Source organism: Lathyrus oleraceus, chromosome 5, assembly GCF_024323335.1.
Source record: "Lathyrus oleraceus cultivar Zhongwan6 chromosome 5, CAAS_Psat_ZW6_1.0, whole genome shotgun sequence".
Lineage (NCBI taxonomy): Eukaryota > Viridiplantae > Streptophyta > Magnoliopsida > Fabales > Fabaceae > Lathyrus > Lathyrus oleraceus.
The window spans coordinates 580,318,229-580,390,317 of NC_066583.1; the positions used below are offsets into that span (position 1 = coordinate 580,318,229).

The 72,089-nt window shown below is 36.0% G+C and overlaps 6 protein-coding genes across 7 annotated transcripts; 3 read left to right on the plus strand and 3 right to left on the minus strand.

The window, feature by feature from the left end:
- The first annotated feature begins 18,754 nt into the window (after positions 1-18,754).
- LOC127086632 (rho GTPase-activating protein 5) lies at positions 18,755-21,022 on the plus strand. Its single transcript, XM_051027419.1, has 5 exons — positions 18,755-19,403; positions 19,486-19,606; positions 19,699-19,818; positions 19,973-20,203; positions 20,285-21,022. The coding sequence occupies exons 1-5, from the start codon at positions 19,066-19,068 to the stop codon at positions 20,831-20,833; spliced, it is 1,359 nt and encodes a 452-aa protein (XP_050883376.1). The 5' UTR covers positions 18,755-19,065; the 3' UTR covers positions 20,834-21,022.
- Positions 21,023-22,096: 1,074 nt separating this feature from the next.
- LOC127086633 (protein FAF-like, chloroplastic) lies at positions 22,097-23,463 on the plus strand. The gene has a single exon (XM_051027420.1). It carries the CDS (start codon positions 22,363-22,365, stop codon positions 23,182-23,184), a length of 822 nt encoding a protein of 273 aa, XP_050883377.1. The 5' UTR covers positions 22,097-22,362; the 3' UTR covers positions 23,185-23,463.
- An 865-nt stretch (positions 23,464-24,328) lies between these two features.
- On the minus strand, positions 24,329-26,899 carry LOC127086634 (N-carbamoylputrescine amidase). 2 transcript variants are annotated; one of them, XM_051027423.1, is made up of 9 exons: positions 26,593-26,890; positions 26,412-26,460; positions 26,221-26,312; positions 25,943-26,094; positions 25,820-25,866; positions 25,690-25,723; positions 25,096-25,262; positions 24,816-24,912; positions 24,329-24,670 (listed from the first exon to the last, which is right to left on the minus strand). In XM_051027423.1, the coding sequence occupies exons 1-9, from the start codon at positions 26,679-26,681 to the stop codon at positions 24,495-24,497; spliced, it is 903 nt and encodes a 300-aa protein (XP_050883380.1). In that variant the 5' UTR covers positions 26,682-26,890; the 3' UTR covers positions 24,329-24,494. The 2 variants fall into 2 exon arrangements, with proteins under 2 accessions (XP_050883380.1, XP_050883379.1); XM_051027422.1 differs by having other exon boundaries at positions 26,412-26,899.
- A 13,583-nt stretch (positions 26,900-40,482) lies between these two features.
- On the plus strand, positions 40,483-41,308 carry LOC127086635 (40S ribosomal protein S25-2). Its single transcript, XM_051027424.1, has 3 exons — positions 40,483-40,640; positions 40,737-40,946; positions 41,038-41,308. The coding sequence occupies exons 1-3, from the start codon at positions 40,638-40,640 to the stop codon at positions 41,149-41,151; spliced, it is 327 nt and encodes a 108-aa protein (XP_050883381.1). The 5' UTR covers positions 40,483-40,637; the 3' UTR covers positions 41,152-41,308.
- Positions 41,309-44,582: 3,274 nt separating this feature from the next.
- Positions 44,583-45,349, minus strand: LOC127083275 (germin-like protein 9-3). Its single transcript, XM_051023564.1, has one exon. It carries the CDS (start codon positions 45,296-45,298, stop codon positions 44,681-44,683), a length of 618 nt encoding a protein of 205 aa, XP_050879521.1. The 5' UTR covers positions 45,299-45,349; the 3' UTR covers positions 44,583-44,680.
- A 1,176-nt stretch (positions 45,350-46,525) lies between these two features.
- LOC127082192 (B3 domain-containing protein At2g24670-like) lies at positions 46,526-47,743 on the minus strand. Its single transcript, XM_051022426.1, has one exon. It carries the CDS (start codon positions 47,741-47,743, stop codon positions 46,526-46,528), a length of 1,218 nt encoding a protein of 405 aa, XP_050878383.1.
- Between the last annotated feature and the right edge of the window lie 24,346 nt (positions 47,744-72,089).

Genomic DNA, 72,089 nt, shown 5'->3' on the forward strand with positions numbered 1-72,089 from the left:
GGGTCCCACAGAAGGCCCTATCTCATCAACCATCTTTGCAAACTCTGCGGTGAACCTGAGCTCTGTATTCTCCTGCTGTAATCTCCCCACCTCTTTCTGGTGGATCTTCATCTGCCTGAAGTAATGATCTCTCTCAGCCATGTAATGATCTCTCTCAGTGATGATCTTCACATTCTCTGCTTCCTTGATCTTCAGCTTTGCCTCCCACTCAGCAATGAGAACTCTGACTCTGTCGTCTCTCTGATCTCTCACGAGGATTTGCCTCCTCTTCTCATCTTCAATAACCTTGGCAGCTCTGGCTAGCTTCTCCTTAGTGATGTCGTGCTCTCTGGTAGATGACGCTAAGGCTTGGCTGATCTTCCCATAGTAGGCAGTATCCATCTCAAAGCGCTTTGCTTCCAAGGCATGTCGCTTGTCTTGATCTTCCATCTTCACCCTAATCTCCTGATTAGCCGTCTGAATCCGAGCAACAGTCATCTCCAATTCCGCTTTCTCCGCAAGCAACTGATCTCTGGCCCTCTTCATCTCGAGGAATTCTTCCATACTGACAGAAGAACTCGGACCCTCAATCATAGGACACCAAGGATCACCTCCCGGAAATGGTAGAAGTGTGAGCTCTATCCTCTTCCGCAACCAATCATCAAATAGAGGAAAATACTGACAATTGACCTTGCCATAAGGAACTTTACCCTTTCTCTGAATATCACGCCACTCATCCAACACGTGCCTCAGCTTGGCCTGATTGCCCTCAATCGGGAAGTAAAAGGACTCCTGAATCTCTCGCTCGAGAGGAGGACCCTCTACAGTAAACCCCATCTGTCTCCTGAGAAGCGTCGGGTTGTAATTGACGCAGCCCTGAACTCCTACAAGAGGCACATTGGGAAGACTCCCACAACTGCATATGAAATCCCGTCCAGCCATACCATTATGAGTCCAAGCAATGTCAGCAGCCCGCAACCCCATCAATCTGAAGGACCACTTGACAGTAGGATCAAGATGAGCAAAAGCACCTCGGGAAGGCAAATACCCCATAAACCACCTGAATAGCAACTGAGCACAGCACCGGATCAAACCCCCACGTCGCTTCTCGTTCCTGTTATGAACCGAGTAATAGACATCTCCGATCAGAGTAGGAATAGGGTTTCTCTGCATGAACAATCTGATAGCATTATGGTCCACAAAACTCTTCTGATTAGGAAACAAAATGATCTCATAAATGCTCACAGCAATCAAAGCACAAACCGTCTTCCAATTACCCGCCGCAGCATACTCCTTGGCTTTAGCCTCTAAGAAACTCAAGTGAAAACCTGGTAACTTTCCTTTCTCTTTCAACCCCTCCTTGACCATTTCCGGACTCAAATAAAGAGCACGGGAAATCCCAAGGACGTCAGGCTCCACCCTAGTAACATGGAAAGGAATCTGATCACGGATCTGCATACCCAGAATGCTAGCATAGTCCTCCATCAGAGGTCCCAACAAATAATCCGGAAACACGAAACATCTCAGCCTCGGGTCATAGAACTGGAGAAGAGTATGAATGGCGCTCCTGTCGCTGTCAGTGAGTCTGAAAACCATCTTCAGAATACTACCGTATGCCTCCCTGAACATCCCCACATGGTCGGGTGTAATCAATGTTATCATATCCTTCAGCTCATCAATCTCTGGGTTGAAGAAGCTGTAGACAACATCAGGCTTCAAACCGATCCTCATATCTGAGCAGAAAGTCTCTCAACCAGGATCTCGATCAAAATTGTCCCTGCATATGGATAAACATGTGTTAGATGCAGGTAAATGCAAGATGAGATGATGCTGATGAATGAATGCAATGCACTGCCATCCTCCAAGTCATCTGATCATCTGTTGCTCTGAATCACAGCCCTGATCTCTGAACCGATCACAACCATCTGAAGGAATATGTAACCACAAATCCACCTCAAGGGTTCCGAAATAAACGGAAGATACATCACCATCATCATCCGACAATCTCTGAGCCGATACCCATAACCTCTGAATCGGCCCGGGGAATCCTGAAATAAACGGATCCCCACTGATAAATAACTCGGACAGCACTCCGGCGTCTCGGCAATAAATGTCCATAAATCCGACTTATAAATAGGACTCTGATCAACGGAACCAAAAGTCACCATCAAAGTCGCCATCTGATCACCGTCTGTTAGAATCACCCTCCCCTCACAGGTAAATTCTAATCAGGTCACCCTAAGGCGGATAATAGTCTCGACAATCGGGCAGAGATACTCAATGGGTTTGCCCTTTCGGGTGTGCCATTGTAGCTCCCTTAAGATCGTCTAAACCAAAGATCCGGGAAATGATCGGTCACCAGAGTCAATAGTTCAAAAAGATAACCCGACCAAAGTGGGATACTTCACTCGGAAGGACTCTCTCAGATGACCCTCGTCCGGCTTGTGGTACATCACATTGCTAAGCACATGTTAACCTAACATGAAAGAGGCAACATGAGACCACACTAGTCCTAGGTGTATACTCGGGCCTGGGTTTTAGCCCCACTCAGAACACCCACCCCAAAACAGAGGAACCACCTGCACAGAGGACGGCAACATGATAGTATGATGCATGCAAATATTTATGCAGATATGTACACGGTCAGAATAATAAATGCAATAAATAAAGCGGCACAAGCAACCTAAACTATCCCAGAACGCTAGGAGAGACTCGCTTAGGGAAGATGGACCAGCGCAGGTCAACATCTATGACTGTCCCCAGCAGAGTCGCCAGCTGTCGCATCCGCGAAAAAAATAACCGGTGGGCTAAAACAAAACAACACAGAGCCGCCACCGTGCGTTATTTATCCCAAAAGAGGGAAAGGAAACGCTCAGAGTAAACTTGGAAAAGCATGGTCTCGTGACCAAAGAGAAAGGGATCGGGAGTCGGTTACGCAAGGGGGAGGTATTAGCACCCCTCACGTCCGTCGTACTCGACGGGATCCACGCTCTAAAGAAAGAATAGGTTGCTAAACAAACATCACACACACACACCGAAGACAACACAGGTGGGGTAAAAGAGGAGAGGGCTCGCTAGGACATCGCGTCCTATGCCTACGTATCTCGTCTGGAACGAGAATCAGAGCTGACGTAGTTCGGCTCACGCACGCCAAACAAGACACACACAAACACGGGCAAACTTGGAACCCGAACGCCAATCGATGGACTTACATCGGCTTCCGAACCAAACAAACACAATCAGGATACGGACAGCCAATCGCTGGGCTTACATCCATATCCTGACACACAAGAAGAAACAAACAACAAGCTACTAGGGAGTCGGGAACTCGAGCCTAGCAACTGTCAAGCAAACACACACAAAAAGAAAAGGGTGCCCGGAGAGACCTCGCACGGTCTCCTGCCTACGTACCTCATCTGGTATGAGGATCAGGGCGACGTAGTTTCCCTGAACGGGAAAGAAATTCTAGCCAGAAACCAAGGGGAGACACACTACTAGGGAGCTGTACTCGGGCCTAGTGTTATCATGCATCATTGCCCTATGTTATGGTTTCTATCCTAACTTGCTCAACAGCAAGCTAATCCTAACCAGGAAAAACAAGCATGCAAGCATCAATCAAAATAAAGCAAGCATTCACATAGCACACACTATATCCAGTCAAGTGAGGCTCAAACAAGGGTGGACTGCCGAGGCAAGTCAACTGTACAGGGTAGTGTTCGCTCTTAACCCTGACATTGAGAGTCAGGGTGAAGCAGATGAAAGGTGAGTGAAGATGAGACTTCACAGCTCTTATCCCTGGCCAGGGAGAGCTTCAGATAAAGGAGCGTGGGTCCAGAATGGAGGAACCCTTCTACACTCAAGACACTGACACAACTGTACAAGTGTACAAGATCTTGGGTTAATGTCCCAATGCATCAACACAGTGGTGTGAGCAGAGGGACGACTCAACAGAATAGCGGGAGATAGATTGCATATCTCTCTCATCCTCCAATTGCCTTAATCAAGGTCTTTTCCTGCTTGGGGACAAAAGTAAACAATCACAAACATCGCCTCTTAAGGAGGACTTCAGACAGTTGTCTGGCTAAATAACAAGTCAGGTCTTCCAGACTACATGGAGACAAGAGAGTCTACCTCAACTGGTTTATACAACCAAGCAGCAGCACAGCAAGTTCTTAAAGAACTAAAGCGACTATGGTACCTGGAATCAATCAAGTACAGTCAGTATACCAGACAAACCAACATTAAACAGCAAAAGTCAAACAGTTAATCTGTACAGTCAATCAATGCAATGTGCAAAGCACAGTCAACTCAATTGAGTCAAGCATCCTACAAAACAACACAAGTTAGTTTACAACAAGCAACCAAACTCAATTTAATCAACTTGCATTTTTCTCCTTAAGGCATTTGCATCTCAACCTGAAACACAATTCAAAAGTGAGAAACAAGACCACTAGGCCAAGCCTAGGGTCCAAAGGAGATGAAAAATCCAAAACAGCAAGTGAAAATTATCCAAAATCACAATCAAACAATTTAAAAGCAAAACCAATTGGTCCCATACTCATATCAATCACCATTATCATTTCATGCACAAAATAGCATCAATCATGCAATTTGCAACTTCAAAAGACCAAACAGAAAGATCTCAATCAAATCCATATCAGAACAATTCAATTAATTCCACAAAAATTCAAATCTAAACAGAACATATTCAATGAGTAGCATATCAATTTTCAGCTCATTTGGATCAATGTAAGTATGGAAATTAAATTCATAAAGTTCAGACAAGTTCAAGCAAGCCAACACATGGTATCCAAACAATCATCATCTTCCAAAAATCATAAATCAGTGACAATACATGATAAATGAATGGGATCAAAACCACAATGACCTATAATGTGTCTACAATGCTCATACCAAATTTCATACTCATACAATCAATGACCAGAATTTCACAAATCAAATGCCAACATGTGTCACAAAATGTCACCAAATGACCAAACAGAGGGAAAAATTCCAATCAATTAGGAAATGCCATCAATAAATCCAGAAAAATTCTCACGTGTTCTCAACATCCATATACTCAATCATGCAAAACATTGGCTCAATCCAACATCCCTAAGCACATCAAATAAAATCATGAAGTTCAGCAAGCTTGGTGTGACACAAATTGTCACACCTCCAATCAAAAATTCATATCTCATCAACCAAGTATCCAAAAATTACAAACTCTACATCAAAATCACCATCAAAAAGTCCAGAACATGCACAAAAAATTTCATGAATTTATTTGGAAGCATCATCATTTTATGAATGATATGGCAAGACATGTACAAACATGACACATTCAATCAATCCCTAAGCACTTTAATTTTCCACATGTGCACAAAAATCACAAAAATCACCATTAAAATCTAGACATCATAAGGAGCATGGTGAAAAAAATCTCACAAAATTTGGACTAAGGATGAATTAGTTATGATTTTCTAAAGATCATGGATGAAATTGAAATAGAAAATGAAAAAGAAATTGAAATAATGAAGTAATTAAATGAATAATGGCAAAAGCGTAATTACGCTTCAGTAAACACAAAACGACGTCGCCTTCATTTATGTGTTGGCGCGTTTTCATTGGGCAAGGCTTGGCGGCAAACAGAATTTAAACAAAGGCAAAGGATTACACGGATCAAACGCACTATTCATCATGTTCTTCACCAAGAACATTTCAGAATTTTCCAGAAATGATGAAGAACGAATCTCAACCAAATGCTACAAACTCTATATCAAAAGAACCGTCTCAACTAGCACATCACGAATATGTAATTGATTTCTCCTAATTCTCAACACGCAGGGCAAATCGAATGAAAAAAGAATGCACATCAAAACTTCAAACTCAGATTTCTTTCTCTACACTTAACCAAATCACAAACTACAAGCAGCATGTGGATCTATATTGAACGATCTACAAAAGCCATATCATAGTTCATGCAATTAAAGAATTCGAGGATTTACCTCTTGGAGATGGCAGATGCGAATCTTTGAGTTTTTGTGCGAAAGAAGGTGAAACAGATGAGGATCCAAGCTATGGAAGTTGAATGGAATACAGGTCTTAGCTCAAAACAACACCAGATCGAAGAATCAAGAAATTGCCATGATTGAGCTTGCTTTCAACAGTCCAATTATCCAATGCTTTTACCTTGAATTTGCAAAACAGTTCACCAACCAGTCTTGTGGAGTGTAGATCCAAGAAGATTCAACGAAATTGATGAAGATTTGTGATGAAATTGATGAAAAATGTGTGATGAAGTTTTGTGAATTTTGAGAGAATTGGAAGGAAAAACAGTTATGATTCTTGAAGAATGTGATCTGATTAGCAATTCTGTTACAGTTAACAACTTATACCCATGCCTAATCCACTTTGCTAATCACAATTAGCAAATTGAGTGAAATTAGTGTTAATGCCATTTTCATGTGCTATGTCAAAAATGTCCTTCTCCAAATTATGCAATGTGACAGCAAATGACAGTTGGAGCAAATTTCATTTGGCATTTGGAGTGTGTTGGAAAAAGTCCCATGTGCAAATTCCTTGTAATTCTCAAATTCACCATCTCACACCAAAAATGCAATTGAATTCACTCAAAAAATGCCATTTTGCTATGAGAGTTTTTGAGGAAATGTGATTATACATCACGAAAGATCATAGGAAATGTGGTTTGCTCAAAGAAAAATCACCCAAATTGGCCATTCCATGTGAAAGTTATGCCACTTTGAATTTAGGCATTTTTGGAAAATGATTGGACCATATCTTGTCAACCACACATGAGAAATTCAAGTTCTTGGACTTTTTAGAAAGGTGAGAGCAAGATCTACAACTTTCATGTTGAACAAAATTTCATTTGAAGCATTTTTGGACATGTAATTTTGTGGTGAAAAACTTTCCATTTTTGGAAACTTTCATTACAAGTCACTTTCTATTTTTGGAAAGTTTTCTCCTGACTTTATTTTCTTCATTCTTGATGTTTGAAATGTCAAATGAAACTTGTTGAGACATGAATGAAGTGTATCCAACTCTCTCCCACCTCCAAATCCATAAAATCAAGCACAGTTGACCACAATTGACTTTTCTGATTGATAGATGAATTTGGCCATGCACTGATCAAGTTGAGCCTCAAACTCCTGATGAAATGGCTCAATGATGAAACCCTAGCTTCCATAAGCTCAATACAATCATGAAATGATCCCCATATCCATTGTAGACCCCATCTCCTTGCCATGCCCTGATTGGCCCAATGCAGATGATTAAAATGATTAGGGTTGACCAATGGTCAAAACCCTAATCTCAAGGAATCTGATCAATCTCTTGAATCTCTTGGATGATAACAAGACCATGATGATGATGATGTACCATTTCAACCAAGATCAAGACCAACCTCCTTGAGAATCCTAAAACCCTAATTTGTAGCCCATTCCTCAGATGGCTAATGATCAGTCCAATGAAACCCTCAGCTTGAATCTTTCAACCTCTTATCTTCATTCCAAGACCTAAGAGGATGACTTGCTCAATGTAGCCACATGATATGCAATTATGCAATGCCTAATGACCTAAAAAATGCAATGCAATATGTTAAGCTAGTCCCAAGAGAGGAGGGCAAATTTTGAGGTGTTACAGTAGTTTGATCTTAAAGAACGACGCACTGAATAACGTGGGATTGATTACTAATCCCTTTTATCCGTCAATTGCCTCTTCATGGAGGTCTTCAGCACTGGTGCCTCCCCTTGGAGGTCTTTAGGCACAAAAGTAAACACACAAAATATTGCCTCCTATCGAGGTCTTCCAGCTAAGAAAGCGGTAAAATGCGGGAAAAATAAAGGGATCGAGAGGTTTACCATACGGATAAAGATCCGAAGCAACAGCAAATAAAGAGATAAGAAACCCAGATCTCTCTCAAGCTAGCACCATCAAAGAAAGCGAGTCAGTACAGGTAATCGGGATAAACCTCCAGGTGGTATCCCACAAATAAAGTGGAACACCAGGCAAGCCATCTCTGCAAGAGTCATATGAGCCCTCACAAAACAAAACTCAACAAACAGGTTAGAGAAACAAGATAGGGTAATCAAGAGTTGCCCCCAAATCAAAATGTAACCACATGAATCATGTCATTAAAATTCACAAAAAGCTCACAAAAAGCAACCAAGGGTAGGAGGCCTAAACCTCTTGTCAAACACATGCATCAAAAGGGTATCAAATTCACCCATAATACCTCATACATTCAGAGCATTTAAATTAAATGCATAAAGTAATGGGAATAATGCAAACCTGACTGGAGAGATCGAATGAAATTGAATTGCCCGGTTGGGTTTGCAAAGCAATCTGAGGGTTTATATGAGATGGAATTGGTTCTTTGCAAATGAGTTCCCTTCAGTCTCTAGAGGTTGCTCTGAACTCTGTTAGTTCTTCTCTCACTATCTTTTTCCCAGCCAGGGTAATAGGAATAGAATGACCTTTTGTTTCACTGAAACTCTGAATTTATAACCTGATTTTTGTGGACCTGTGGGCTCAAATGAGAGAGGCCCAAGTCCAAAAATTTTCTGTTATATTTTATTTATCTATTTATTATTTATTTATTTATTTATTTTGTTATTTTTATTTTTATTTTTTTTCATTTTTTTTATTATTATTATTTTATTTTATTTTTAAACATGTGGGCTTCGTCTAGCGAGCATGACAGTTCAAGAAATTCCTCTGAGCGTAGGTGATTCTGGTGGCTTTTCATGGGACTCGCTAGGCGACCCATTCTGCTCGCCTAGCGAGCATGACAGCTCATGAACAAACTTTTGCTCCTTCAAGATTAACATTTTGACTGACGAATAGATCCCTGTTGGAAGTAACTCAAGTCCTTCCCTTGTGTTGACTGATCATCTAAATAGAACCCACAAAGTGTCCTGGATGATGTTCAAGCTTCTTGGAGCTAATCCCGATTGACATGATGAAATGCAATGTATCTAATTCTGATTGATAATGATGAAATGCAATGTGAAATGTTAAATGACCTAAAAATGAATGCATGAATGAGGAGGGCAAATTTTGGGGTGTTACAGATATCAACATTGACATCAAATATTTGTGAAAAAGATAAGTATCTTTATATTTAATATATCATTTCCCTTATATACTCCTTTGAAAATTTTACTTTTTTTCTTCTTGATAATGTCAAAAAGGGAGAGAAGAGCGATGGTTGTTTTGTTTGTTTTTCAGGATACCAAAGACAAAGACATAAATTCTAAAATAAGGGGGGAGATATGAAAGATAGGGGGAGCAATCAAATATCAAGCAAAAATGTCACATAAATATATTTTGTCATCATAAAAAAGAGAGAGATTGTGAAGAAGATGCTCTTCATCTATCTTAACTTAATTTTGACGAAGACAAAAGCTTATCATTGAATAAAGATCAAAGAAGAAAAATATTGGATTCAATTATCAAGATTGCCTAAGTTTTGAAAATCAAAAGAATAGATGATTGGTCAAGGTAATTTAATGGCAATTCATATGTTTACATAATCTTTAGATACTCAAGAAACTTCATCTCATATTCTCTAAAGATTTCTCAGTGATTCATATTCAATGCTCATTCAAAAGATTACTTTTCAAAAGGAAAAATTCAAGATTTGCAATAGTGTAACCAATTTACGTATTAGTATAATCGATTGACATTTGATTCTGTTTCAATTTTTTGAATGTTGGACACGGTGTAACAGATTTGCATAATTGTGTAACCGGTTACACCTATGATTTTTTGAAAAAAAATCTGAATCAGGATGAAGTCTTTTTATTTCAAATGTTCATTAAACTTTTTTTGAACCATTGTTTTTTATCATGGATATTTTTCCAAGCATTGTCACTCATTCAAGAGCATCTTGCAATGTATTTAAAGGAAGAAAAATTCATATTTCAAGTTATCTTTTTCACTCAAATTTAAACAACAATCCAAATTTGTTTAAGAGTTTTTCTCCATTCAAAACCTTGAAACTTTTCTGCATAAATAGTCATATCATTGCAAAAAGTTTATGAGCATTTTAAGGTTATTATATTTGACTTGTACATTGAAAGAGAAGATCAATTTTCTATATTGGACATGATTCAAGAACAATTTCATATTCATATTTGTTCAAGACTTGTATATAATCACCAAGTGTGTGGTGACTTATTTTGAAATAGAAAGTTGTGTGATTTCTAAGAGATTGTAAATAGAAAGTGGTGTATTTTCTTGTTTATTTGATAATCATCGTAGTATTGGTGATTATTGAAAAGGGTCATTTGAATCGGGGAGATTCAAAGTCCATCATAATTGTTGGTGTTTTGTGAAGTCAAAGAAATGATGTGATTCTTTATTTTTGTTAAAAAATTGCATTCTTATACTTACACTGATAACCCGATATAACCGTCCAAGTTCACCATCAACCCAAAAGCGTTATAAGATCAGGGTGGTATTGGACCTGTTTTCTTCGACTACAATTTGAGTTAGGTGATACTTTTGGGTCCAAACCAACCCTATCTGCTCCATTCTCCACCCCTATATATTTCTCCATTCATATATATATTACATTATCCAAAATTGATTACTACAATCTTCTTAATATTGTAAAATTGGTGAGTATAGATTATTGTGTATATCATTCTTTTTAATATTTTTCAAAAAAATTGTATTATATTATTTTTATTATTTTATCAGTTTTATTGTTATTTTAATGTTATTAACTAACGAAAAAGAATTATCAACAAACATATACTAAAAATATATATATAATCAATATTTTAAATATAAGCAAAATTGTTAATTATATGTCATTAGTTTACATGTCTTTACCATATACGTCATGGGGTATACATATTTTTTTTATATGAATACTGTTAACAGCTGTGTGTACAAATTTAATAAAAGAATTATACGTTGATGACCTTACAAGTGAAAATAAAATATCCGTAAAAAAAAGTGAAAATAAAATAAAATCTCTATAATAAAAAATTTAAAATTATCATAGACGTACACACATCGTACAAACTATACAAATGTAGAGATAACCACCTAAAACTAAAATTTATATATAATCTATGAATAAGGACATATTCGTTTTAAACAGTGTCCACTCAACATATATTTATTAAAACTTAAAGTAAACTCTAAAGTCTTTTTTTTAATCAAGTTAGGCCTTCGGACCTTGATTTTAAATCCAAGTTAGAGATAACCTACCTCCTCCATGTTCATAGACTTCATTGCATCTTCATATATGTTTGAATTTGTTATATGTAATGTGATTGAATACAATGAAATGAATTAGGAGAATAATAAGATTCTATTATTTAGATTTAGATTATTTAATTAATTTTTATTTTATGAAATTCTCTATTTCATTTCATCTGATTTTGAATGTATGTAATGAAAATGAGATATTTTTAATAAAATATTTATATAATAGAGTAAGATATATATTCTATTTTAGTTCGTTCTATTTCACTTCGTTATATTCTATTTCACTTTATTCTATTATGTTTTTTCAATCCAAACATAACTTAAAAGATTTGATTTGAATGTATTTTTCTTAAAAATTTCTTTCATTAATTATGTATATATAACAATCCCACTCCATCTTTTTTCTCATTTTCAATTCAAACAAAATTTTTAAAATACTCAAAGCTATAAACTCTCAAAATATTACTCAAATTTTATTTTATTTTCTCCTATTAAAACAATTTCAAAAGATCACATTATTAACTAACTATTTAAGATTAAGAGAAAAATATATATATACTGACACTATAAAATATTTTTATAATATCAATCAATGAGAGACATATATCTCGTTAAGGCACATTTTTATTTTTAAATATTGATATGACATGGTTGAATGTTAAAGTTCTATTGAATGATTATGTAAAATTATTTTATATTGAGAGTACACTACCTTTAATCTCTAAGATTAACTAATGCTTCCAATTTTCCTAAATTGTCATTCCTATATTTTAAAACTTACAATATAAAATGCCTCTTTTGGTAATCAAATTAATGGCAAAAAATATTCAACCTAAAACACTCTTCGATATTGACACATCAACATTTTTGTTCTAATTTTCCTTATAGCTTTAGGGAGGAAAGCAAAATCTACACTACTCACTCATAATTTCTGAATGCAGCAAGAGAGAGGAAGAGAGAAAAAGTCAAAGACATCAGCAAGAGAGAGCGGGAGAAAAGTGCAACATCAAGAGAGATCAAGAGAACCAATCTTCTTCTTCTCATTCATCATAATCGAGAAAGAGGCTAGTACACCCCATTTCATCACATTCTCAATGTTCTTCTTCTTCCCATTTATCAAAGATCAGCTCATAATCTTCTTACATCAAGCTTTTACTCACATTCATCTTGCAACCTTTATAACAATATCAATGTTACAAGAGAATGATATTATTGATTTACAGCTATAGCACGATCCGATTAGCATAAGGCGATACATAACTTTCAAGAGCTTTTTAAAGAAAATAAAGTTTGTAATATGTGTGTGTGCGCGCATGTGTGTTTGCGCGTGTGTGTGCACGTGTGTGTATGTGTGTGTGTGTGTGCGCGCGCGTGCGTGCGTGCATGTGCATGCGTGTGTTTGCACGTGCATTCGTGCTTGCGTGCATGTGTTTATGTGTGTGTGCGAACATTACTTTAGTATTTTGAGAGTTACTCACGTTTATTACACATTAATGATCTTAAAATATTAAAATAGTTTAAGCACAAAATCATCGGTGAACTTTCAAAGTCTTTAGTTTCTTTGATGTTGATCTTACCATTTGACTTTTTTTGCATCATGCATTAGAACCTTCTACCTTTGCTTTTTTATTTACTTCACTCTTTTTACTTTTTTGATAATGCTCATGATAGTTTTGCTTTATTACCTTTGTCATCGTCCAAATATGTTATACATGTTAAGCGCATGGAGGCATAACATCCACCTCTCACATTTTTCGAAATGTGATACTGACATTAAAGGAGTAGAGGTTAAAAAAATTGCTACACCATTCATTAATACTTTATCACAATTGAGGAGTCCAAATTGAGAAGTATTCATTTGATTTGGTAGGCGGTTCTCCTAGGAAAATTATAAGTTTTTTGTTAGAAGTTCCTTCATAACCGAATTCTAACCATGTTGCAATTGGCTAAGCTAAACATAATCCACAGTACTCATAATATTGTTTGTACCTTTTGTTTCGATGAGGAAGAAGATGTTGACCATTTGTTTATTTCATATAAAATTAGCTCTGAATTTTGGATGCAAGTTTCTTCTTGGCTTGGAACTATTTGCGTCGTGGGTCCTCATTCGGTACACAATCACTTGTCCCGGTTCGGTGTGTTGGCTAGGCCAAAATTTGAAGTTAACATTTCTTTTTTTTTGCATTGTTTGTTGGGTGTTTTTGTTGAGTAGAAACTCCATCTTATTTAAAGAAGGTTTTTTTTTCAAACTTAGAGTTTTTTCAAGTATTAAAAGAATTGTTTGGAAGTGGTATCAAGTTAAGATTAATAAGTCTCTTAACCACTTATGGGGGAGTGGGAATCAAATATGAGCTCTTGTTTTTTATTTTTAGGAGTTTGTGAGCTTCCGTTTATGGTTTCTTTATTTTGGTTCCTTTGTATTAAGGGCTAAGTATCCCTTGTGCTCTTTCTTAATACACTTTTCTTATGAAAAAAACATTATCACAATCGGTGACAATTACTTTTAACATATTATCTAGACTTTTCATCAAATCATGACATTTCTCTAAATTTCATCTAACATTTGCTTCATTTTCTCAATACATATAATCAAATACATATAATTTGTTGGTTTTATAAGGGGAATATATGAGCAATACAATGGAAAAATTGTTAAACAATTTGATGAATTTTGGATGGGTATGGAAAATATCTCATTATGTTCTAGAATCACAAATGATTATATATTTTGGATTCCTCATGGATTTTGTCTTTTTTGAGGTACGTTATAATATTTTTTAATATTAGTCACAATCTTTTTCTTTTCAAAGTCATAAGAATATTTTTTTTGAAACAATCATGTTTATTTTGATCTCGCCAACAAGTTTCTTGCCTATCGCGTATAAACAAATAGCAACATAACGAAATTTAACTTTAGAGTCGTCTCATGTTTTTTTTTGGCACACAATAGTAAGAGTCAAACATATGTACCGAAAATTATGCATGCAACATGAATGTACAATCATATTTTCTCAATCTAATATCATCGCATTTCAACTTTCTATTTTTTTCGTGTACACCATCCATTTCACAACCTAATATAAGAAATTGTTCTCTTTGATTAGAGACAATATTAGACCTTATAATATTTATAAAAAAATCCTTATCATACCTTGTAATATTTATAAAAATATCCCTATCACTTTTACAATGGATATGTGTGAATCGCAAGTGCACGGTTGTGTCAAGTAGTAAAAAGAATCGATCCTACGAAGAGGTTTATGATAATCAATTTTTTTTACTTCAACTATGTTTAACTAAGGTTTGTTTGATGCATATTGAAAATTAAATTTTTAATAATTAGTAAAAAGTAGGACTAGGATCTATGATCCTCCATCTAGACCCACCCCTAAGATCATTCATGTTCGGATTACGATAAGTTTTAAGCTATTTTTATAGAAAATTTAGACAAATGTGTGTGTCACGTACTTTCGTGACATGCGCATCTAAACATTTTTTCAATTAAGATCAGGACACCTTATGAGTGACGCCTCGAAATCAATTATTTAGTAACTCATTTTCGAATGTTGAATCATTTTTGACATCTATTTTGACTTACTTTTGAAATGTGTCAAAAATCATTTCAGTTGAATTATCTCACTCACTACAATATTATGCAACTTTAAAATGAAAGAAAAATATATATAAATTTTCTTCCTCTATGAATAAAATATTTCAAAATAGTGAATAAAATCATAAATAATATCTATAATATTTTCTTCCATGTTTCATTTTCATTTTGATAAAGAAAAAATTATTTTCATTTTTTTTATTGATTGTATTTTGTTTAATTTATTATTGTACTTGAATATCTTTTAGAAAAAAAAATATTTACAATTTTAAATTAAAATAATAAAAGAAGTGTTATTTGAGTTTAAAAAAACAATACAGTATTTCACATGGTTTAAAATAGACAATGTACTAATTTATTTTTCAACAAAAATAAAATAAAATAACAGTAAGAAAATTCAACTCGTAAATATGCACATCACATGTCAAAATTTGTATCTGCAAAATATTTTTAAAATAATCAACAGTTACACATATTTAATATATCTACAATAAAAGTTTATTATTTCTCATGATATATTATTATATTAAAAACAATTTGGATTTTTAGTGATTTTATTAATAACGAAGAATCCTATATTTAAGATATGTTGGGAGCTTTTATATATATATATATATATATATATATATATATATATATATATATATATATATATATATATATATATATATATATATATATATATATATATGATAAAAGAACAAAAATAAATATAATTTAAAGATATCCCATCAATTATTTCTCATGATAATATTCTTCTTGTTTAGTCACGTTTGGGAGTAAGAATGTTCAAATTCCTTAGTTGTTATATAAGGGAGGTCATTTTGATCTCCATAGCGGTATTTTCACCTTGGTCCCGTTGAAGTGCATTGTGTATCGTTTTTATCGTTACAAGATCAACGAGCAAGACAATCGATTTTTCATGGAGGTTGTGGTACTTGAGTTTTAGGTGCATATGTGAGGTCACGGTGTCCAATGATGGAGTGAAGAGTCTACCCAAGATACATTTATAAAGGCTCCTGCATGGGACGACTAGGACATGGGTACTAATGGGTCGGATGTCTCTGCCCTCTCCCGCGAATACCATCAGTTCTGTATAGCCCAAGGGATGAGTATTCGCTCCATTAAAAGCATGTAAATTGGAGTCGTCGTAAGGTATTAGGCTTCGTCAGTCTAAACCCATCTTCTCGAATAATGACGAGTAAAGGATATCACATGAGCTTCCTTCGTCTATCAGAACCTGTGAGACGTCAAATTGTCTAAGAGTAGTCGTGATTATAAAAGGGGACAATTCGTTGGAGATTTCTCCATTTTTTTCGGAGTCTCAAAACCCCAACATGGGTTGATTAGGGATGTCGGATGCCGAGTCGTCTCCCCCTTTGTAAACAGTCATCATCTCAGCGATCTTTCTCTTGAATATCCCTTTGGAAGGGAGATTTGCATGAGGTTCTCCGTCGGTGATGGCAGCAATATATGGGTGTTTGCACTTGCTAGCTTCTCTCTTTTTACTGTTGGGACCTGACTAGAGAACCTTTGTAGAGGATTTATTCTTTGGGGACTCTTTTCAGTCTCATTTTTCGCCTTTGACATATTCAGATAGCCAGTCTTTCTTGATCAAAGATTCAATCACATCCTTGATTTGAATGCAATCATCAGTGTTATGGACATGTCCTCTATGAAAGCGGTAATGCTTTGATTTATTCGTGTGTGCGGACTCACGCACGGTATTAGCAGACTCACGTACGGTATTATGGGGTCGAATTCCTGCTTTCCTGACCTCAGTATCAACGCTATAGTAGTTAAGTCGTTCATTGACAAGTTGCACGTGTTCGTCGGGATCTAGTTTTCCATTGTATTCCTCCAATTTGGGAGGATTTTGTATGGATTTAGGGATTTTGCTTCCCAATATATGAACACACAAAGGATGTTTAACTTGTGCCCGATTCGGTTGATGTTCATTATGATCCGGGGAAGGAACATAACTACCTCGGTCTCCACCTGGACTCTGAGGAGGAGAATTATGCTTTCCACCTTTAGAACGTTCTTTTGATTTCTGGACTTTCCTTTCCTATTTTGTTGCTGACGGCTCGGGTCATTCTGAACGATTTCTTCTCGAATCGGCTTCTTGCACCATATTCTCCTGGGGTTGAATGTGTTGGAGACTTTCTTCTAGACGAAGAAACTTTTCTTCCACTGCTTTAGAATTTTGTTGTTGAGATGTTGTAAATTTCATTTATCAACTCATTCGCACCTTGAGATCCAAGGTTCTCCTCAAGAATTCCAAAATCGTGTGAGATCTATGGTCGCTCCATAGGAATTGGAGATTGAACTAAAGTGGCGACGTTTGGATTGTCCTTGTCTGCGGTAAAGGGGGGATTAGATCTAGTTGCTGAAGAGCGTTAGTATTGAGGTTCGTATCGCCATAGGAGAAGTCATGTTCGGTCGACTAGTGTCTGACGGAGATACACCAGCACTCGTTGGAGTGGGTAGTTCTTGATTTAACCATTTCAATGGATCGACGAAGTTTGAAAGCGCCGAGAATCGTAGATCTAGAGAATCGGTAGGTCTCTTTTGGTGTTGAATTCGATTTGATTGAGCGCAACTAGGGGTGGCAAACGGGCATGTCCGCCCCGTTTAGGCCCGCCCCGCAAAAGCCCACAAAAAAACGGGGCGGGGCGGGGCGGTCATAGTTGAGGATGCGGGCCTAAAACTTAGACCCGCCCCGCAAAAAAAGTGAGGGCGGGGCGGGGAAAGCCCGCGGGCACTGCACTCTTTAAGCCTAAAAATACAAAAATTTATGGAAATACACGTGCCCGTAAAAGCCCGCGAAAAAAACGGGGCGGGGCGGACACATTTGAGGGTGAGGGCCTAAATCCTTGGTCCGCCCCGCACAAAAGTGCGGGCAAAACGGGCATGCCCCACGGGCCGAGTCCGTTTTGCCACCCCTAAGCGCAACTAAACCTTCTTCGATTTGTTGAATCCTCTATTTCAAAGTTGAAGAGAACTCCACACTTGAAAATTGTATGTAGAGGTGGAATATCGTAGATTACGCATTGTTCCGTTCCGGAACTAGAAATGTGTAAAGTTACGCAAGTTTCTATGGAGGGGAGCTTTCGATGCGGTTGAGCGAGGGTGTACCTGCAAGGTTAGCACTCTGACCCTCAAGTCAGTATGCGAACGATGGAAGAGTATTCAAATTGTGTTTGAAACTCGTTACATAAAATTATGTTCTTGTATATATAAGGAAGATAAATAATTTGCTCACTATTTTTCCGACGTAGAATACGGAGAATTGTTGGATATCTTAGAGGTACAAATCTCCTTCTTCTTGATCTCTGAGGGTCTCCTGATCAGTAGAATATTCAAGAATCTTAACAAATATCTTATTTGAATCCGGAATGTTCTTGTCTTATGAGAATCGGTCCAAGAAGATGTATCCGGATTCGAGATAGATATAGTCAGTCCGAAATATTTTTCAAATAAATTTTTTAAACAAGTTTTTTCATTTTTTTCATCTCAAACAATTTAAAAAAAAATAAGACTCACAAGCATATTTTATTTTATTTTTTTCTTCAAAATAGTTTTTTAATATTTATTCATCAAATAAACTTTAAAAAAAAAGAAAAGACAAAACTCATTTAAAGAGACACTTAGAGTTGATTATATTTATTTATTTATTTGGTGAAAATAGAGTTAATAGAGTAAATATCTTATATGTTTATGTGTTAAAAATAAATTTTGGTAAGTAAATAAAAAAATAGTTGTGTTTAGATGAGTTTTAGCAAGTGTGTCATAGTTATGTTTTCACTAGAGTTTATTTCACACCACTTTGATTGTCTTTTTGTCTTTAGTTCTACTCTTCCTTTTGTTTCCTTGTCTATGTTGTTGTAACATGTTATATTGTTGTTGTAACATGTTGTATTGTTGTTGTTGGTAGTGGTGTCATTCTCTTTTCTCTCTCTCTCCACTCTATCTAACACACAACACAAGCTTCATTTCATTTGCTTCTTCAACGCTCCACAACACGTAAGCAACAAAATATATAAAACTAGTCACTTAATGATTCTCACGTCCCACACTTTTCTTCAATCCAACTCTTACTATTTCTCATTTCTTAAAACTAAATCATCATTCTCAACACTTTCTTAATTCAGAAAATTCAAATCTAAACATTCCTTTCTTCTTTTTTTAGTTTATATTACAAGTAAAAGCCTTTTTCATTGCCAGCCATGACCCAAGTTCTCCACTCTCCACCTCATTTTGCTTCATCACAAAGAACAACAACAACTTCAACCTCTTCTTCTCCTCTTTCTTCATTCTCTTGCCATGCCATTTTTCAACCTCCCTCACACCCACATTTTCCACTTTTTGAACTTCTAGTTACTCTTTTCAGAAAATCATTATTTCCTTTCAAGAATACTGTCACCAAGGACCTCTCCATTATGGATATAAGCCCTCCGACCAACGTGCGCCATGTTGCGCATGTTACTTTCGATAGGTTCAACGGTTTCTTGGGCTTGCCTGATGAGTTTGAACCTGATTTCCCCAGAAGACCTCCTAGTGCTAGGTATATTTAAGACTAGTTTTGCGATTGTGTACCTTTTTATTGATCTAATCTGTGTTTTTTGTTGTTTGATTTTCACATGTAGTGCAACTGTTTTTGGAGTTTCGACGGAATCAATGCAGTTATCTTATGATTCAAGAGGGAATAGTGTGCCAACAATTCTTCTGTTAATGCAAAGGCATCTGTATGTCCAAGGAGGATTGCAGGTTAATCACTTATATATGATAAGCGCTTATTCAGTTTACAAATGACTAGTTTAATCTATTGCTTGGTTTTAAAGTTAAGTTTGTGTATGTAGGTGGAAGGGATTTTCAGAATTAATGCAGACAATAGTCAAGAGGAACATGTTAGGGATCAATTGAACTTGGGATTGGTTCCGGAAGACGTTGATGTACATTGTTTGGCAGGACTAATTAAGGTATGAAATTTCTAGATGATTGGATTTGGATCTAGTTCTATCTTCATGTTGTTGATGTGTTTAGTGAATTGATTTGAATGGTGATATTGCAAAAACTGTGTCTTTTTTGTGACAAGATAATGATGAAAAGTTCGATATTTTTGTACTTTTCAAGGCTTGGTTTCGGGAACTTCCAACCGGAGTTCTAGATCCGTTATCACAAGAGCAGGTAATGCAATGCCAAACTGAGGAAGAGTGTATTGAACTAGTCAAGCATCTACCTCATACTGAATCTGTGCTCTTGGATTGGGCCATCAATCTAATGGTCGATGTCGTCCAACATGAAAATCTCAATAAGATGAACGCGCGCAACATTGCCATGGTTTTCGCACCAAACATGACTCAGGTCTGTTCCAATTCAATATAGTTTTCTCTCTATTACCTTTAGGTTCAAATTAATGACAGTATTTGGCTTTTGTGATTGCAGATGGCAGATCCATTCACTGCATTGATGTTTGCAGTTCAAGTGATGAACTTTTTAAAGACACTTATATTGAGGACACTACGCGAAAGAAATGATTCGGTGGTGGAATCGAATCCTCGATTAAATTTAGAACCATCTGATGAGAACGAACACCGTGGACTTTTCGAGTCGTGTCAGAAAGAAGATACTGCAGCAGTAGACAATGAAGCGGCTAAGGAAAATTTTGTCTCAGAAAAATCTGTCTTAGAATGCTCACCTGAATCATCATCGCTCGAAAAAAACTCCTCGACTGGAGGAGAATCTGGTAGAATGATAAGCACTTCTGAGAATCCGGTTTGCAATGAGGATTTGTATTGCGAGTTTCCGCCGAAAAGAAACATGGGAAAGAACAACAAGTCTGGTCAATCAGGTAGTTCAAATGCTAGAAAAGGGTCTAAAAAGACAAGAGGACAGCAACCTGTGAACAACGGAAAAGTATCGGTCGAGAAAAAGGGAACGAAGACTTTGAGCAATACAGATACAAGATCTGACCGAGTCGAAGCTTGGCGGTGAAAGAAGTATTGAGTTGTAAATTGATTATTTCACATTATGCCATTGTAAGTTTGTTTTAATAAGTCTAAGGTTGCAAAATATTTAAGGAAGTTTGTGAAGTGATTCATTCCAGTGTGGTTTCTATATTTCCTGTGTTTGTTTAACTTATCTAGTTTTCATTTTATCAAAACAATAACACTATTATGATCACACTAACATTGTAATGAAATCTCATTCCCTCTTTCACAATTATTCGTTAATCATAAATTCATCTGTCACTATGAGTTGGCATGTTCTTACATAGCTTATATATGGCAATACGATGCGCTACGTGTATAAATTTGAGTGGAACCTTTTTTTCTTGGGCCATGATAGTGAAATTAGAACTTTAAAAACATTAATGAAATCAACAATATTGCATGATTGATTCTGGAGGCATCAAGGACCACAAAGGTAGACCTATTGATGGCATTTTTATGGAAGTGGGAGATATCAGGAGGAAGGAAAACCACACAACTATGGAAATTTAGAGTCACAGATAAATGCTGAAAGCTATACTCTCTGATCAAAACACATCAATGGATCATTTTTATGAATATTGCTATATTAGGATAAGGCAGAAAGAGAGAGGACTAAGCGAGAACCAAGCATTTTCCTAGAATGGACCAGAAATATATCGGTCGGATCGCAAATAAAGGTCATTAGAGAGAAGGGTGTGGCTATATCTATAGAATTATAATTGTCTACAATCAACAATTCAACGCATTAAGTACACCGCTGACCAATCTAAACCGTTTGATCTCAATTCAATAGCTAACAATACGGTAACTGCGTGAATGTGTAGAATTGTTGACTGCGTGTGATCCAAATTCATATCTACACGTGTACAAAACAGTCTTTGCCATGAAACATCAGTGTACAATGGACAGCACCATGACAGGATCAAATCATTGCTTAAAATTTGCACATCACATTCCAAGAAAGTTGTGGTCCTGTCCCTTATGTCCTTCCTCAAAGGGAACTTGTAATTGGTTGGCCATCTGTACAAGGATGTTCATGATTATTGCACCTTTCCTTTTATGTATTTAGGTAGAAGCTTTTAAGATTGAAAGATATTTTGTCTGGTGCAATTAGTTATTACACACAGGATCAAGTCTCACCTATAGACCTATTTTGAGACTGCTTTTGGATCAATTTTCCAAAGTTGGAATATGAACCGTATGATTAAAATCAAATAGCAAAGACCGCGTGACTGCGTGAATGAGATTCTCCCAATGGCTGAGAATAAGTACTAGTTACTGCGGATTGTTACGGTTATGGTCCTCAAATCCTGGTCAAGCACAGCACAACCACACATTTATAAGCCACATGAAAAGAAAAAACAAAGATACTACAAAAAATCAGATCCTCTTACAACATATATAACACCATATTCCTCTTAATTATTTTTCAAATCATCTATTTGTATTCCTTCTTACCCTTTTCTTATCTCATTCATCTTTGAAAAAACTATTTATCAGCAGAATACTAGTTCACTAGCGAGCAAAGCCATGACAACCTGTGAGAGCCTGCAACACATCTTTGATAACCTATTGCCGGAAAATCCAACACTGCTTGAATCCCTTTCATGGAACAAAATTAAACCAGTAAAATCCTTAGAGTCCTCTTCCTCCACCTGTACTGAGATATTTGGTGAGCTTCATTTCAAGGAGTCATCTCCACCCTTACCAACAACCGAGATAAAAAACACAGAGCTCAACCAGGACAAAGACTCTGAATCTTCTGATATTAATCAAACTCCATCTTCAGCTTCTTTTTCAGTTACTCAAATAACAAGCCCTGCAAGCAGCAAGGACAAAAGCAGTGGCAGCTTTTCATGGTTGAGTTCTGAAAGCATGCATCTTTGCACGGAGGGTCTTGGTTTCGAGAGCTCGGATGATGTTGAGGACTCAAAGAGTGGAATAAATGAATATTGGCAAATTGATCAAAACGAGAAACATATCGAACATGGTTTATCTTCAAGAGGTCATTCTTATGGAGAATGTAGGAGGTCAAGGGTTAGTGAATACCCTCCTCCCATTTCAAGCATAGGGAGAACAGGGAAGCCTGGGGTTTATTTCAGGTCTTATAGGGATAATGGAAGATTTGTCCTCGAAGAGGTAAGGATACCGACACAAGAGTTCCTTCGTGCTTATAGAGAGGATGGAAGGCTCAAGCTGCAGTTTGTTCACCCTCCAGAGGACGAGTTTATGGAAGAGGAAGGAGAAGAAGAGGATGATACAGGAAGCATAGATGATGAAAGAGAAGATATTGGAAAAGAAGTTGATGATTGTGTAACACATCATTCAAATGAAGAAAAAGAGGTTGCTTGATGGTCAAGTTACTAGTTACTCAATCAACAAAAGGCAGAAAAATTGTGTAATCAAGAGATTTTCCTCTCAATGAATGTACAAAAATAAATCTTAATATTTCATAACACCCTATTATATAAGTCTACTTTAGTTTGACTCTTATATGTTATATCTCTCTTCCAATATTTGTTCGGGAAAGAGAAAATTACACTATTTTAAATGATGCACAATCTTGTTTGCAAAGACACAAACCATATGTAATATCGATATTTTATTTTGAAAGTGTATCTTGTGTCTCGACACTAATACAATCTTTTTATACGTAGTTACATTGAAACATTTTTCTTTTCTCAAATTATTATTGGTGTATATATGTCTACTGTCAAGACTTTATTACAATGTGAAAGTATGATTCTATTACATTTCATTTTGAAGAACATGCCATTGTCAAAAGTAATTCTTTTATGGAACTTCACGGGAGACCTATGAAAAGGGACAGCGAGACAGGAAAGAAAACATGAATACCCTTTTATTAGTCCTACGCAAACAGTTCTAACTTCTACACAACAAACTATGAATTACAACTTTCAATTGAGTTGCTTGTGATATCTTCATCATGAAAATTAGATATATTAGTAATAGTTTTATACATAAATCTTAAATATCAAAACACAGCCATGCAGTTTAACCAAAAGTCCTGAGTTCGAACTCAACCTAAGCATGCAACAATGTTAAATCTCTTGAGAAAGAGTTTTGCCATCTATTATGATTCTCCCCACTCGAGAGTTAATTTCTGCAGTTACGCGTAGAGGATACCCGGTTTATACCAAAAAATCATTGTTTTAAATTTTTTGGTCTTCCTTTCACACTGTAGTATTATATTACAGAAGTGACAATGTAAGAGACTGTCATGGGATAATGAGAATAAAATTGTGAGTTTATTACAATACTTACATATAACCTCAGCCAAATCAAAAATCAAAAGTGAGATCATACATGAAAGCAAACACTCTTTATTTAAAAGTGAGAGTTGAATCTAGGTTTGTGTTGACATCAAGTCATGCAACTCATAAAACACTTTATCTTTCCGTAGATTATGTGAAGATTTAAAAAAAAAAACAGAAACCAGAATCAAGTAATGAGATTGCGAAAAGGACACTACATGAGAAACGAAACACCAAAATACATTAAAAAAAATAGTTTGCTCATTGATCTTTAATGCGTGTATTTATTAAATTACATGGAATTCACTGATGGTGTTTTTGTGTTGAAAAGGCTTAAACCATCCTGGGCATAATTATACAGCATTGACGAAGTAAAATGTTTATCTATCAACGAACAGGATTGTTTCCATCTAATGTTAAAAGCACCTTATATAGATCTGGACGCCGATCACGGAATACCCCCCAACAATGCCTCGTGGATTTGATTTTGTCCAAATCAAATTCAGCAATAAGAACCGCCTCCTCTTTATCATCAGCAATTGAAACAATTTCTCCAGTAGGCCCTGTTTGTTGAAAGAAAAGGCAAAAAAAGGTTGATGTGAATGAATGTGGAAAAAAGTGTATAATCTTTTAAAAATAAGCTTTTATCAATGGTCAAGGAGTGACATTTGTTTCCATTCTGAAAAGGAAACATATCAGTCAAATTACCTGCTATGAAGGAGTTTCCATAAAACTTTATCTCACTTTTTCCATGCTCGGTCTCAATTATCTCATTACCTGTCCTGTTTGAAGCCACGAGAGGTACCTGAATTTCCCAGAATTAATTCACATAAGATAAAGGACTAATTTTACACTAAAAATGAATAAATGACCTATTTGAAACTCTAAATTAAGTTAAAAGTGAAACTCTAAATTAAGTTAAAAGACCTAATGGTGCAATTTTTCTTATAAATACAGGTGGGTGGAGTAGCTAGTATTCAAAACCTACGAGATTGGCCCCAGCATGTCCTTGCATTACTCGTTTCCAATGGTCACGAGAATCGATGCTTTGATCGTGAGGTTCAGATCCAATAGCGGTTGGATAAAATAAAATCTCAGCACCTTGAAGCGCCATTGCTCGGGCTGCCTCTGGAAACCACTGATCCCAGCAAATAGCTGACACGAAAATTAAACAATAAGGATTGGAGTCCTAACTAACATAAAGATGAAAAATGTAACTGCTAAACTGTGTTTTCATGCTATAGCCTAAAGTCATGAATGTTTGTCTTAACGTTATATTCACTCAAAACAATATGGTTTATTGGATTAACTTTTTGAACTTATCGACTGAACATAAATACTTGTGATGCGACATTGTCCATAAGAGGCTATAGAAACAGCTTATGACATGTGCATAAGTTGATTTTATCTTTTTTTCATAAGTTCTCTAGCATATATTATGAAAACAGCTTCAAATAACTTTATTTCATCTATTGTTATAGAAATAACTTGTACATAAGCACTTATATTAAAAATGTTTAAATATAAGTTGTTTATCCACAGACATAGGCCCAAAAAATAGAATCCCAACAAAAGTTCTTACCAACTCCGATTTTTGCATATTTTGTCTGGAAAACCTGTTTGGAAAAAAAGCTTCAACATAATACAAAGTTTACTGATCATAGAAAATAACTAGAAAAAAAAACGTCATCAAATTAGTTCCCAACACTTGCCTTAAATCCAGTGTCACCCGGATTAAAATAGAACTTTTCCTCATAACCTGTAGGTAAAATAATATAATTAGTTAAGATGTACACATAGTAAACGACACATAAATAACCAGAATATTGCAATACCTGGTCCATCTGGAATATGAGATTTCCTATAAATTCCAAGATCTGTACCATCAGCATCAATAATGGCTATTGAGTTATAATGTGCATTGTTTGCCTCCTCGAAGAAGCTAACCGGTATGACTACACCTAACTCTTTTGCAAGTTTCTGCATCCTACATTATGCACATTGAAACAAGAAGATTCACTACAAAATAATGCACAAAAAAGACAAAAGACAAAGTCTATTCTCCCTCTGTCCCAGAAGCAAATACGAGAAGTGGCATCTTCACTTCTTTTACCTTATAATTGTAGGATGGTCCTTATAGGGCTTAGCTCTTTGAAAGAAATCCTCTCTCTGTGCCTGACAGAAGTAATAGCCTTCAAAAAGTTCCTGAAATGAGTCATGCATGATTAAGATTATCCAAACACATGGAAATTAGTTGAAAAAACAGTGGTAGGAGCATCCAGGGTTTTAATTTAATATACACACCTGAATGAGAATAATGTTTGCACCCAGTTTATGAGCATCTCGAACAAGTCTGCACCAAAGATCCATAAGCATGTAAAACATTTTGTATTCATATTGATTAAAGTATAGACTATAACAAAATGGGTGGTTTATATAATGAAGTATATGGGTAAAGGTGCTATAATGAGATAAGAAGAGAAACCTTTCGGCGGTGGCGACATTGGTTGAGACGTGATCGGTGCAAGCAAACTGAAGAGCGGAAACAACAACTTTTCTACCCTTGTCTTCCATGTTTGGTGTGAAGAGAGTAGATTTGATTATGATATTGAGTATATATTATCTCTCCCACCAAGACAGTGGTGTCCGACAATATTCGAGTAATTTATTCCGCTAAGCTTTTTAACACATTATGCGTTATATGGGTATTAGCTTACAAAAACATCTCGCTTGTGGCTGATGCTCGAACTACTTGTTAAGATTAGCTACTTTAATCATTCTGGATTAGATTAGTTGATTAAAATAGTTGGTAAGGCCTTATTAGTTAGGTGGTTATTTTGGTTAGTTAGTTTCATTTGATTGGCTATTATGTGATAAGGGTGTACTATATAAGAGTTGTACTATCACACTTGCATATTTAATGAGGCTATGATTCTCTCTTCTTGAAGTTTCTTTCTCATTTCCATTTTATTATCCTTTCTCCAATGATCAAATAGCTTCATCACAATATGGTATCATTCGCCAATTCGATTCTCCTTCCGCTGCTATTCAATTGAATCCTTCTACGCCATTTTTTTCTGCATTTACTTCCTTCTGCATCCATGGCTCCTCCTCGAGCTTCACCAATTGATCCTGCTTTGGATCAAACTTCACCTTATTTTATTCACCCCAGCGATGGTCCCAGTTCTGTTACAGTTCTTCCTAAACTCACTGGTTCCAACTATCATTCATGGGCTCGAAGCATGAAGAGGGCTCTTGGTGGCAAAATGAAGATTGAGTTCATTGATGGATCTCTTCATGTTCCTGCTGATTCTTTCGATCCATCTCTGCGTGCTTGGAATCGCTGCAACATGCTAGTACATTCTGGGATCATGAATTCTGTTTCAGATTCAATTTCTCAGTCTATCGTTTTCATGGAGAATGCGCTTGATGTATGGAACGATTTGAAAGAAAGGTTTTCTCAGGGTGATCTCATTCGTATTTCTGAGTTGCAGCAAGAAATATATAAGCTCAAGCAAGAAACCAAATCGGTAACTGATTTTTTTTCTGATCTTAAAATTCTTTGGGAAGAACTAGATCTGTATTTGCCTTTACCAACTTGTACATGTCGCATAAAGTGTTCCTGTGAAGCTATGCGCAGTGCAAGATCTAATCATCAGCTGCTGCAAATTATCAGATTCTTGACTGGTTTAAATGACCAATTTGTTGTAGTTAAGTCCCAAATCTTGTTAATGGATCCTTTTCCAAATATGAATAAGATATTCTCCATGGTTATTCAACATGAGCGACAAATTCAGCTCCCTATTCCCAATGATGAGTCTCAAACACTGATTAATGTTGTTGATTCCAAGAGGTTTGGAGCAAGAAATAATACATTCAAGCATGGTGCTCGTGTTTGCACATTATGTGGCAAGACTAATCACACTGTGGAAAACTGCTTCAAGAAACATGGTGTACCACCTCATATGCAGAAGCAGTTTCAGAATTCAGCTAACAATGTGGCATCAGATGGAAATGATGATGGATCTTCATCTAATGATGCTGACATTAAAAGTGACAATTCACCTATGACTCAAGGTCAATTCAGTGCTTTAATGGATCTAATTCAGAAATCAAGCATTGGCCAATCTTCAGGACATGCTTCTTCCAACCAAGTTGTTGTTGGTCATCCATCGACAGGTAACACATATCATTGCATGCATAGTAGTAGTAGTGGTTCTTGGATCATTGATTCAGGAGCTACTGATCACATATGTAGTTTTGTCCAATGGTTTCATTCATATAAGAAAATTATTCCCATCAATGTTAGATTTCCAAATGGACAATGCCTTGTTGCTAAACATTTTGGCACAATTTATTTTTCCCCTGACTTCATTGTGCATAATGTTCTTTTGATTCCTGAATTTTCTTTAAACCTATTATCTGTTTCAAAATTGTGTGAATCCTCTAATTGCAATGTCAATTTCCTCAATTCACAATGTGTTATACAGGACAAAATCACCATGAAGATGACTGGTTCTGCTGAGCAGAAAGATTGATTGTACTACCTAACACTAAGAGATAATGATCCACATACTACACACACACTTGCTTTAACTTCTGCCCTAGCAGCCAATGTCACTTTACCAGATAGAGCCTTATGGCATTTTAGATTAGGACACTTATCTCAAAACAGACTATTGTACTTACATTCTCAATTTCCCTTTATCAAAGTTAATCATAAAGATGTTTGTGATGTCTGTTGCTATGCTAAACAAAGAAAGCTTTCTTATACTGTTAGTAATAATATAGCTGCTCACCCTTATGACTTGATCCATTTTGACATTTGGGGACCTCTTGCAGTTCAATCTTTACATGGTCATTCATATTTTTTAACTGTTGTTGATGACTGTAGCAAATACACATGGATAACATTAATGAAAACCAAATCTGAAGCTAGACAAAATGTTATAAACTTTGTTAGTCTCATAGAAAATCAACATAAGCTTCATGTCAAAACTATCAGAACTGATAATGGTCCTGAGTTTAGCATCCCTGAATTTTATGCATCTAAGAGAATCATTCATCAAACAAGTTGTGTTGAATCTCCACAACAAAATGGTAGAGTGGAGAGGAAACATCAACATTTACTAAATATTAGAAAGAGCCCTTCTTTTTCAGTCTAAACTTCCAAAGGAATTCTGGGCATATGTCATTTTGCATGCAACATTCATTATAAATAAACTTCCTACACAAGTTTTAAACAATCTTTCTCCTCATTTCATACTGCACAATGCACATCCAGATATGCATAGTCTCAAAGTGTTTAGATCTCTAGCCTTTGCATCCACATTACATATGCATAGAACAAAACTTGAGCCAAGAGGTCAAAAATGTGTATTCTTAGGATACAAGAATGGTATGAAGGGTGTGGTGCTCTATGATATTAACAGTCATACAATTCTTGTTTCTAGAAACGTCATACATCATGAGCACATTTTTCCATATTCAAATGCAAATTCTACTAATTGGAACTATCATCCTTACAAAGATCCCATTGACTCACCACAACATGAGCCTATCATACCTGTTCCATCACAAAGTATTGAACCCACTATTGAGGAACATGACCACCATCCTAACACAACTATTGACACACTGCACCATTCTAACATTGACCCTGAATCTTTAGAAAATGTTGATGAGAACCATGACATTCAATCTGTCCCTGATACATCAGATATTGAAAATGACAACATTCAATCTAGGCCTGTTAGAGCCAAACATACACCTCATTATCTCTCAGATTATGTGTGCAATACATCTAATGCATCAGCAGTCAAGTCATCATCAAGTACAACCAAAATTACTTATCCTATTTCAAATTATGATTCACTGCATTTTTTGTCTGCATCTCATCGTGCCTTTGCATCCAATATCACTCTTACACATGAGCCAAAGAACTACAAAGAAGCATGTTTGTCTGAACATTGGATCAAGGCCATGAAGTCTGAATTAGATGCATTAGTCAAGAATAGAACTTGGAACATAGTTGATCTGCCACCACATGTCAAACCAATTGGTAACAGATGGGTGTTCAAAGTAAAGCATAGAGCAGATGACACAATAGAGAGGTATAAAGCTAGACTTGTTGCCAAGGGCTACAACCAAATTGAAGGGCTTGATTTCTTTGATACTTTCTCACCTGTAGCAAAGCTTACAACTGTCAGAACTCTTCTTGTAATTGCAGCCATCGACAATTGGTTCTTACATCAACTTGATGTTAACAATACCTTTTTACATGGGGAATTCCAGGAAGATGTGTATATGACCATACCTGAAGGTGTTACATGTCACAGGCCCAATCAAGTATGCAAACTCCATATGGTCTGAAACAAGCCAGACGCAAATGGTATGAAAAGCTAACAGCTCTTTTACTTCAACAAGGGTACACTCAATTTACTTTTGATTATTCCCTTTTCACTTTGAAAACTGATGCTCAATTTACAGCTATTTTAGTCTATGTTGATGACATAATCCTAGTTGGAACCTCTATGTCTGAGTTTGATCGTATTAAACTCATTCTAGATGAAAACTTTAGCATCAAAAATCTGGGCATACTCAAGTATTTCCTTGGCCTCGAGGTTGCTCATTTAAAGGCAGAGATTTCACTGTCACAACGAAAATACTGTCTTGATCTCTTGCAGGAATCTGGTATGCTTGGATCCAAACCAGCTCCCACACCTACTGATCCATCAGTTAAACTACATGCTGATAGTGGCAAAGCTTTTGAAGATATTGGAGCTTATAGACGATTAATAGGTCGTCTGCTGTACCTTAACACCACACGCCCCAGACATTACCTATGTCATGCAGCAACTCAGCCAGTTTCTTCACAATCCAACAATGGCACACTACCATGCTGCTTGCAGAGTCATACGTTACTTGAAGAATAGCCCTGGTTGAGGAATTCTATTTCGCAGGAATGCTGAATTACAACTTCTTGGCTTCTCAGATTCTGATTGGGCAGGGTGCATTGATTTAAGGAGGTCCATTTCAGGATATTGCTTCTTCCTTGGTACTTCTCTCATATCGTGGTGTGCAAAGAAACAAGATACTATTTCCAGATCATCATCGGAGGCTGAGTATCGGGCGCTGTCATTTGCCACATGTGATTTGCTTTGGTTGATAGTCCTTATGAAGGAGTTGTACATCACATGTACCAAACTTCCTGTCCTTTATTGTGACAACCAAAGTGCAATGCATATTGCGTCCAATCCGGTGTTTCATGAACGAACCAAACATCTTGAGATCGATTGCCATTTGGTCCGTGAAAAACTACAACAAGGCTTACTTCGGCTCCTACCAATTTCCACTCATGAGCAACTTGCTGATTTTCTAACTAAAGCATTACCAACTTCAACTTTCAACAAGTTTATTTCCAAGCTTGGCATGATCAACATTCACAATACTTAGCTTGAGAGGGGCTGTTAAGATTAGCTACTTTAATCATTGTGGATTAGATTAGTTTATTAAAATAGTTGGTAAGACCTTATTAGTTAGGTGGTTATTTTGGTTAGTTAGTTTCATTTGATTGGCTATTATGTGATAAGGGTGTACTATATAAGAGTTGTACTATCACACTTGCATAATCAATGAAGCTATGATTCTCTCTTCTTGAAGTTTCTTTCTCATTTCCATTTTATTATCCTTTCTCCAATGATCAAATAGCTTCATCACAATACTACTACCTCAGCTCTTGACCAAGAAGAGCATCTTCAATAATTTCAACATATTTTTGAGTTTTTTTTCTTAGACTCATTAAACCACGTCACATGATCTTTTAATAGTTTATTCAATTTTTATTTCAATCGTACAAAGGTGTTTCTTAATAAAATTTCTAATATTAATGGATTAAAAAAATGTTAATTTATCATGTAACTTTAAAAAATCAAGTATATTTAATTTAGATTATAACTCTTTAACAAAATTAAATTATAAACTAAAATAAATATATAAAATAAAATATTAAATATTAATAGTTTAAAATATTTAATAAAATAAATAAATAAAATAAATGATTTAAAGTTTGATATAAAAAAAATATGATAGAACACGTAACAAAAATTAGAAGAAAAAAACGGATATTAATAGACATAAATTTTTTTATAAAAAATTATAAAAAATGCAATGATTTAATTTATATTAAGTATACAAATTTAAAAATAATTTTAAGGAGGAAATTAATTATAATAAATTGATGGAAGTAATCCGAAAAAATCATACACAACAGAAACAGTAACACGAAAGAAAACAAATAATTTTGAAGACTAAAATTAAATTGAGGATATTTTAGTAAATATAATAATTTTTTAAATATCAAAATTCATATTTTCTCCCCTTCAAATCCCTTTAATTCACAGCAAAAAAATGTGTTTTGTGAGGATTTTGCTCCTCTTCCATCCCTTTCATTTCCCTCCTAAAATTTGAACCAAACATATTTAATTAAAAAATCTCTTCTCCTTCTCTCCATTTACCTCGAACCAAACACACTATAAAGAACTCAAATTAAATTTCACAATTCTATTTCATATATTAATATTTTTTTAACTTAAAAAAATAATTTAAATATTTGAATGTAAAAACATTAATTGTCATAATTTAAAAGCAAAAGAATTATTAAAATAATATAAAAAATAAAAATAAAATGAAATAAAATCTACAAAAACTAATTATTTGTTGTATTTATTATTATTATTTTGAATAAGATTATAATAAAAAGAAAACGGATAACAAGATAGAGAGGGAAGACTATACCAAAATCCTCTTAAGATTAAGTAAACCTAAAGAAAGACAAACCAAGTCTTTCTTTACAAAATTTGTCCTAATACGCAAATGTATGAAAAAAGAGATAATTATCCGTCAAAGTAAGACCTGATTTAGCAAGGGCATCTGTACAACTATTTCATTCTTTAAAAATGTGAGAAACAACAAAAATCCACTTAGAAATTAGATTTGTAAAATTAAGCCCTCTATTCATAATCAAATAGAGCACACAAAAAGGAGGACTGAGAGCTCTAACCACCGTCGTCGAGTCTATTTCCAATCAAACATTATGCAAATTCTTCTCACGAGTGAACTTTATTACTAGCATAGCACCCGAGAGTTTGGTAATAAGAGAATTTGAGACTCCTAAATACGAAGTAAAAGCACCCAAAAAGGAACCATCATTGTCTCTAGCAATGCCCTCACAAACTGAATGACCCGAAGGGGATTTGGAGGCTTCATCACAATTCAACTTTATCCAATTCATTGAAGAAGGCTGCCAAAAAAGCACCAAAATATTTGGAGCACGAGGTGGGCAGATAATAATAACCTTAAATCTCTTAAGAATCTAAAATCATGCAAAGAGAGATGTGAACCAACAGAAATGGCATTAGCTGCAAAGGAAACTGCAACTGTAACAAGAGAAATAGAAGAAGAAAAGGTAGTTAAGGTGTCATTAAATCTAACCAGGTTTCGGGCCTTCCAAATCGAGTTGAAAGTGAAAATGATGGCAACTTTAGAGACCACCTTGCCATGATCTGTCTATTGTTCCAAGGAGTCTCCAAATATCCGACCAGCCAAGGATAAAGTAACTGAGATTGAGCATATTCTTCAGCCAACTCCAAAGCTTAGAATCAAAAGTACAATAAAAAAACAAATAAGATTTTGTTTCCTCTGCCATACCACAAAGATCACATCTATAAGGGAAGGCGAAGCTTTGTCTTTTCCGTTGATCATTTGTCGACAACTTATTATGAAGGAGCCTCCACACCATGAAAGACTTAAACGGAAGGACAAACGTGTTCCAAATATATCTCCAACACTCATTAAAAGTGCCTTTGTTTCATTTTAAATCATAAACAAACTTAAGGGATAAATCACCATTAGGAGAATGGTTCCAACATCTCTTATCTGACCGAATATCAAAAGGGATATGACAACTATTAATGTGCAACTAAATAGAAATGGGGATGATTGTGGAAGACTTAGCAAAATACCAATGACCATTTACCATAATGTCGTTAACCGTTTGGTCATCGAGCAAAGTCGGGGCATCATCGTCAAGACACGAGGGATAGCCACACCAACTATCAAACCTTAAACTAATCGATTTACCATTCCCAAGACACCAAGAGGAGTTACCTATAACATTGCTCATCTTTTGTTTGGCACTGGATCAAATATAGGAGAAAACATGATGAGTGATGAACTTATTATTACGCATGACTCTTTTTCTAATAAGAACAACTCAGCTATTAGAATAGTTAAAAATATCTCAAGCAAGCTTCAAGTTGGAAGCGTCATTTAGCATGAAAAGAGAATGAATATCAAGCCCACCTTTTAAATAGACTTACAAGTATTGTTCCACGCCACTGTAACAATACAGGTGGGAATCGGTGAAGCGTTACTTATGGTGATGATAACGATTTGGGTGTGCTCTGGTTCCAAGAGGGAATCTGGTCCTATGGTGGGGATCGTGGAACGATATGCACCTGAGTGTTCATAAAGGGTACTACATTAATAACGAGTCAGTTTTTGAGTATATTTCCATACATGATTGCATAAGTAGTTGATTGTTCATGATGTTGTTGATTGGATGTGAATGTGTACATGTTATTGTGAAAGGTGTGAGACTATGTGATTGTTAATTTGTGTAATTGAATGTGTTTTGTGGTGTGTCTTCTACCTTAGCATTTTTTACACCATTTATATTAGTTTTTTGTTTATCACCCATTTTTGCTTTCATGTTGTCCACCATGGACATCTTGTAGATACTCAGGAGTAGAGTTTGATGTTATAAGTATAAATTAGCTCTCGGAGTTACTTCGTTTAGTTTTCATTGTCAGGAGTCTTGCTCTGATTCTATAACATCGGGGTTGGGGAGCGCTATTTGATGTTTTGTTGGAGTTAAACCTTTAATTGGTTTTATGTATGAGTTCTTGAGGGAGTTGCTTATGAGAGCTCTTATTTTTTAAAATATTTTATTTAACTGTAAGTTTGAGACTAAATGTCTTGTGGTTACTATTTTATTTAAATTGAAATAGGAACGATACTGCTGCAATGATACTCTAAGTGAAGGTGAACGTGCGATGATGGATGTTGATTGACATTAGTATTTTCGCTGCAATGCTTTGTTGATTATTAAATATATTTTTTTATTAAAGATTTTGTCGTTGGTGACACCTTAGATTGTTGTGTAAAGCTTAATATATAAGTATCAGGGTTTAGGGTGTTACACTACCCTCTGGTGTCGTTGTAGCTGCCAACTCGCGACGTGGCTCCTGTCGTCGTTGATTCTTGCACAACTCTAGTCACCTCCGTCCGGAACGACCCACCCGATTACTGCGTCGCCGCAGGCGCCGACCACCCTTCTGAAACCCGGTTTTTTGATATTTACAAAAATCTTGATTTTTTCGATTTCTGTGCAAAAGTTTGTTTTTGATTTTTCGCGAAAAAGTTCAATTTTTGAAAAGGTTAGGTTTCTGGCATTTGAGAAAATTTTGGAAAACATATTTTAAGGTGTTTTGGAAATTCTGGGAAAATAAGACCAAATAAGGTCGCTCAAAAAAATACGTAGGCATCAAAATTCTATTACAAGACAATTGTGACAACCAATCATATGTTCATATCAAACAATTTTGATAATGCATCAATAAACCAAATACGGTGACCATAGGGGATTTATCCCAAATCCCAAATGATCACCTACAGTAATATAACAAACTACATAGAGTTATTCATCGATCAAGGCCTATAAGGTTTTGCCCAAACCTTATTTGTCCAAACACATTACATAAGAAAATATAACATAAACCCTGACACCGATTGGAGGGTAAGGAAACCTCACCACCCTGACTGCCTATTATCATCCATCAGTAAGAAAATCCTCTTACCTTAGAATTGTATAACCTTCAAATTTTTAGCTATGACTTCTCCCTCTTCCAATCCCTTGGTTGTCTCTTTTCTCCAAAATTCTAATTTCATGTACTGTAACCTAGAATCCACCATACCTCACAATTTATTTTACCCTAATTTCATAATCTTTAATTATTACACTTTGGTCCTCCTTTCTCAAATTCTCACCAATCCACCTCATATACTTAATATATTATAGTTTCCACCCAAACTCTTGAAATTCTTTTTTTTTAAATTATTTTATTTAAATAAAAAATTGTATTTAAATAAATATTCAATAAAAATTCTCCAAATTTATATTTTCTCAAATTATTACTAAATAACTAAAATTATCTAATTATCTTTAATAATTTCAATAAATCTTATTTTATTTTTTCGCTCATAATTTCTATAACCCCGATAATTATTAAATTATCAAAATATCCATAAGCATCAAATAAAACAAATAATCTGAATGTATCAAATAACACACAAATAAACATGACAATAATTAAATAAAATATTTATTTAAAAATCAGGGTGCTACGCGTTGCCTTTCAACGTGAGGAACATATATTTCTTCAAACCAATTAGACTCTTACCTTAGGAACTTAATGTCTCCTTAGGCAGAATTATTTCGAATAAATCACGCCTAAGAGGCGAGACCCATGTCAAGCCTAAGAGATTGAACTTCAGTCTTACTAGAGGGCTCGATGGAGGTCCCTCCTGAAAGGTTGAACGCCTCACCCGAGGGACTTGGCGTCTCATTAGTCGGTTTATGCATTACAACGTCTGAATAACAGAAATTTCCTCAAACCAATCAAACTCTCGCTTGAGGGACTCAATGTCTCATGGGGCGTGTTTATTTATAATAAATCACGCCTAAGAGGCGTGACCCATGTTAAGCCCCGAGACTGGACTTCAATCTTGCTAGATAGCTCGATTGAGGTTCCGCCTGAAAGGTTGAATGCCTCGTTTGAGACACTTGTTATCCCATCGACCGGGCTATGCATTACACCGTATGAGGAACGCAGATTTTCTCAAACCAATATGACTTTCGCCTGAGGGACTTAATGTTTCCTCAGGCGGAATTATTTCCAATGAATCATGCCTAAGAGGCACAATCCATGTCAAGCTCCGGAGAATGGACTTCAATCTTGCTAGAGGGCTTGATGGAGGTCCCGCCTAAAAGGTTGAACGCCTTACCTAAGGGACCCAGTGTCCCATCAATTGACTTATGCATTATAATGTTTCAGGAATGTAGATTTCCTCAAACCAATCAGACTCTTGCCTGAGGGACTTAGTGTCTCTTCGAGCAGAACTATTTCTAATAAATCATGCCTAAAAGGCATGAACCATGTCAGGCCCCAGAGACTGGACATCAGTCTGGCTAGAGGGCTCTATAGAGGTCCTGCCTGAAAGGTTGAATGCCTTGCCTAAGGGACTTGGAATCCCATCAGTCGGGCTATGCATTACAACGTCTGAGAAACATATATTTCCTCAAACCAATCAGACTATCTCCTGAGGGACTTAGTGTCTCCTCGGGTGGAATAATTTCCAATAAATCACGCATAGTAGGAGCGATTCATGTCAATCCCAGAGACTTGACTTCAATCTTGCTAGAGGGTTCGATAGAGGTCTTGCCTGAAAGGTTGAACATATCTCCTGAGTGATATGACGACCCATTAGTCAAGCTATGCATTACAACGTACGAGGAACATAGAAATCTAGTCATTGATCTTATGCCCTTTGTTTATTATTGGTCTTGATCCTTTAACTGACATTGCTTAAAAATAAAACGAGTTAAATATTTGGAATGCCCTTTGTTTATTGGTCTTGAAACCTTTTATCTTTTAAACTTTAAATTATCTTTTTCATTTCTTTTTCCTAAGAATATCATTATCCATCTATAATATAATACAATATTATATTTTGTTAGAATCTATTGTTTAATAAATCAATATGATATAATGAATCATTTGATATTTAGTTAAACTATAAAAATAACAGTGTATATATTTATTTGTTATATATACATAAAATAAATTGATATTAAAAATTAATAAATATTAATTAAAATTGTATATATTAATAAAAGTATCTTTAAGTTGAAGATGCAACTCTAAAGTCTAATTGCGCGCGCACACACACACACATATATATATATATATATATATATATATATATATATATATATATATATATATATATATATATATATATATATATATATATATATATATATATATATATAAAGTGTAATTAGACTTTAGTGTTGGTTGAGGTGGTCGTGCAAGAGCCTGAATGGAACACATAGATCGACCTCTGATAGACGTTGTATGGTTTTGTTAGTAGCTCATTCTAACATGAAGGTTACGAAATTGATGTTTGAACCGTTACAGCTCATGATTAGTAGTCATTAGTGAGACGATGAACGTTACCTTGAGCATTCAAGCATATGAAACATAAGGGCAACTCGTTATGGCCTATTATGGCCCATTATGGAAGGAGTCAAAAGGTTGAAGGGAAGATTATATAAGAGATTCCAAAGAGAATATCAGGAGGAAAGAGACTGATATAAAGAAGTCTTTTGAAGACCACAAAAGTGGTGGTCATTCCTCCCTTATAAAAGAAACCTCTCAAACACCTGTTTTTCATTGCATTTGTGGTCTCACCTAATTCGCTTCAAAGACATTATCCAAAAATATTTATCAAAAGCATTTGGTACTCACTGTGGGTCCCGGTAAAATTGGCCTGAGCTTTAAGTTTAATCCTTGTTACATTATAACTCAAAAATATCAACGACAATGGATACAAGTTCATATATAAAGGAATTTGGAGTTTCACTTAGTCTTTGCTAACGATGTTCTACAAGTCGTTTCAGAGATGTTCCCGGTTCCCGGTCTCTCAGAGCAAATTGAATATGAAGAACTCAGAACTCAGGAAGAAATAGTAAAAAAAAACGTTCATCGGAAAGATGACCCAATAAACTAATCTAGCAAAAAAGTTGCCCACAAAGAAGTGATATGAGCCAAAATACATCATGAGTATCAAAACGCAGACTGGCGAAACTAATCTTATAAAATGTCTATTTATCAAGCGAGATTGTCAGCAAAATAAGGAAGATGGACAAATTCAAGTGTATGCTTTAAATTAATTATCTTTATTGTCAGATAAAGCGATCTAATTTCTCAGTCGCTTGTAACTAATGACCCATTTATAACTTACTTTAGGCAATGGGTGTCACTCCTTTTCTCTTGCGAGGGCGGGAGGCACCTCTTATTTTCTGCTCATGCATTTTTGTCAAGAATTTTCTATGATCATTTTCCTTTTGTCTCTCCAGACTTTTAAACACATGAAAAACTACCTCAAGCGCGTAAAATAACTCAGAAATAATAAACCACAGTAGTTCAAGACATGACATAAATTTTCTGCAAATGGACCTAAACTACTAAGAAACCAACAATAATTCACATGCTTTTGACATTCAAATTATGATAAATCCAACACAAATGGTGACTGATCAATTACTCGTATATACCATATCTCGATTAAAATGTTCAAAAGTTCAAATAAAACATGTAAGTAAAACATATAATTATGTACTAATCAAAGGCCCGAGACCCACTGGTCCGTGCCGGTTAAGATCTGGGACCCTCTGGTCCGCACCGACCAAAGTCTCAGATCTTTTACTCCTCGCCTGTCAATGACTTAATAACTCAAGGCCCATTGTGTAACATACTCCGCCAGGCCTAGGGTATAAATACCTTTGTTAGAGGTTCACAGGTACACAATCTCTAATCTCCAGTTTCACTACATTCAATCTTGGATCTTAAACTTATATGGGCGTTAGAATGCTAACCATCCAGGTATCCCATATGTTCACCGTATCGGAGATGACAACATCGTTAACAACATCACATTAACACTGATACCACTGATTCAAGAAGCAATGTGATCACAACCTCTAATCCATAGCGTCACAACAATGTACGGGAAACTCCATTCCACCGTAGTTTCCACAACCATTACTATTTATGGTTCCGCAACGGAACAAATACGTAGTTAGAGGTGAAAAGCTAAGTAAAGTCGGTAAGAAAATCATCCACCTCAGGTGTTTATAAACAAAGCATGTCGATTTGAACTATCTGATTTTTAGAGGTGGGCGAAATATCAGGTATATCGGATTTTTTAAATTAACGTACCCAATTTTTTGAAAAATTCAATAAAAACCCACGTTGATATTTTAAAAAACTGATAAAAATGCGAATTTCTACTTAATCAATAAAAAATTTACCAAAATTTTAAAATACACTATCGATTTTTTTTAGCATTTACTGAATTTTTAAAGTGATTTTTTTTCCAAACACCAAAATTTGAAAGGGTAAATAAGGATTATTTTGTCATAACTAAAAAATATGGGGTGCTAGAACTAACATGGAGGGTGCTCGGTATATTTCTCCACTTTAATATATACGGGTTTAGCCCAGGCCCATAAAAGATCCAAGAATTACAAATCTGAAACCCTATATTTCATCACACCGAGTTTCAGAAACAACCCTTCTCCCACTTCTCTGACGGCTTCTACCACCTCGCCCATTCCAAACCCTAATGGTAACTTCTTTCCCCAAATTCCATCGCCAAAATTTTCAGATCTGTATCCCTATATTGCACTGAGCTTAATTTCATTTTGTGTTGTTTCATTAACAGGCACCGAAGAAGGAGAAGGCACCACCACCGTCGTCAAAGCCGGCGAAATCCGGAGGAGGAAAACAGAAGAAGAAGAAATGGAGCAAGGGTAAGCAAAAGGAAAAGGTCAACAACATGGTCTTGTTTGACCAAGGTACCTACGATAAGCTTCTCACCGAAGCTCCCAAGTACAAACTCATCACTCCGTCGGTTCTTTCCGATCGTCTTAGGGTACATTCCTTTCTCAATTTCATAATTAATCGATTTCAATTATGAAGAAATAAATTTCTAATTTTTTTTTGAATTTTTGTGGTATTTTTAGGTCAATGGATCTTTGGCACGTCGTGCAATCAAAGACCTAATGGCAAGAGGTTTGATTAGGTTGGTTTCTGCTCATGCTAGCCAACAGATTTACACCAGAGCCACTAATACATAAGCGAATTCGAGGTGTTTATTTTTCAGATTTTGTTTAGGGAAAAATTATGAGGACGAGTTTGGTTTACATGTTTTTTTATTGTTGCGGTTTATTTTGTTTAAGACATTGTTAAAATTTTGTTTTTAATTAATGATGACTAGTTTAATCTGGGCAAGAATTTCTCTAGCAGTTTTGATGAATGCAGTAATGTTTATATTGATCCGTATAACTGAGAAAGTATTATAATGTGCAAGGTACTTATGAAATTATATTGGTATATTGTTTAAGATGGTTTGTTGATATTATGGTAATACAATAGTAGACATTAGTTTAAACAAAAGTTGTTTGTATGCTACACCAAAAGATTGTAATAAGATTGTTTTTAGATGTGACTTGGTGTTGTAGTAAGTGGTGAGAGTTGAGTGATTGCCATAAGAGAGAGTATTCACATGTTCATAGGCTCAGTGGTGAATTTGTTTTCAGAAAAATGGTAATTGGAGGAACATCAAACTTATGTTTTGAAAATATAATTTATGATGTCTTCATCAAATATGGGGAGCTATGATCTGTAGTGGAATGAAGTATCCATGACTTTCTAATGTTCGTTGTGTAGACTATTGATATCAGTATTTATATCAAATCTTGTTTGAAAATATTGTTTTCTTTATATATCATTTTGATTTTGATTAAATGTCATTTTCATCTTTTGCAACATCATCAGCATCTTGTCCTACTGTATCACTGCCTCTTAAACCCGAAGCTCCATTGCAAAACCATCATCATCTCTGAAATCACTTATCACTATTTGAGTACTTCAAGTTTTTCTTGAATCATAGCCAACATTTACCAGTTACCACAATTCAATCTCTACTCCCACATACCTTAGATTCATTAACCCGTTACAAAAGCATTCTGGCCACTACCTAGTATCACAAATCTAACTTTTTTTTGTACAATGATTTTAGTTATGACCAACCTGAACTAACAATGGAAAATTATCCTGATGAGTTAGAAAGCAAGTTTTGGTAGGGTATTAATTGATTCCAGGATACTTTAGTACTCATAAAAATATGAACACCTTTCTTTTTGTAGTGTTACAAATTCAAAATATTTTATATATCTGATCTATACCATATATTTTTCTCTCTATTTTCAATTTGACCTCATAGCAAACGAAACATTTAAACCAAAATGGTGATTTAGAAGAGTTCTACAATCTAGTATATGTCTTGCCTTGGAGTTTAATCAATAATCTCAAGTAAAAGTAAAGGATTACATTTTATGAGGGAAGGCAGTACCTAGTTTTTATGTATGTATAATACAACATCAAATGAAACATGTTCAACAACTTCATCGAATCAAGATATGTCCAAAATATATTAGCAACAACATTTGTTTCAGCCTTGTTTTTGAACCAGTAGATGTATTTCACATCATGAATTAGACTTAACCGATGTTGCATTTCAGATAAGGATCTATCTTGCTCGTCCTGTATGTAGATCTTGTCTTGTACACATGTGTAACGCTAGTTAGGTTCTTTAGACCTCTATCTTTCAAACCAACAACTATTAGTTAGGTTCTTTAGACCTCTATCTTTCAAACCAACAACTATGTGTCCACTGCCTTTCATCATATTTTAAACGATATAATATGTCATGGCCATCTAAGTTCGTAAGTTCGTAGCTAGTTTATAATTGTGAGTTTATAATTGTGAAATTCAACTGCTACCACTTGACAGAGATCTCAACACAGATCTCAACGCAAATGTATATTTAACTTTCATACTAAAAATGCATTGAGATAATTTCTTCATCACGTAGTTTCCTCATCTCTCATAACCCATAATCAATTTATCTTTTCTCTCTTTAATCCTATTTGCGGTATCAAAATGAACAATAACAACAATAATACCATGTTGTTTACTAATGAAATGTGATTATGTTAACACATCAGTCTAAGAGAGAAATATATGTCATTTACAATATATAAAGAATGAGTTATCTATGACATAGATACCCAAAACCTATTAAATTTTGCACAATTTAAAAACAAAACGTGCAAATAAAACATACAACATTAATGGTGAAGAACTGTGTAAAATATATATAGATACCATCAGGATCTGGAGCGCACAAAAATAACATTCTTAATTGAACTATCAGATTTTTCACACTAGACTAAAATCCGGTATAAACCGGAACTTTCAAAATAGTTTGGAAATTTTGCTACTTCTAGAATTTTTCAAAACATATGGAAAATTATTATTTTTTTCTAAAAAATTACTGGTTTGAAAAAAAAATCGGTGAAAACTAGGGCATTTTGATCAATATAAAAATAAGGGATATCAGATATGAGTGAGGGAAGGCAAAATATAATCTCTTACATTGAGAATAACTTCCACGTGAACCCAAACAACTAAGACCTAGGTTGTTGATCGTGTCTTTAAGTATTTCCTTATCGATTTGGATTTAAAAACACTTTCTCAAACTATTAAAATCAACTAAAAATATAATACAATGACTCGAGAATATTTTAATTGATTTAGTAATGTATAAATTGATAAAATAATAATAATTTAGAAAATAAATTAACTTTTTAGTTATTTTTATAGTAATTCATTCTAAAATATAATTATTGAAAAAAAAGAGTATTACCATTTTTTTAATATTTAACACAGTGATACAAAATACCTTTAATTTTAATTTTTAATATCTATTTTATAAATCAGTTTTAAAATATTATTTTTGAGAAGAAAAAAAAGTTGTTTAGTAATCTAATTTTCAAAAACTTGAAAAGTAAAAAATAGTCTTTTATTTTGAAATTGTTTGAAAAACGGTTATTAAAAAGATGTATTGCAAACAAGTTTTTTATAAAACAAACTTTAAAAACTCAAAAATAGTCTTTGAAATGTGTTTAAAAAAGTGAAAAATGAAGACCACTTAATTGAAAAAAAGACGAGAAGGTGTTGGTGCAACTTTGGTCTTTCAGAAGAAACAAAAATTCTATTTTGCACTCGTCAAGTTTTAGGAAATATTTATCAATCAATGGTGGTGGATTTTTTTTATAGTGGAAGACTTTACCTTTCTTCACGAAAGAAGATTTTTTAGGAACAGTTTTGGCATATGTGCTTCTAGATTTTCTTAATTTTTCCTATTCTCTCTTGAAATTTTCTGTGTGCTTTTCTTGGTTTTGCTTATGTAATGTAGTAATGTTTGTTTGCTGTAACAATTCTTTTAAGAATTTTTGTGTCCCTCTTATTCTAATGTTATTCCTTTATTATTATATTGTTTCTATGTTTATCAAATAGAAAGCATAAGAACAAAATTTGTACACACTAATGTATCACCACATTATTAACAAATCATCTTAAACAGTTTGCCAATGTAATTTTATTATAAACTTGCACATTAAGATACAAATAGTTATATCAACTATTTCACATCTCACAACCTTTTTGAAAACAATAACTGAATCATAAAATAACTGAAAAAAAAAGCAATTTAGTATTGAAAAATTTGCAATGTTGGATCAATTATTTTTTTCATAATCTTTAAGAAGTAAATCCTTTCTTCAAAGTTTGAATAGTTGCAACGTCAGTCTTGAAAGCCAAAGCCAAGACATTATCATCAATGGTAGTGTTAAACAATGTGCTTGGAACTGAAACAGTTCCGGCATTAGCACTACCAAAGGCAGAAAAGGCCAAAGCAGGTTTTTGAGTATCAGAGTTGAACTGAAAATGCACAAGTCCCTTTGGAAACACAAACATATCGCCAGTTTGTAGCGTCTGAGTGAACAGCTTATTCGTTGTGTCCACGAATCCAACTTGTAGGGAACCTGTCGCGAGGAAAAGTAGCTCGGCCGAGCGAGGATGTGTGTGTGGCGGATTGATACTTCCGGACGGGAACTCAAGAGCAGCATACGCCACACTTTGTCCATCAAGAGCTGGAAATTCAGCTTTGCTTGCTTTCAATGCTTTGAAAGTTGAGGGAAATGTGTTTGGTGGAAGAAGGGCGCGAAAACCGGTGAATGTGAAGAAGGAACCATCAACTTGGGTTCCAATTGGGGCTATGAAGTCAGTGAGGATGTCCGGATCACCGGCTGATGTTATTTGCATTATGACAAATGCAGATATGATCAGTGTGAGGAGTTTTGAAGTGGTGGAAGACATTGTTTATGATTAGTTGGAATGTTTCAAAGTATGAAGTTGTTAATAGAAAGTTGAATCAACAATTGGAAGATTTGTGTTTTCTGAAACTTGAGGAATGATGTATTTATAGTGCTTTCTGATTTATTATATGCTGGCAATTTTGTATTCTTTATAACATGTATGGAGATTTCAATGTAACTTTTTTGTTGTTGTGACATTTAGCTATGTTTGTCGCAGTTGGAGGAGTCAGAAGCAAGTTCTAATTGTTTTTAGCTTTTTTTAAGTTTTTAAATATTGCAGGCACCAAAAACAATGATGAGAATGTGCCTTGTAAACACCATATCCAGCTGCACAATGGATTTAACGTATTACTCTCTATGTTTATCTTAAACAAAACAAACTGATAAAGTATTTCAATCAATAACAATATAAATAGCTGGATGACCTAAAATCTTCCTCGAATCTCTTGAAATCCAATTCCAGCTCATGTTTGTCCCTGATCTAAAGAAAAATAAAGTCACACTCGCATCTAACATTATAACCAAAGCATGTCGTAGTAACAAACCATTCATCAACCAGTTCTGGTGTTTTGCAAAGAGGCGGAGAGACGTGCAGTGAAAGATACACGAGTGTTTTTCTAATTCTGGTGAGGTTGAAGTCGAACAACGCAAATATCAGAATTCAGAAGCTCTCGTCAGGACTAACCTTATTGTGAAGAGACAATTGCTGTTCCCGGTGTAAATTATGAAAATACATAGGAGAATGTTCACTTTACCTGCTTGCATTAAGGTTGCAATTGCTTGAGCTGCAAGTTTTGTTATGCACCAATGGTCAACACTTCAACACATTAACTAAACAAGAAAGCAGATCATAGATTCTGTAAGCACTGAGCTGCATAATCATTGACAAGTTCATTAAAGATCAGATATTTAAAACACACAATTAAGATAATCAAACTCTCTTTAATATGCTCTTTCTAGTTCATGATAATATTCAAGTTTTCTACTTCAATAATATAGAAACAATATAATGATAAAGGGATAAAATTCTCAAAACAATGATTACAGCAAGAAACAATACAGAAGCAACACTTAGGAAACAGAAAATCTGGCCAAAAGGAGAAACTAAGAAAACTTAAGAGAATCTAGAAGCACAAGTGCCGAAACAGTTCCTAAAAAATCTCTGATGAAGAAAGGTAAAGTCTTCAACCATAAAAAGAATTTCACCACCATTGGTTGATAGATATTGCTAAAGCTTGACGAGTGCAAAATAGAGCTTGTGGTTGCGTCTGAAAGACCAAAGTTGCACCAACACCTTCTCGTCTTTTTTCCAATCGTTTTCTGCTACAAGTACGTTCCATCCTTCTGTGATGTTGTAGACTTCAGAAGTTTCCATTTTCCACTTCTTCAAGCACATTTCATCCCAAAGGTTAAGATTGTGATCCAGCATCGATACACACATACCAGTAATCTTCTCTTTTTTATTACGCTCATAATCCAAGTATGATTCCTCATCTGGTGTCAAAAAACTCTCTTTAACGCTTCCTTTTGGGATGGAGAGACGACCACTGTTTTGCGTCACATCACTATTTGTTAGTTCCTTCTGGATCACAAACTTCACCTCAATGCCTCCCATTTGTTCAATCTTTTCTTTGAATTCGAAAGGAAGTCCGGGTTCTTCTATTTCCGGCTGGGGACTAATGTTACCATTGTTATTGGTTTTCTTCTTTCCTTTATTTGAAGGCTTGTTTGATCTTTTCTTATTTGCCTTTATTTTCTTGATATTCGTCTTGTAACTCTCGGCAAACGAAGATTCCTCGTCAACCATCTCATTATTTTTCTTTGTATTAGGATTGTTGAGTTCCTCGACAGTTGTCTTGTTATTCTTTACATCAGGATTCTCAAATTCCTCAGTACTTGTCTCATTATTCTTTACATCAGGATTGTTGAATTCCTCGGTAGCTGTCTCGTTATTCTTTATATCAGGATTGTTGAATTCCTCGGTAACTGTCTCGTTAGAATTTCCATAAACAACTCTTAGAGATCGATCACTTAGTTTTATTTTAATAGTTATTTTACGACTACTTGTATCAGCCACAATCTCATGATTATTGGCTGTTATTGTCTCCGAAGCAGCAACATATTGTCGATTCTTTGAATGAAGAACATCAGCATCAATTTTTACACTTGTACCAGCATCAACCTCTTGACCATTGGTTGTTATTGTCTCTGAAACATCAGCATCAATTTTTACACTTGTACCAGCATCAACCTCTTGACTATTGGTTGTTATTGTCTCTGAAACAGTAGCATAATGTCGATTGTTTGAATGAAGAACAGCAGAAGCGTCACTTTTGAATTGATTCGCCAAAGACTCAGATCGTAAAGCTAATAACTTTTCAATCATCAAATAGTCATCACCATCAAATTTCTCTAATATTCTAGAAGCAAATACACGTCCCTCCATAAACTTGAAACTGAGGATGATTCTATCAAAGTGTATACTACTGAATTGCTTTCATATAAACTAATTGATAGACAAACTCAATTTACTTATTATGCAATTTTCACTGTTTGCTTCTTATAGTCTTCGAGGGAAGATAACAAATTGATTTCAAATTATTAGAAACAGATAAGATTTAAAAAATTATTTAGTTATTTAGCACGTTTATCTCTGGTTTGTTTTTTCTTTTTGAAAAGGTTATTTTTTTGTTTTTAAAAAGGTTGTTAATTAAAAGTATAGTGTGGTAAATTCACTTAGGGAGTATTTTTTATGTTAAACATATATATATATATATATATATATATATATATATATATATATATATATATATATATATATATATATATATATATATATATATATATATATATATATATATATATATATATATATATAACACAATTTATATCCGCTCAAAATTTTGGTTCGGAAGCTTAAAAGTCAATTTGCTCTTTTAAATATTATTTTAATTTTAATTTTAAGATATTAGGTTTTTTCCCGCAAAAGTGTATTTTTTTTTATAGTTTTTTTAGTTTTCCAAAAATAAATTCTAAAAAACGGTAGTCTTTGAAAATTATTTGGCAGTTATCTTTTGCCCTATTTTTAAGTATTTAAATCCATGTTGGTCTAACCGATCAATTTTGAGATCAAATATAATTATTATTAATTAATCAAAAATCTAAACTACTAAATATCTAGCTTGGTGAAAACTAAAAACCTTTTACATGCTGACCTATAAATTAAGAAAATGTAACCTGATACCAAGAATGGTATACCTAACAACCTACATTATTAGCATTTTTACTATAATATTTCTAAATCAGTTTTTTAATAATTAATATTAAATTTAATATTGGATTTTTGAAAAAAAGATATAAATCTATAATTTGTATTGGATTATTAAAAAATTGGTATAAAGCATAATTCATTTTCACAATCTATTTATATAAGATATTAGAAAAAATCGGTACAAAATTATATTTTTCGCAATAGATATTTTTAAATATTCAATATAAAATCTAGATTTTAAAACAAATTATAGATTTTTAAAACAAATTATGATTTTATATACTGATTTTTCAAATATTCGAAAAACTATGAAATATACGATTTATCAAAGATTTCCGATAGTATTAATTTCATTTTTTAAATAATTGTTAAAAAATAGCCTACCAAGATTTTCAAAAAATTCGCTACACCTCTACATTTTATATTGATAGTTTCAAAAATTCGGTAAAAACCAAAAGTTTTTCAAAATTTATGATTTTATATCAGATTTTTCGAAAATGCCGATAAAAAAGTCTACGGAATTTTTGATATGGCCTACCGAATTTTTTTGTATGAGAGAATTTTGTTTCAAGTAGATTCAATTGGAGGTAATAAGTACTTTGTTACATTCATAGATGATTTTAGTCGAAAATCGTGGACATACCTAATCAAGAGGAAAAGTGATGTTATTGAGGTATTTTCCAAGTTCAAAGTTATGGTGGAGACACAAAGTGGCCACAAGATCAAGACTTTGAGGAATGATGGTGGCGGAGAATTTGCATCGAGAGACTTCAATGCATTATGTGAAAGAGAAGGGATTGTGCATGAGGTGGTGCCATCATACACTCCTTAACAAAATGGTATTGCTGAAAGGAAGAATATGACCATCATGAACATGGTATCTACCTAATGAATTATGGGGTGAAGCTGTGTCAATTGCAACATACATCTTAAACAAATGTCCAACCAAGAAGCTAGAAGGAATCACACTAGAAGAATGTTGGTCTGATGTCCAGCCTAGCTTAAGTCATCTGAAGATGTTTGGATCTATAACATATAGACATGTGCCTGAGCATCTGAGGAGGAAGCTTGATGACATGTCAAGCCTAATGATCCTGATAGGACACCATTTGATTGGAGGTTACAAACTATTTGATCCTTTTAACAAGCAAGTTCTAATCATCAAAGATGTGATCATAGACGAGCTAAAGGAGTGAGATTGGAATGATAATGTCAAGAATGATCCAGTAAGAGTCCTATGTGATGAACAAGACAATGAAGCTAACATTGGGATTCGACTAGAAGGAGGTGGAATTCAAGCAGGCATAAGCAGACCTCAAAGGACAAGGAACATGCCTACAAGGCTGCAGGAATATGTGATCATATCAGGTGATAAGATAAATGATGAAGGTGAGTTGGTACATTATGCTTTCTATGCAGATACTGAGCCAATCAATGTAACTAAGGCATTGAAGGAATCGAAGTGGATGCAAGCCATGATGGAGGAACTGAAATCCATAGAGGTCAACAAAACCTGGTCAATAGTCGAATTTCCACAAGGGAAGAAGGAAATTGATGTGAAGTGAGTGTATAAAGGAAATGGTCGTTATGTATAAAAATGAATTAATTAGGGAAATAGTTTTCTAAAACAATAAACATTTAATCAAGAACTAATTACCTAATTATACCTAATTATATAAAAACCTAAGTTTTTTTTATTATTCTAATGTAACCTAATTAAAAATTAACTAAATTCTAAAAGCCTAGCAAATTCTAATTAAATTAATTAAGATTCTAATTAACCTAAAAAACTTAATTAATCTCATCCCCTAATTCTTCTAATTAACCAAAATCTCTTAATTAAGCTCTACTTAATCATGAGAACAAAAACTACAAAGAAAATGGAGTAAAATAATATAAAATGAGAGGTTGCTGTGGGGTGCATCCCCATAGTTTTGGTGTTTAAGCCCAAGCGCTGAACTGATTGATCAGAGGGGGTGCACTGGGTTCGGAGGAGTGCAAAATAAAAAACCGTTAGGGCCCAGCCCAAACCTAATCTTGCAAAAAATGGAAAAGGAACTTAGCTAAGAAAAAGAGGCAAAGGATTTTAGTTAAAGTTATTTTTTAATTCAGTCCATGTTAACTAATAAATCCCAGTCCTAAGGGAAGTTAGATTCTTTAGGAGGAAGTCCTATATTTTAGGATCAGTTTCTTTTATTCCTATTTTATTGCCATGCAGTACTGACTTTTGACTAATTCCATTTGTAAATGCTATATAAGTCTGCTTTCAATTTCTAATGAAGAACACAACTTTCCTCTCAACGTTTCTATTATTTATAGTTCTTACAATTGGTATCAGAGATCCACAAGGGGCATGATATTGTTTGGGGAGTGAGTGTGTGAGAAGGGAAACACTAAGGGAGTAAAAACGTGTGTGTGTGTGTGTGAAGAAACACCAAAGGATCAACATGTCTACATCTGAAAAGTTTGTACAGCCGACCATTCCAGGGTTCGATGGTCATTATGATTTTTGGGAAATGACGATGGATAATTTTCTACGAAGTAAAGAGATGTGGAACCTCGTAGAAGAAGGAGAACCGTTATCGGAAATTGAAACTTCATCAACAAGTGAAGCGCAGAGAAAGAGTGTGGAAGAGGCCAAGCTTAAAGATCTGAAGGTAAAATATTATCTGTTTCAAGCTATTGATAGAGAAATTCTTGAAACGATTCTTGACAAGGGAACTTCAAAGGCAATATGGAGGTCCATGCAACAAAAGTATCAAGGATCCACAAAGGTGAAAAGAGCACAACTTCAAGCGTTGAGAAGAGAATTCAAGCTATTGACCATGAAAGAAGGCGAGAAGGTCGATAACTTCTTGGGACAGACTCTTAATGTGGTAAACAAGATGAAATCAAATGGTGAAATAATGGAGAAAATTACGGTGGTGAGCAAGATACTCAAATCTTTGACCTCTAAATTCAATTATGTTGTGTGCTCAATAGAGGAATCAAATGATTTGAGTACCTTGAGTATTGATGAACTGCATGGAAACCTCCTTGTTCATGAGCAAAGAATGCATGGATTTCAGACAGAAGAACATGTATTGAAAATAACCAGTGATGATAAATCAATCAGAGGTAGAGGAGGTAGAGGTGTATTCAGAGGAGGATGTGGTAGAGGAAGAGGAAGACTATCTCTAAACAAAGCAATTGTTGAGTGCTTTAAATGTCACAAGTTGGGTCACTTTCAGTATGAGTGCCCTGACTGGGAGAAGAAGGCCAATTATGCGGAGCTGGAGGAAGAAGAAGAACACTTATTAATGGCGTATGAAGAGATGTGTCAACCCACACAAGAAGAAGCTTGGTTCTTAGACTCCGACTGCAGCAATCATATGACGGGAAACAAAAAATGGTTTTCAGAAATGGAGGAAGGATTTTGCAGAATTGTGAAGCTTGGAAATGATACAACAATGAATGTTGTGGCAAAAGGAAGCATACGTGTGCAAATGAATGGCATTACTCAGGTAATATCCGATGTTTACTTTGTTCCTGAGCTTAAGAACAATTTTCTAAGCTTAGGACAACTCCAAGAAAAAGGATTGGCAATTTTAATTCAAAATGGCACCTGCAAAGTATTTCATCTGGATAAAGGTTTAATTATGCACACTAATATGAAGGGAAATAGGATGTTCTATTTGACAACTTCTGCAACACCAAACAAAAATTCCATGTGTCTACAAGCTGAAACGGTGTCGGAGAAAGAAACTCAATTTTGGCATTGTCGCTTTGGACACCTTAACTACAAGGGGCTCAATACACTTTCGGGCAAGAAGATGGTCATTGGATTACCTTCCCTGAAATCTCCAAAGAAGATATGCACTACATGCCTAATTGGGAAAGATGAGACATTTTCTTGGAATAGAAGTGATACAATGTGAAGCTGGGATATTTATTTGTCAAAGAAGATATGCTCAAGAAGTTCTAGTAAGGTTCAAGATGGGAAGCAACAACTCAGTAAGGAATCCAATCGTTCCAGGAACAAATTTATCAAAAGATGAGGATGGCACTGAAGTAGATGCTACGATGTACAAACAAGTCATTGGAAGCCTCATGTATCTAACGGTAACTCGATCGGATTTGATGTTCGGAGTGAGTTTGATGAGCAGGTTCATGGAAAATCCAAAAGAATCACATTGGGCTGCTACAAAAAGACTCTTAAGATATCTAAAAGGAACCACAGAGCACGGAATATTCTATAAGAATGAAGGAAGAAAAACAAGTCTTATAGCTTATTTTGACAACAATTACGCAGGAGATTTAGATGATCGAAGAAGCACTTCTGGTTTAGTGTTTATGATAGGGTCTGGAGCTGTTTCATGGGCTTCGAAAAAACAACCTGTTGTGAGCCTATCTACCACTGAGGCGGAATATATTGCTGCAGCACTTTGTGCTTGTCAATGTATTTGGCTTAGAAGAATCTTGGAGCAACTTGAAGCTGAAGAAAAGGAAGAAACTGTGATTTTATGTGACAACAATTCCACTATTCAATTGTCCAAAAATCCAGTTTTTCATGGCAGAAGTAAGCATATTGCAGTAAGGTTTCATTTTCTCAGAGACTTGGTAAATGATGAAGTGGTGAGACTGAGTTTTTGTTGCTCTGAAGAACAAGCTGCAGATATAATGACAAAGTCATTGAAGCTCAAGCAGTTTGAGAAGCTTCGAAGCATGCTTGGAGTAATGAAGATCACATAAGTAAGCTAATCACAGAGGCATTAGCTTAAGGGAGGGAATGTTAGTTAAAGTTATTTTTTTAATTCAGTCCACGTTTACTAATAAATCCTAGTCCTAAGGGAAGTTAGATTCTTTAGGAGGAAGTCCTATTGTCATACCCCAAAATTTGCCTGTTAATTTTTATGATAAATTGATTCATGCATGACATTCATTTCACATTTGCATTCATTCATTAGCATACATTTTCATATAAATTATAAATTTTAATTTATTTATTATGTGATACAGATATAAAAAATAATAATAATTTTGGTTATCTGTATGATATAAATAAATTATATAAATAAAATAGTTTTAATATAATGATAAATAAAAATAGATTTGAATTTCAATTGTATAATTAAAATTTTAAATTAATTTTATTTGTTAAAGCTCATTAAATTATAATAACTATTTTTTATAATTTAGTGACTCATGTTCCATTTATTCATTATTTATAAATAGTATTTATTTAGTAATTCACGTTTTTACTTAATAAAATTTATTTATAAGAGTAACATTTTTTAAAAAAGCCCATAAATTATAAAATAATTTTGGTTGATATAAGTAAGAATAATTTTGATTTTTTTAAATGATGAAAGTAAAAATAGAAATAGGTTTAAATTTTAATTCAATTATGTAACTAAAATTTAAATTAATTTTTATTTGTTAAAAGTCATTTAAATGATTCATTATTTATAATAATATTTATATTTAATAAATATTTATTTATAATAATAGATATTTAAGACCAAATCCAATTAGAGCCAACTCTCCTAAAGTATAGGAAGGGATCCAAATATTTAGCAAGGTTAAACCCTAACTCTCCTAAAGTATAGGAAGGGATCCAAATATTTAGCAAGGTTAAACCCTAAAGTATAGGAAGGGATCCAAATATTTAGCAATGTTAAACCCTAATCCACACCATTATAAATACTTCATATGGCTGCAGCGAGAGGGGGAGACGGAAAAGAGGAGAGATACAGCAGAAGAAGATACACAAGGCAAGGTAGAAGCAAGAAGATTCACGGGCAGGGAAAAGAGAAGCAACCATAAAGCACTCATAGCCTGAATAAGAACAACACACATATAGTGAGCAAGCTAGAAGAATCAAATCCCCAGTAAGTGTTCATTAGGGAATTTGCATCCAGCATGATTACCTTGCAATACTCCTTAATTCATGCATGAATAATATTGGTTTAATATATATATTGAGATGATGTATTCATGGTTTGGTGGATGTTGATATTGCTTTATTCAAGTATGCATCTGTTCTTGATATGTCATAGCATGTTGGAGAAATTCTGTTTGCATGATTAAAGAATTATATCTGTCATTTAATTATTATTATATGAGTGTTGTTTCTAGCATGATTATGTTTATTTCACATGCTATTATTACATAATAATGATGATGATGATATAATGACGATAATATAAATCCTTGGTTGTCTTTAACATGTATGTGTAAGGTTTGTTTTATCATTATCACTTGCAGTAAAGAGAACTAATACATGAGTAAAATAATATAAATTTCTTGATTTGTGCATGACTATTTTTATTATTGCATGATGATTACATATGATCTTATTTTATGTGTATGGTTTGATATAAGATGAAATTACAGGTTTGTTATATTCACATGAAAGAAACAGCATGAGAAAAAATAAAGTAGCTTGCCGTAAGAGAGAAAACTATAACATGCATGGTGGTGTTGTGTCAAAATGGAAAAATCCATGTAGAATTAATATATATTTTAATGAAGGCGAATAAATAACGAATGAACTAATATGACTCGTTGGTAGCTCCCCCTCACTGCAACGTAGAGGTCCTGGATTTGAGCCCATAGGACCTACTTTTTAGCTTTTCAGTTTTTTTTACTATGTTTACTCCCTTTCCACTATAATTAATTCACTACTATTTTTCTATTATTAAAATAAAACCCATTAATTAATTTTCATATATCACTTAATTAATTATTATTATTATTATTACTATTTTTTTTCTCTTTTCTTTTAAAATTTCTATCAATTTAGTCTAAGTTTTTCCATAAATTCATAAAAAAAAGTTTCTATTATTATAGACTAAAAATATTCTTAATTCATTCTTAAATTTAGTTTATTTATTTCATTTGTCATGAACTTTCTATGCCCTTTTAATTTTGTACTCGTTAATTAAGATTTAGATATTTTATATCCCCTTTTAAATTATGTATCCCCCATCCCGAAGCCATGTAATAGCGTAGTCTTATTTTTCGCACTTTAATTTTTCCTGTGAATATAACTGTCTACATGTATGCTAATAGGATTGCATGGAAAGATAAATAATCGAACTTAGATAAATTAATTCAAGATAATATATCCGAATCCAATCATTTCCACACTTGCACCTCTAGGGTAACACTCTCTTTGTTGCCTTACGATATTACGGTCATGTCCCGCGAATGTGGGGATACCCTTAGCAAAGACCCTTTCGATTAAATTATCATCATCCCTAAACGGATAAGTCATAGTCCCTTCGATCAAAAGGTCAATGTCCCTACAAGATAAATCATAGTCCCTCGAACGTTGCCTTCGAATATATGACCTTGTCCCTCGAACGTTGCCTTTGAATATGTGACTTTGTCCCTCGATGACCCTTCGTTGTAGCCTACGATTAAATGATGATCGTCCCTTCGAATGCTAAGGTATCCTTACAAATGTTGCCTTCAATGACCAATCGACGACCCCACGACGTCCCTTTACATCCAAAGGATAAGACTACTTACTTCTCAATAGTAAGGACAATTTTACCCTCCTAAGGATTGGAAATACCTATAAAGACCTTGGTTAGGTATAACTCTTAAATGCTTGCTCACAGCTTAAAATACTTTTCACACCTCACACTTTTCAAAACATCTTTTAGAAAATCACCACTTGGTATACATTCGCACCAGAATCATCACCGAGTTATATTTTTCTAAACATCTTTCAAAATCAAACGAGATAAACACTTTGTATACATTCGTACAAGAATCATTACAAAGTTAAACTCTCATTTCAAAATATTTTCTAAACACACCACATTTCTCAAACACTTTCTCAAACAAGGAAAACATAAGTGAGTTAAGCAATTAAGATCCCATGGATAACCATGGATACAAAGGGTGCAACACCTTCCCTTTGTATAATGTACCTCCTGAACTCAAAATCTAATCAAGGTCTTTCCTGTTCTTTTCCGCCTTTCCTTATTGGATAAAAGAAAAGTCGGTGGCGACTCTTGCTATCCGCAACATTGCTTTTCAAAGCAAAAACACAAAGTCAGTTCACCGTATCACAGAACTGGCGACTCTGCTGGGGAATCTTAAAAAGAGAGGTTACCTTAAAGATAAGATCACTTATGTTTTCGAATTGTTTCTTTGTATGATTTACTTTTAAGGGATTGTTTGGGTATTCTATGCTTGAGTGAAAGATCCTACACCCGGATCTAGTGTACCTTAGGTAAGTAGCAAGAGATCATCGCGACTGTCCGGCGTATACTGGAATGGTTAAAATGATGGCTACGGTTAATGTGACACTTTGGATGTCCTGATGTTCCTCATGTTTACTTGAGGAAAAATTTGGTGTCTGCGTGGTGTCATCAAAACATTAACCAGACCTTTAGAACCCTAATTGACTCATCCTAGCCATTAGAAAGTAGTGAGATAACTGACTTCGGTTCCGACTGGGGTTGGTTGATACTCAATACTACACTCTTTGAGATTGGACTTTAGGGAAATTTTGGTCAACCGCTTGGTGTTGCACTGAAGTGGACTTAAGGAAAGGTCAATGATTTGAGATCCTTCTAGAACCCGGTTACTATTCTAGGATAGGTTGAACCAACCAAACTTCAGTGGGGAGGGTACTTACCTATGGAACTCATGCAAGCCTTAAAACCTAGGAATGATTGTGGTGTGACTTGTTTGTGCTTGTTACTTACTTGACATCATAACATCATAACATCATGATATCATGGCATTGTACTAACCATTTCGAGGACTTAGGGATTTAACTTTGCTCTGTTTTGTAGGGCCATGGCTTCCAGGAAGACCATCCGGATCAATTTTGTAGCGACCTCTCCTCAACTCAAGGATTTAGTGTCAGAACTTCCCGATCATGCTCAGTTCATCAAGAAATATGGTTATCTCCTCAATTTAGTTACCACCGGTTTCAAGGAAGATATGATGAGAGTTCTATTCCAGTTCTTCGATCCTAAACATCATTGCTTCACCTTCCCAGATTATCAGTTGGTACCCACATTAGAAGAATTTTCCAGGTTGCTTGGGATACCTATCCTTGATCAAACACCTCTCAGTGGTTTAGAAAAGATTCCGAGGTCTGAAGAGGTTGCCGTGGCTTTACACATGACAAAGTCCGACATTGAAACTAATTGGGTAACAAGAAGTGAAGTTAAGGGTTTACTTGCCAAATTTTTGATAAATAAGGCCCGAGAATTCCTAAAAGTTATGAGTGTCCATGCTTTCGAAGATGTTCTAGCATTACTAATCTATGGTTTGGTGCTATTTCCTAATCCGGATCAATTCATAGACATGAATGCTGTTAAGATATTTCTCACTCATAACCCTGTGCCCACCTTGCTTGGAGACATTTTGCATTCCCTTCACACTCGTACTATGAAAAGGCAAGGGACTCTCATGTGCTGCGTACCTTTATTATCTAGGTGGTTTATTTCGCACCTTCCTCAATCAGTCTTGAAGAATGAGCAAAATTTGAAATGGTCTCAAAGGATAATGTCGCTCTCCTATTCAGACATCCATTGGTGTCCCCAACCCAAAGAAAATGTTATCATTATTGACCGTTGTGGAGAATTCTCTAACGTACCACTCCTAGGGATAAGAGGAGGTATTACTTATAATCCTGCTTTAGCCCTACGTCAGTTTGGTTATGCTCGAAGAGATGGTCCACATGAAATAATTATCCAAGGCACTGTGTTTGACTATGACAACGATTCTCAAGGTCTTCGTCAAAGGTTTGTACGAGCTTGGGGCATGGTGAAAAGAAGTACTTTAGGACAGAAAAACTCTATTCCTATGGAACCTTATCTCAGATGGGTACGCGCCAGAGCTCGTGAGCTTATCATGCCATATCTTACAATCGGACCTCTGATTGTTGAACCAAAAGTTGAAGGAGGTACCCCTCAGATCATTCCTTATCCAGATATGCCTACCAATGTTGAAGAATTGAAGAAATCTTGGATCCAGTTGAGAGAGGAAAGGGATACTTTTTAAGCTCAGTTCTGTGCTGAAAGGAAGAAAGTATTAGAGCTCACCAGCCAGCTTAATGAGGAACGAAGTCTCAATGCATATCTCCGCCCAAAAAGAAGCCGTCCCAGGGAGACTTGAGCTTTCATTTTTTCTTGTAATGAACATTGATTAAAGAAATTATTAATAAAAGTTCCCCTTTTTGGTGGTTTACGGAAAGTTAAATTCCAAAAGTCCTTGAAAACATTTCATACATTGCATAGCATAACATAACATTGCATAACAGGTACTCTAAAGGATCAATGTTCTCACGGTCTTCCTCTCAAACAGAAAAATGGCCCTCGAACAAACTGTCAAGGATCTCCAGGCTCAAAATGCTCAATTCCAGGAGATGATCTTGAACTTATCCAAGGGGCAGGAGGAACTGAAGACTCTATTGCTCGAGAAGAAGAAAGACAAGAAATCTGTGAGTTACATTAACCCGGGAAGAAGGCTTAAAGGACAGGCTCCAGGAGTCAAGATTGGAATTCCGAAGGATAAAGAAGATGAGACAGAAAATGATTCGGAAGATGAGAATGCTGATCCCTTCAACCCTGAGGACGACTATGAAAATTACGAAAATGAACAGTACTCTCCGAAAGATGATAAGTATAAGTTTCTGGAAGAACGTATGCTAGCTATGGAGGGTCAGAAGGCGCCCGGTCTGGATTTCAAAAGCTTAGGTCTGGTCTCTGATGTGGTCATTCCTCGTAAATTCAAGGTCCCCGCTTTCACTAAGTATGATGGTGCGTCTTGTCCTCAGATGCATCTGAGAGCTTATGTGAGAAAGATCCAGCCGTATACCACTGATAGGAAGCTATGGATCCATTTCTTCCAAGAGAGTCTGTCTGGCACACAGTTAGAGTGGTATTATCAGCTCGAGAGCTCTAACATCCACACCTGGACTGATTTAGCGACAACTTTCTACAAGCACTACCAGTATAATTCTGAATTAGCGCCTACTCGGCTACAACTGCAGAATATGACTATGGGCTCTAAAGAAAGCTTCAAAGAATATGCTCAAAAATGGAGAGACTTGGCTGGCAGAGTCAAACCCCCTATGACTGATCGAGAATTAGTGGACATGTTCATGGGTACACTGACTGGCCCATTCTACAGCCATCTATTGGGAAGTTCCTCATCGGGTTTCAATAAACTTATATTGACGGGTGAACATGTTGAAAGCGGCATTCGAAGTGGAAAGATACAGGCGACTACCTCTGCAAGCACCAAAAAGTCCTATCAGGGGAAGAATGAATCAAATGCTGTGTACGGTCAAAGGGGTCATAACAAGAAAAATCGTGACCATACTGTTGGAGCAGTTACGATTGCAGCACCGCCATCTCAAAACTTCCAACACAGACAAGACAGGCCAAGAAGGCAGTTTACCAAGATCAATATGACTTTAGCACAAACACTGCAGGGTATGCTAAAAGCAAATTTAATTACCCTCAGAGATCCTCCTGCAAATCCCAACACTACTTCTCCTCGTTATAATCCCAATGCCAGGTGTGCATATTACTCCGATAGCCCCGGGCATGATACAAACGATTGTTGGTTGTTGAAGAATAAGATTCATGATATGATCGACCCTGGAGAAATTGAATTTGATCCTTCAGAGACTCCTAATGTCATCACTGCTCCTATGCCTAATCATGACAAGACTGTTAATGCTGTGGATGACAATTCTCACATTACTAATGTAGTTGACTTAGCATCTCCTCTCCTGATCATCAAGAAGAATTTATTGCAAGCTGGTTTATTTCCAAGTTGTGCTGAAAATTGCGATCTCTGTATACTCCGACCCAATGATTGCTTGAAGTTGAGGAATGGTATTCAACGGCTGATGGATGATCGTACAATTCTCTTTGAAAAGATTCCTAAGGTGGAAAACCCTATTGAAGAAATATTTATGATTGCTAGGTCCAAAGTTCCAGTGAAGATTACCGCTACTAGAGTGCCCGTGAAGATTACTGCTGAGCCCAAGGTAGCTCCCCTAATTATTACTGCACCTGGCCCAGTACCGTATTCCTCAAGCAAAGCCATTCCGTGGAATTATGGAGGTGATGTTTACATCCACGACATAAAGCAAGATGATAATTCTGCTAATCCTAATGACGTTGACATTGTTGGGACTAGTAAAATTACTCGAAGTGGAAGGATCTTCTCTCCAGAAATCTCACCTCCCGCCCCTGAAACTCGAGGAAAGGGACCAGTAATCAATCCTTCTCAGTCAAAGACACCAGTCGAAGTTACTATCGAAGATGTTGCCAAGCAGGAAATGGATGAAATGTTGAAAATCATCCGTAAGAGTGATTTTGATGTGGTAGAACAGCTGGGGCATACTCCGTCTAAAATTTCGATGTTATCCTTGTTGTTATCTTCTGAATCTCATGCCAGTGCGTTGATAAAATTCTTGAAGACCGCTCATGTACCTCAGGAGACATCTGTCGATCAGTTAGAAAATTATGTTGCTAACTTGGCTGTTGATAATGGCATAGGCTTTTTTGATGCTGACCTGACACCAGCAGGAAAGAATCACAATAAAGCTCTGCATATCTCCATTGAGTGTAAGGGGATCACCTTGTCTCATGTGTTGATCGACAATGGCTCTTCTTTGAATGTGCTACCGAAAGCTGTGCTCGATAAGCTTGACTGTAAAAGCATTGAACTGAAACCTAGTGACGTTGTGGTGCGTGCTTACGATGGTGCGAAGAGTGTTGTCCATGGTGAAGTGGTTCTCCCTATCAAGATAGGACCTCAAGTCTTCAACACTACCTGTTACGTAATGAACATTCGTCCTGCCTATTCCTGCTTGCTGGGACGCCCTTGGATCCATGGGGCAAGTGCTGTAGCTTTGTCTCTCCATCAAAAGCTGAGGTATCCAATAGAGGGAAAGATTGTCACTGTGTGTGGAGAAGAAGAGTATATTGTCAGTAGTGTGCATACCTTCAGATACGTCGAGATGGATGGTGAATTCTTTGAGACTCCTTCTCAGTCATTTGAAGTAGTTCCTCCGACCAGTCCTGTCCTTAAGCCAACTTCCCGTGTGCCCAAGGTTATTCGTGCTCCTCCTGCTATGATTTCTCTGAAAGATGCTCAAGCCGTGGTTGAATATGGTGGTCGTACTGGCTGGGGTCAACTGATCGATGTACCGTACAAGTCTGATAAATTTGGCCTGGGGTTTAGCTCTAGAAAGATAGTCAAAGATCAGATTAATGCTGTAGAAGATGCTGATAGCGATTGCGACTTGGATAGCTGGATTTTCCCAACAATTGGTGACGGACTCAATAATTGGAAGGCTGAAGACACTATCCCGATTTCCTTTAGTCAGGAGTAATTGTTATTGCTTATTTTAGTGTTTCAAATTTTTTAATTTTTATTATGAATAATTGAACTTCTTAAAGCATTGTGTCTATGCCCGGGGCACAATAGCTAACTTGTTAAGGGTTTTGTCATTTTCATAAGCATATTCACATTCAAATATTGCGCTCTTTATCTTTCCTGTCATCTTTCAAATAAGCTATGTTTTCTTACACACACTCACGTAACAAATTGCAGATCCATATCCACTTTGGATCCGGTTGATAATAATTCTGCTACTGTTAATTATGGCTTTAAAAATCCGATCTACCAAGCCGAGGATGGAAGTGAGGAAGATTGCGAAGTTCCTGGAGAGCTTGCCAAACTGTTACTGCAAGAAGAAAAGACTATACAGCCGCATGAGGAATCAATTGAAATTGTAAATCTGGGTACTGAAGTAGACAAGAAAGAAGTCAAAATAGGAGCAGGCTTGGAAAACAGTGTCAAAGAAAGATTGATTCAGATGTTACATGACTATGTAGAGATTTTTGCTTGGTCTTATGAAGACATGCCAGGACTGGATACTGATATAGTAGTACATCGTTTGCCGATGAAGGAAGATTGTCATCCTGTTAAGCAAAAGGTTCGTCGCATGCGTCCTAAAATGTCTGAGAAAATCAAAGCCGAGGTTATGAAACAATTTAATGCAGGTTTTCTAGCTTTTACTTCTTATCCTCAATGGGTTGCTAATGTGGTACTAGTTCCAAAGAAGGATGGTAAGGTGCGAATGTGTGTAGATTATAGAGATTTGAATAAAGCAAGTCCCAAAGATGACTTTCCACTTCTGGACATTGATGTTCTGGTAGATAACACTGCTCAACACAAGGTATTCTCATTCATGGATGGATTCTCAGGTTATAACCAGATTAAGATGGCACCTGAAGACATGGAGAAAACTACGTTTGTGACGCAATGGGGCACTTTCTTTTAAAAATGTAATGCCATTCGGTTTAAAGAATGCAGGGGCAACATACCAGCGTGCTATGGTGGTTTTGTTCCATGATATGATCCATCATGAAATAGAGGTATATGTGGATGACATGATAGCCAGATCTCATACTGAAGAAGAACATCTCGATCATTTATACAAACTGTTTGAGAGGTTGAAGAAATACAAGTTGAGATTGAACCCGAACAAATGCACCTTTGGAGTAAGATCCGGTAAACTCTTGGGCTTTATTGTCAGTGGTAAAGGAATTGAGGTTGACCCGGCTAAGGTGAGAGCTATTCAAGAAATGCCAGTTCCCCGTACAGATAAAGAAGTCAGAGGTTTCTTAGGACGCTTGAATTACATTGCCCGATTTATCTCCCATTTGGCTGCTACTTGCAAACCCATCTTCAAATTACTGAGGAAAAATCAAGAGATAATATGGAATGATGAATGTCAAGAAGCTTTTGACAAAATCAAGAAGTATCTCCAAGAACCTCCAATTCTGATGCCACCAGTTGAAGGAAGACCTCTAATCATGTATTTGACCGTGTTAGGAAATTCAATGGGGTGTGTGCTGGGGCAACATGACGAGTCTGGTCGAAAAGAGCATGCAATATACTACCTTAGCAAAAAGTTTACCGACTGTGAAACAAGACACTCACTGCTTGAGAAAAGTTGCTGTGCTTTGGCTTGGGCTGCTCGCCGACTAAGACAGTATATGTTGAATCATACCACTTTATTGATTTCTAAGATGGATCCTATCAAATATATATTTGAGAAACCTGCTCTCTCCGGAAGAATAGTGAAATTCTAGTTAACAGACTTTCGATGTCACACGGGTTGTTATGACATCCAATTCTGCGCAGACAAGGATTATGCAGAAAACAGTAAGTACAGTAAATAACACGAGTAATTGTTTACCCAGTTCGGTCCAACATAACCTACGTCTGGGGGCTACCAAGCCAGGGAGGAAATCCACTATTAGTAGTATTAATTCAGACCTTAAACCAAATGTTTAACCCTATCACTTAATACCTACCCAATGCAATTTCAATCTTACACGAAGATCAGAGTTCCTACTCACTCCCCCTCAATCACCTCAGTGATTACTACCTTTAATCAATATTAAAGAAAATTTTGAAGACACACTTCAAACAACTCTTGATTGTGCTTAACAGCTTTAATCAAGATACACAGCACTCACGCTTAAAAGCTTAGAGTGACACAACACTTACAACTCAATGAACAACCTATACCAATGCAATCATCTATGTGATAATAACTTGGCTTACAAGATATGTCTAATACAAGACTCACAAAAATACAGTAGTGAAGTATGATGGACACGCTAAATCTTCACGCCTCAAAATCCCCAGTTCTGAATGAAGGAATGACTTCCTTTTATATTGCAGTACTTGGGCCTTGTACTTGTATTCTCCTGAATTTAAGGACACGCGAGTTCCCCTAAATTCCATATCTAGGTTACTAACAAATAGGCTATTTGTTAGGTTCATTAAATGTAGCTTGGTTGTTGATTTCCTGGATTTTCTCTCAGCTGTTGAATCCTGAAGAATAGCCTGAGAAAAAGCTGAAACAGAAAAACTAAACAACCTACAATTTAGCATATGCTGTCAGGAATGAATGTCACAACATTCAGCTTGACATCAAGGTCCATATGCTAAGTCTGTTTTTCCTGAAAATAGACTGTACAAATTTGCTGAACTGTACAGGACCAATCTGTCCATTCTACAGTAACAGCTTACATTAATAAATGTCAAAGCATCCAATTTGACATTTACACATTTAGCCTTAAGTCAGTTCTGTTATCCTCTTGAAGAACAGACTGATAAACATACTGAAGTGTAGCAGAACACCACTCTGTCTATTGTTCAGTATATGCTGTCAATGATGAATGTCATAACATCCAGTTTGACATTCAGACAGTAGGCCTTATGCCAGATCTGGTATTTCCTTGATAACCAAACTGAAAATAAATACTGAGTTCTAACAGAACACCAACTGTTCTATTCCTCAGTATCTGCTGACAGGGATGAATGTCACCACATCCACTTTGACATTCAATAAATCCTGTATTAGCTAATCCTGCAGTAAACTACTCAAGTGTGTCATGACATCAGTCAAGACATCAGAGTACAGCTAGATATTCTAACCTACAATGCAGTCACACAAACACCTTCACAGCATGTCATGACATCAGTCAAGACATTAGAATCCAGCTAGTGTTTTACCATACAATGCAGCCAATTAAACACCTACGAACTCCCCCTTTGGCAATTTTTTGGCTAAAACACTTTGATCCCACAACAGAGTTCATAGCAGCGGAAATCACACATCTAGCAGGAAATAGACCTAGCTAATACACTCAGAGTGGCAGCACACTCACACACATGGAAGTTAAATAAAAACTTCACACACATCAGCACACAAACAGAAGTTGAATAAAAACTTCTAGTTGCAGCACACATATAGAAGTTAAATAAAAACTTCATCACACATCAGCTGCATAGTAGGGGAGGGAATCTTGAATCTGTCATGAATATCTGTTTTAACAAACTAATCTGTTGTCCTGGTGTATCACCTGTTACTCCCCCTTTTTGTCAAAAATGTTGCCAAAGCAACACTTTAAATTACAGAACCACATAACAAACAGAATTACACACAAATGACAGAATTACAAAAAAGGATTTATTCCTCAGCCTCATCATCAGCCTCCTCCTCAGAACTGGCCTCCTCCTCACCCTCAGAGCTTTGCCTAGCAGCTCCATCTGTATCCTCAGCAGATATCTCCAATTGAAAAATCAGCTTTTCCAAAGCGAGCTTCCTAGCCTCCAGCTCTTTGCAAGTCTCTCTGAGCACAACAATGACAACAGCTTTATCTGGGTGGTTGCCAACATTGGATGTTTCTCCAGAAGTCATGACAATGTCAGGGACATGCTTACCCAGGAATAGTTTGTAACTGAAGGCCAATGGACTCTCTCTTCTTTTCACAAAGTCATTGTCTGTCAAGATGTTTGGGAATTGATTCAGCACAATGCCACATATGAGCGAAGGAAAGGCTATAGGTCCCTTCACACTGAAACTCCCAGCATGTTTCATGGTCTGATCAAAGATGTAGGTACCATAGTCAAACTTTGCCTTGGTTCCAACAGCATAGATGAATTTTCCAAGCATCACAGACACAGTTGACTTGTGATTTGTGGGCACCCAGTTGGCAGCTCCAACTTTGTGTAGCATGGCATACTTTACACTGAGTTGGCTGGCCACCAGCTTCCCTTTAAGAGGCCACTTCCGGACTTGATTTGCAGTGATGACTTGACAGATTCGGTTGTCAGTCACTTCAAGCTCTGGTTGTGTCGCATCGCGCGAAAAACCGGCGGGAAAAGAAGAAACAACAGAGCCGCCACCGTGCGTTATTTATCCCAAAAGAGGGAAAGGAAACGCTCAGAGTAAACCTGGGAAAGAACATGGTCTCGCGACCAAAGAGGATGGGTTCGGGAGTCGGTTATGCGAAGGGAAGGTATTAGCACCCCTACGCATCCGTAGTACTCTACGGGATCCACGCACAAAAGGAAGGATAATTGGTTGCTAAACACTGCTCATAAACACACACACACTGGCTGAAAGAAACGCAAGAGACTGACTGAAACTGACTCGGCAGGATATCGTATCCTGGGCCTACTTAGTCTATCAGGTATAGACATCAGAGTCGAAGTAGTTCGGACTGGGAAGACGACACATGCTCGCTAGGATGTCGCATCCTATGCATACGTATCTTCTCGGACGAGAGAAGAATCAGAGCATTCGTAGCTCGGCTGACACGCACACAAACAAAACAAGACACAGGCAAACGTGGAGCCCGACTGCCAATCACTGGACTTATATCAGCATCCGAACCAAAACACACACACACTGGAACCCAAATGCCACTCGATGGACTTACATCGGCTTCCAAGCACACAACAACACAACAGGTTGATAGGGAGTCAGGGACTCAGCCTATAACTGTCAAGCACGCATTCAAACAGACAGACAACAAATTGCTAAGGAGTCAGGCACTCGAGCCTAGCAAAAGTCAGACAACACACACAAAAAGAAAGAAAAGGCGCCCGGAGAGATCAGCTCAATCTCCTGCCTACATACTTCATCTGGTATGAAGATCAGGGCGATGTAGTTCCCCTACGCAGGGATAAAGGACTAGCCTAACCAGATAACAGAGGGAGACACAACTAGGGAGACTACGACTCGAGCCTAGATGTTATCATGCAAATCATCCCTAAGTTAAGGTTTCTAGCTAAACGGCACGCGGGCCAACCTATCCTAAGCATGGCTCACACAGGAAGCAAGCCACACACACACTTAACTTGCACAGGGAGCAAGCCAAGTAAAACCTACTTGCACAGGAAGCAAGTCAAACTATCCTAACCTGCACAGGAAGCAAGTCAAACTATCCTAACTTGCACAGGAAGCAAGTCAAACAATCCTACAAGCACAGATAGCACACACTATACACAAGCAAGTGGCTCAAACAAGGGTTAGGTTTTAGTCAAGGGGTCATATCAACCTCGACAAACAAACCTCTGGAACTGGGTGAGTATGCTCTTAACCTTGCCATTGAGGGGCTAAGGTGAAGCAGATGAAAGGATGAAGTGAGGATGAGACCTCACAGCTCTTATCCCTGGCCTGGGAGAGCTCAAGACAAGAATGTGTGGGTTCAGAAAGTGGGAACCCTTCTACACATTTAAAACTGACTCAACTGTACAGTTGTACAAGATCTTGGGTTTGTATCTGCAATGCATCAACACAGTGGTGTGAGCAAGGCAGATGACACACTGAATAGTGGGGGATAGATTGCATATCCCTACCTTCCACCAATTGCCTCTTCACTTAGGAGGACTTTGACTCTATGCAAGGACAAAATTAAACAATCACAAACATTGCCTCTTAAGGAGGGCTTCAGACAGTTGCCTGGCCAAGTAACAGGCCAGGTCTTCCAGACTACATGAAGTAAAAGAGACATACCTCAATGCAAATTGCTTATACAAGCAAAGCAAAGCAAAAAGTTCACAAGGAACTAAGCAACTAAAGCACCTGAAACAGTCAAGCAGATGTTAGTATGCAACTTCAAACAAAACAAACAGAAACAGAAACCAACAGTCAATTGGAGGCACATGGATGTGCAAGGCACAAGGCTTATGGCATGTGAGCCAAGCCACCTACAAAACAAAGAGGTTAGGCAATGATACTTGGGTAAGCTCAATCAAAAGAATTGGTCTTAATGGCCATTTGATGGTCAACCTGAAATCACAAGCTCAAAGGTGAGTAGCGGGACCACTAGGGCAAACCTAGGGTCAAAAGTGAATGAGAAAGTCCAAACAGCAAGGGGTAAGTATCCAAAATCATGTTCAAACAATTAGGAAACAAAACCAATTGGGTTCACATTCATATCAATCATCATCATCATTTCATGAACCATTTAGGTCAAAACATGGCAAACAGAAGCTCATAGAAGTCAACAGCAAGACTTGCATCAAAAGCAATCTAAACATTTTCCAAAAATCATCAAATAAATCATGATCAACCCTAACACATAGCATGGTGAGCATGTCAAATTTCATCCCATTTAGACAAGTGGAAGGCAGTCAATGAAAATCAGAAAGTCAAAGCCAATTTGAACATGCTCAAAGAAGTCAACCAAACATGCATCAGCTTAGAAAAATCATAAGTCAAGAATGGTGTATGATAAATGAATGGGATCAAAACCATGGTAAAGATAAGGATGTCTAGTTATCTTATGCAAAATTTCATGTCCATCTAATAAAGTATGAGAATTTCACAAATGAAATGGGAACATGTGTCACACAAGGGCAACATTTGACTAGGCAGGGAAGAAAAATCTCAAACAAATGGAAAATAGTTCAATTAAATCCAAGAAAATTCACAAGTCAACTAGACATACAAGAGTAGGCTCATGCAAAATTTCAATCCATTTGGAGGTCAAGAAGCATGGTAATGAAAATCATTAAGTTGGACATCAATGGTGTGACACCAATTGTCACACCCTAATTCAAAAAATCATATCTCACAAACCACAAATGATAAATTCACAAACTTTATACCAAAATCACCACGAGTGTGTCTAGTTTAAGCACAAAAAATTTGGGAGCCATTGGATACATTCTCATCATTTCACAATTGATTTGGCAAAGTGTACAAAATTTGGTCACATGTCACAAACCCTAAGGCCATTTAAAAACCAACCATCCAAAAATTCTGGAAAAATAATGATAAAAAACTAGAGATCATGATGAACACAACACAAAAATCCCATTCAAATTGGATTAAAATTGAACAAGTTATGATTTTTGGAAGTTTGAGTGATTTAATGAAATAAAAATTGAAAATTAAATGGATTAATTGATTATTGGAATACAAAAAGACAAAGGACGAAAACGCCCCTTGCTGAGCATGAAACTCGGCGTTTCATTTAAATGGGGAGGTCAACGCTCTTTATTAATATATATTTTATAGAAGGCGTTAAATAAATGAATTGGCATTGCGCCCCAGTGGTAAAACACTTGGTATTTGATGGCAAAGGTCTGGGGTTCGAATCACCCTCGCCCCAGGCCTTTTGGCACTTATTTAATTGCTTGGCTACAGTAACAACAATCCAGCATTTGCAGAAAAATATTACAGTAACAACAATCCAGCATTTGCAGAAAAATATTAACAGTAACACATGTTCATCATAAAAATTTCCAACAAGATTTTTTTTTGTCAACCAAATTCAACAAACAAAATATCAATGCGTTCCTCTTGCCTTGCTCATCAACATTATATCATCCATTTTCATCAAATCAAGTTAAACAAAGAGAAATAATCAAAAACAAGTTTGGATGTGAAACTTCAACTCAACATAACTTGCAAAATACCAAACCATTTTTAGTGATCTAAAGCTCTTTGAACTCAGCATTAAGAGACCTTTTTAAAGCATGTATTTATTTCACAAAATAGGGAGATTGAATTTTTACCAAATTTGATGGACAGTTGTGGTACAGTTGTTGTTTGATGTTGTTGGCCTAAAACAGATGCTCCATAAGCCTTCCAATGATGAATGAATGAAAGAGTTTGGCTCGGGAATGTTGGAAAAGGTCTAGAACTCGACTGTCATGGAAGGAAGGTGAAGAAAAACAGTCATGGAAAATGACCTTCCAGCTGGGGAATGCTGATGAAAACCAGTTCAAAATGTTGTGTGAATGTTGTTTTTGGCAAGGCAAAGTTTTGGTCCTTTGGAAGTTTGTGACAGCTTTTGATAAATGGCCAAGAATGAGTTTTTTAGAGTGAATGAAGTTCTGTTGTTTTTTTGGCAGCAACTAGGGTTACTAAGTGACAGAAAAACATCTCCTAAAATTCTGTTTAAGAGTACAAAGCATGGCTCATGGATTTGTGGGATAGGTTTGGTGAAATGGTACTTTCTTTCCAAAATTCAAGCAAACTAGCATGGGCTGTATGTACTGCATAAAATGACCTTGCAAACACATTTTAAATAACATTTCTGAACATATTCCAATGGCCAAGTGGTAAAAAAATGATTATATCAAAAAGTCAACCCTTGGTCAAACTTGAATTTAAATGAGACAAATCAAAAAATGCCATTTTGATTGGCAAGGTTTTGGCTCATGAAATTTATATTTTTGGAAAGAGGGGATCAAATGTGACTTGTAGGAAAAAACCCCACCAAAATTGGCCAAATGGTTTGAGAGATATGGCCTTTTGAAGTTCAAGATTTTCTGAAATCGATTCGATCATAACTTGCCAACCACACATGGGAATTGAGAGTTCTAGGACTTTTTGGAAATGGGAGAACAAGATCTTCAACTTTCATGTTGGGCAAAAATTCATTTGAGGCTTGTATCAAAATGTAAGTTTGAGGATCAAGACTTTCCATTTATGGCAGGTTTCAGTTACAGGCCCAGTTTCCGTTTTGGGAAATTTTTGATCTGGCTTCAAATTCTTCCATGATGGTGTTTGGCATGATGTATGATGACTATTTGGACATGAATGAACTCTCACAAACCAATTCCAATCATCCAATCACTGATTAAATGGACAGTTGACCAACAGTTGACTTTTAGGGTTTTTGACTGTCTGTGCATAAACTGATGAATTCCAAACCCTAATTCTTTGAGAACTTGACTTCAAATGATGTCCCAAGTTGTATGAACTCTTGATTATTGATCATGGTGCCCAAATTCCACAAGAATGGCCACCATCCACTGCCTTGACTGACAATTGACTTTTTTAGGGTTTTTGACTGTCTGTGTATGAACTGATGATCTCCAAGTCTTCAACCCTTGACCAAAATACTTCAAATAGACCTCCAAGCCATGTGAACTTGTTGGACAAACCCCAAGGCCTTGGCTCCCTTGAGAATTGGGCTTGCTTGCTTGACTGACTGATCTCCTGATCAGTTTGACCCAATTCCTTGATTGGCTTGCACTTGAGGCAAAAGAGGCAATGCAATGCTATGCAATGGACCATGATATGCTATGACCTAATATGAAAATGTATGTACAATGATGGGTGCAAATTTGAGGTGCTACAGCTGCCCCTATTCAATCAGCTGGGAACCCGAATGGATGAGAGCAACGGCTGTCAGACTTTCAGGGTAAACAGGGATTGAATACCAAGAACCGTAGAATTTGCACAATGCAGGGATCCACCAATGGAAACGTCCACTGGGATTTGATATTTATTGCTGGGTATATTTTTTTGGTTTTTTTTTTTTCAAGGGCACAACCACATCCAGACATCGCAATGACGATGAATGGGAAAAGAAATCACAACTAGATGCCAACGGACAACTAGGAAAAACTCGACGTTTACCAAGACCAACGGAGAGGTAACCAGACATTAATGAATGAATGGCAGGGATACAACCATACGTCAACGGACGAAATGGGAAAAACTCAACGTTTACCAAGACCAACGGAGAGGTAAATCCACATGGGGATAGGTACAACTAGACGTCATAGGATGACTAGGAAAAACTCGACGTTTATCGACACCAACGGAGAGGAGGAAACCCTACTGGGGAGAGTGAACACAACCAAATCATCAACGGATGATTGGGAAAAACTCGACGTTTATCGACACCAACGGAGAGGAGGATACTTCACTTGG

Excerpts from the sequence above, each read along its gene's own strand:
- LOC127086635 (XM_051027424.1), top strand. Across the intron at positions 40,947-41,037 it reads TTCTTTCCGATCGTCTTAGG|GTCAATGGATCTTTGGCACG; the intron begins GTACATTCCTTT and ends TGGTATTTTTAG.
- LOC127086632 (XM_051027419.1), top strand. The coding sequence starts at position 19,066 with ATGACCCAAGTTCTCCACTCTCCACCTCATTTTGCTTCATCACAAAGA. Across the intron at positions 19,607-19,698 it reads ATGTCCAAGGAGGATTGCAG|GTGGAAGGGATTTTCAGAAT; the intron begins GTTAATCACTTA and ends TTGTGTATGTAG. Across the intron at positions 20,204-20,284 it reads TCGCACCAAACATGACTCAG|ATGGCAGATCCATTCACTGC; the intron begins GTCTGTTCCAAT and ends TTGTGATTGCAG.
- LOC127082192 (XM_051022426.1), bottom strand. The coding sequence starts at position 47,743 with ATGGAGGGACGTGTATTTGCTTCTAGAATATTAGAGAAATTTGATGGT.
- LOC127086634 (XM_051027422.1), bottom strand. The coding sequence starts at position 26,681 with ATGGAAGACAAGGGTAGAAAAGTTGTTGTTTCCGCTCTTCAGTTTGCT. Across the intron at positions 26,095-26,220 it reads GACCATCCTACAATTATAAG|GATGCAGAAACTTGCAAAAG; the intron begins GTAAAAGAAGTG and ends TGCATAATGTAG. Across the intron at positions 25,263-25,689 it reads ATATGCAAAAATCGGAGTTG|CTATTTGCTGGGATCAGTGG; the intron begins GTAAGAACTTTT and ends TTTTCGTGTCAG.
- LOC127083275 (XM_051023564.1), bottom strand. The coding sequence starts at position 45,298 with ATGTCTTCCACCACTTCAAAACTCCTCACACTGATCATATCTGCATTT.
- LOC127086633 (XM_051027420.1), top strand. The coding sequence starts at position 22,363 with ATGACAACCTGTGAGAGCCTGCAACACATCTTTGATAACCTATTGCCG.